The sequence below is a fragment of the Euphorbia lathyris genome, chromosome 1 (genome assembly GCF_963576675.1).
Source record: "Euphorbia lathyris chromosome 1, ddEupLath1.1, whole genome shotgun sequence".
NCBI lineage: Eukaryota > Viridiplantae > Streptophyta > Magnoliopsida > Malpighiales > Euphorbiaceae > Euphorbia > Euphorbia lathyris.
In genome coordinates this window covers 35,272,329-35,344,417 of record NC_088910.1, presented here as the reverse complement: position 1 = coordinate 35,344,417, position 72,089 = coordinate 35,272,329, and the positions used below count along the sequence as shown (strand labels likewise).

The following is a 72,089-nucleotide window of genomic DNA, read 5'->3' as shown; positions in this document are numbered from 1 at the left end:
TGCGGGGCACTTGCCCATAGTTTACTTGGCATCGATACTGATAGCAGGGAACCGTCTTTCTGGGAAACACAAGTTTCCTGAAACGGGCCGACATAGAGGGTGTATCCTAAACTAGAAGCAAGCGGGACAAGACCACCACATATGGGGTGTGGGTCAATCGTTAGTTTAAACCCAAGACACAAATACGTAGACGTACCAACGGACCCTTAGCGTGTTATGCAGAGAGTGGTAACGCACGGGACATGCCCTAAACAGGTTAAGCCATGGGGGAGACTCGAGTGACATATGTGATGTGCGCCAATTGTCAGCTTCTCTCGGAAAGCAACTATCACAATGATGGGTACTATTTGATGAGATAATGAACACGGAATACCTGATACTCGAGGTACGAACAGGGCGTCTACATCAATATACGCGGCATGTGCCAATTATTAATTCCTACTTGGTTCACTAGTATCATGACAGAGTGGTTCGAAGCATTGTGCATTTAGGAAATATGATGACGTGCATTGTATACCTTAGAGGTAACCGAAAGACATGATGGGAGCCACACTCGATGTGCCCCAAGGTTGGTTTACACACAACTCACGAACAAGGCGATGACTCGCTCTTGGAATAGCAACCATCGTAGGGAAGTTCGATACGCTTAGTACATCTGACTGATTTGAGACACGAATAAGATACACATACGACACGTGTAGTATCTGACCAACTTTGGACATAGATGAAGCACAAAGATGACTCAAGAGGTATCTCCTAACGACATTGGAGGTCCAGTTAGACATGACACTGACACGTTGGGTGCGATTTAAGGATTAACTCAAGCTAGAGACATAAACACATCGATGTATTTGCGGATATCAGTGCGTTTGGTGGAATGAGAGGTGTCCTAATTCGATCGAGGTACCAACGAGACGAAAACGACGACTTACCTAGTATGTGTCAATGGTCAATTTGTTTCATAGCGCAAACCCGAAGATGATATGTTTTATGAGAGTCCCTAAAGATCTCATGTGGATATTTACGACGTATTGGGTCCATCACCAATTTTTGAGATACCAGAAATGGCACACAGGGTAGACATCCATAGTTCGATTGGAACCTATTACTATGAACAACTCAAAGAGCAACGAGGACGCGAACCAAGACCTTCGAGGTAAGTGCCAAATGTTGGACTTAGCCGCGGTATGAACAACTCGATACTACTGATATGAGTGAGACTCAAATAGGGCATATGTCTCAGACTCGTGAATAAGGCAATTCGGAGTTTGGGGCGCATAGACAATTATACCAATGATGTAGGGGGGGCGTGTCGAGGATTTGACAATACAAACAAAGCGACGTTCGAGACGCACTCAAGATATGAGTGACAATTTACAGGGCGTACGTCAAGAGTTTGATAGGAACCTCATGACATGAACGGCTCAGTGTGAGTGGGATGCTCGAGATGGCCCATAAGGTACGTGCCTAAGCGTATGATTTGGATTTGATGACATGAATCACTCTATATGACAGGTACGTGCCAAACGTTCAACTTGAACTTGTCGATACAACTGACTCGGCATTGGAGATGTAAACAAAATGCGCATGAGGACATATATGAACTTGCCCCAGATTCGACTGGAACTCAATGACATGAGTGACTCGACATTTGACATGCGAACAAGACGTACCGAACCGTGTATGTGGGTGTGTGCCACAAGCTTAACCCTGACTGGATGGTATAAACGACTCAGTTTTCGACATGTGAGTAAGGTGCGAGGGATGACCTACGGAACGCGCGTCAAAGGTCGGTCCAGAATTGGATAGCTTAATTACATACTCGTGGGCTACAAATATTGACAAGGCGACATGTGGGGCACATTTTGACAAGGCCCAACGTATGACTAAAGTGCAAGTGGTGACATACGGGATACACACCGAAAGCTGATACGTGTTCGAAGGGCTAGTGTCACATGTTTGGAATACTGACGTGTTACGATATATGATGACACACCTGGTATGTCTCATATCGATTTGCCCATTTTTGAAGATGCGACAGTGTGTCTCAAGAAGGCCAAGGATGCGCTGGTTACCTTAGTACAATGACGTGTCGATATACAAAGCACGGTCGAGGGTACCAATGGTGTGTGACGATGACCTACTAGCCAAGAGGTTAGTACAATGGCGTATAGATTCATTAGATGTGACGAGGTGACCTATAAGGTGCTAGCTAAAGAGCGGATATGACGCCATGACTTCGTGTGAAGCGTGCATCAGAGGGTCAATGTGAACCTGGGATCCGGACAGTGGGATGATGCAAATACGAGGGGACGCTATGACGACCCACATGGCGCACCTAAAGGTACAAATTGGAAGCGTGGGTAACACACCAGTCAAGGGTTCGTTTCGAAGTTCAGGGTATTGCCCATAATTCTGAAATACGGAGGTGCTACGTATGGACTACCTCCCCAGATGCGAATGACGACAGGTAAACGAGATTCGTGTGAAACAGTTCACTCGACCCTAAGGTTTCGATCCTACAACCACGTAACTTTGGAGTATAGATGCACGGCGCACCGACACACATGGCATGTCTTAGCGTGCGAAGGTCATGATGGCAACCTATGAGGTGAGGGGCATGGATAATGCAACAACGTAATTTGGAATCACTTGGGCATTGTGTATAGCGTGGCGACATCCGGGGGTATGTCTTGAGATACGAAAGGGAGGTGACGACGACCCATGAGATTATGGTTCTATTTGAGATCAAGGTGTCAGTCATAATCTTGAGATGAGTTGGCTAGGGCGTAGCGACACACATGGTATGTCTTGAGGCGTAAGTAGGACGTGTATGAGACATGTGGTGAATGGTTAATTCGAGTCTCAAGGGAACCGACGCCACGACAATTTTTTTTTTTTTTGAATCATCGATAAGTTGCCCGCGACATGGTGACACACATAGTATGTCTCGAGTCGACCGTGTGGAGAGTGAACGGAATTTGCCCCACGATGCGAATGTTATGACAAACGAAGTATGACCACCAAGCAGTTTGGATCTGGCAAGGATGCATATCTAACGAATAGTATTCCCAACCATGATAGGGGGAGGCGGAGTACGTCGTGACACATGGGATATGTCTCCGGATAACTTAAGCATGGTGGCAAAGACGCATGTGATATGCCACGATGCACAGGGTATACCTCCTAACGACATAAACAAGACGATAAAGATGGGCGTGGCGTATCCCACACAAAGTATAACACGACGAAGACGTAGGGAGTACCTCGAGGTCTAAAGGTGCTCCTCTGGACTAATATGTAAGACACATCACACATGCGGGGTAGAACTTTTGACGGGCATGCGAGACATGGTAATGACATGAGATACATTGCGATATACAGGATGTGTCTTCCGTTAGGCACCTAGCAAGGAGAGGACTCAGGTCATGCTATACAGTGTATGGCTCTAGACTAGCGTATCCGACATGGAAGACGCATATACGACCTATCGTGATGTATAACCTTGACAATACCCGGATGTACGCGATGCACGGTGGCGCATTAAGTACATGCTGTGACTAGTGTATAGTTGACACGATGGAGACGTACGAGACAATTCATAATATGGAAGGCGGAACGAGGCAAGGACGTATGGGATACGTCACAACCCAACTGGTATGTCTCCGTCAAACGCATATAACATGGTGAAAAAGCGCCTGATACACCATGACATGCGGGGCATGAATCTCATGCCTCTCGCTTGGCGTAAGGGAAGAGGCGAAGATGTACGGGAGGCATTATGTCACACATAGTATACCTTTTGAACGGTGTGTAATGACATGGTAGAGACACCAGGAATGAGTCCCAATAAGCGGGGCTCAACAGGGAAAAGACATATGGAATATGTCGCGACATGACAGGTATGCCTCTTGATTGGTGCCCGGACGACTAATGGAAGATGCATGGGGCGCATTACGTCCTACGGGGTACAACAAAGTGAAGATACAAGGAATATGTCACCACACGACAGGTGGGACTCCTGACGGGTGGACACATGATGACACGACGCAGCAAGGCCATAGGGGATTTGTCATGAGAGAACGATATGCCTCTTAACCGGGCAAGGATATACAGAAGATGACGCGACATACGGGGTAAGCCAAAACCAAGGCGTAGGGGATACGCCATGACATAATGGTTGTACCTTCTGACCGGTGCCTACGATACTGGACAAATGTACGAGGTATGCTACTATACGCATAGTATGCTAAGGCGAAGACGCATAGGATACGTCATGACATAATGGACATGCCTCCTAGCTAGAATACAAACGACACGGTGAAGACGCATGAGATATGCCAAGGATGCATAGGATGCGTCCCAACACATAGGTATGACAAGGCAAAGACGTATGGGATACGTCACGACATAACGGGTATGCCTCCTGAATGACACACGACGTCGGGGTCGACTCTTTCTCACATTCCTAATAAATACGTCCTAAGTCTACGAAACCTAGAATGGCTGCACGCAATTTGGTTAGCATGCAACGCTCTATATGGTATGACTGCAATGATTTGTTAAGCATAGAATGTATTATAACTTAAATTTGACTTGACTGATGTACAACAATATATAAATCTATACAAACAAACTAGTTAGCGAAAAATCATACATAACGCGTAAGTAGATCGCAATAAGAGAAAGAAAACGTTAGATAACAATCACATTCATCACATCATCTCTCTTCCATCCTTATTCCTCCACACACTCGTTGGTCCAAGTCTCTTTCCTAGGATTTTGGTATGGGCTCACATCGTGGTCCAGGGCACGCGTGATGCCGTCGATTATTGCAGAAAAGTAAATCATCCATCAGACAATACAGTTCGTTTTGACGTATCCACGTTTAGTGACTAAGAAATCGACCAAGTTGGATTGTTCTTTCAGAATAACTCGTCTTTTGTCCTTTTGTGAGACGCATTAATTCGGGTTTTGACTCCCTTTGAGCGCATCTCAGTTTTTAGACACGGTTCGAGTTACTCTTCTAGTTCAATCGTTCGTTATCGTCTATGATTCGTTCCCTTTTATTCACGTGGATTCGTGTCTCGATTTTTGGATTACAATGGGATCTTTTTGGATCTACCGAGAGACGTAACCACGCGTTTATTTAGTGATGGAATCATTTTTTAATTTAGGGAACGGACTCATCGCGTAATGTGTTTGTTTTTAGCGTCGAGGATTCGTTTGCTCATGAAAAGACGGCGAGTCTTATTTGAGCGCACGGTAATCTTTCGGCTAACAACAATCCTTCATTCTTTCCAATTGACGGGATATATCACCTTAGTGTGGTTATAGAAAATCAACGTTTCGTTGAATCGCATGTTTATTCGAGGCGAGGATATCACCGTTCTCTTTCCTTTAGGCGCGAATTTAAGCAAACACGTACATCGGGCCATATTTCTTGCAGTTTTGGTAACGGTCGAAATGATCGAGTCGTTAGTCAAAACCCGCAGTCTCGTCCATATGGCGCAATTATATGGTTTGGCTCAATTTGGCTTCGAGATTTTAAACGGGGTATATATTCGTTCGAGACACGTATTCAACGGCATTGGTTTATTTCCTTTAACTACCCTCGGTATTAACATATATCGTAGATTCAGAATGATTTTGGTCGATTAGTTTATTTTTCTTTTCTTTTCTTTTCTTAGTCACCTTTGCGGACACATCCATTTCTCTTAAGAACGACACGAGGCATAACGTAAAAGCTCATCTTTTATTCGGAAGGGACAGGCTACTTGTGCGAAACTTTTTACGTTACGACAGGGTCGTTCAAGACAGAAATGTTCTTCGTTTTCGTTTCGTCGTGATCTCGTTTTATCCCAATTTATCTAAAGAATGTGAATAACGGCTACTGTTAATATAGTCTTTTGTATCGAAATGTAACTATCCTTAACACCGAACTGATTCATACTAATACGTGCTTACGTCATAACGTATTTCCTGAACACGTGCCTTCGTCGGGACACCGAAAGGGACAAGGCGGGTCGCACATGTTCATTCATATGAGATGACTAAGTCGTCTTTAGTTCAAATCGTTTCGATGTTTTAGGGTAATTAGTATGTCGATTCATGAGTATATATTAACGCATCGTCTCATTTTCTTTATATAATTTAGGATTAGACACGTATCATGGCGGTTTGAAAACACGAACTGATTCATTTATCACATCAAAAATAGTAACGGGTAATCCTATGGAAACTTCTAAGGCTACTATATGCTGACACGGCTGACCGCGGGACCTCACAGGACCGCACAGATTCGCCCTAACGAATGGATGGGGACCCTCTGGCGACTTACTGTAAGGGGGAACTTACGCTAGCCTCTTTCGAGCGACGAATGAACTCTCGCTAGAGGTTTCACGGAAATTACCCAAAGGGTTTGCAATAATGCATATGTATGCATACGAAAAGAAGTAAAATGATCAGTCCCCGTTAAGGGCTTAATACACGCCTTCCGGAATCAAATTTCTCGCTTCCCCAGCAGAGTCGCCACTTGTTAGACGAGGTGTCGCGGCCTAATCTCCCGGGCGGACCGGGGGGTGGACAACCTCATGGCGACGTAAGCGGTGATTGGCGCCGAAAGCAACCAATCGTGGAATCAAGTTGCTCGGCAGGACCGGAGCTCGGAGATATGGAAGAGTCGCCACCCACGAATGGGAAAATGAACACCGATCCCTTGCGGGAGACCGGTGTGGGTTCGGGAAACTTAGGTACGAGCCGAGAAGGCTAGCTCCTTTCCGGAGAAAGGCTACTAGGCACCCCGACATCGTCCGGTTATGAACCACCGGCCTCCTACTCAGCATGTTAGGCGATAACGGACTAATCGTATACTTCTCTAAGTTTAAAATTCATTTGAAACCCTTTTCTTTCTCTTTTTAGAAACCATTTTGAGCATATATTATTGAAAAGCCACATCAGTAAAGAATCACCCATTCATGTTTATACATACACAGAGAGGGGGAAGAAAGAAGTGATTTATTTACACCCGTATTAAATGTGATATTGTGTGTTCATTCTACATTAACTTATTTTCCCCCAAAACGAGTTCATTTATATGGTTCGCACCTTAATCGCCGTTGGAACGATTTAGGTGTGTTTTAAAACCCCGTTTGATGAAATTTACCCGAATCGCCGTTGGAACGACTCGAGTATTTGAAAACGTTTGAGATAAAAACCTTTTAATGAGAAAACATGGTTAAACATACAAGTCAATTTTATTTTGTACAAATTCTTTAAGAAAAATGATTCAAAAAGTCTATTATTCACAAAGAAAACGATTTTAATTACAATGTTCGCTTAATCCGTCGTTGGAACGGGCTAAGGTTTTAAAACATGACCTTTCGAGAAGTGATTCGAAATGCTAACAAAATGACTCTATTTATCCAAATTAGGAAACTCTAAAAGTTCATTAGTTTAAGTTGAAAACTCTCTTTTTTTGTGATTTATTTTCCCCACTTACTTAATGGACTCTTTAGCTATTATAATTACAATAAATTAGCATTTACACTCAAATGAAGCCCTTTTGGAACATGGGCCTATGAATGGGCCAAAAGAATAAAGAAAATGGTTTTAGACCATATATATATATATATATGTATACATTTAAATCAAAAAGGAAGATGAGAAAATAAGATTTTAACCAAAAATCACTATATGTATATGAAGATAATAAACACAATATACCTTATACTTTGAAATGTGAAAATAATGAGTAAATCCTATAATTAAGAAACTAATACTTATCTAAAAATAATTTAATTCAATAATCACTAAAATAACCCAAATATTCCAAAAAACTATACATATATATACATAATTAATATAGTTTAAATATCAAAAATACCATATGCTAATGTCTATTCATTATTTCTCAAAATATCAAGTAACTAATATTTAAATATAACCTAAGTTAATAAAAAAAGGAAATACATATATATATATATTTATACTTATATTACAAAATAGAATAAAAAGAGATATACAAATATTCTAAAATAAATATATATACTAAAGTTCTAAAATAAGTTGAAAAACATGTATTACATAATTATATATATATATACTAAGGATTAAAAGTCTAAAAGTTAAGAAAAAGGGACCGAAATGATATTTTTTACATTATGGCAGATTTACCGACGGAAAATCCGTCGGTAAACAGCATTTAGTGACAGAATTGACAAATTACAGAAGCACTCCAATATTTTCTAGATTTATTCAAAAGCTTTAAATTAAATCTAATTCAATCGTTTTGGACTTCCGAACTACCAAAAATGGATCATAGTCGAAAACGAAAGTTCCTAAAACAATGTTTTTATTTTAAAACGTTATTTGGAAATATCTTTTAAATTAAAAAACTTATAATTACAACGTTTTCGACACCCGAACTACCTTTTTATCGGATCACGGTTCGTATTGGAATATCAAAACGAGGTTTTTATTTTAAAACATAACCGAATTTTATTTAACACGAAACGAAAATTAAATAAATACACTAATTAAATAAAATGTGACAAAATAAATAAATGACTAAATGAATAAAAACTATAGCATAAAAAAATAAATAGAAGGAGAGAATAAATTAAATAAAATAAAGAGTCTAGTCCTCGGATAATACCTTTAATTCGGTATCTGACAGTCGAAGCCGATTGATTCCACGAACCGCGAGCTCCCGTTTTTAATGGAAATTTAGTAAAAAATTGAACTTAGGAAATTTGGAATTTTTGAGAAAAAAAATATTTTTCTCAAAAAAAATTCACTCTCTCTCTCTAAAAATGTTTAGAGTGAGAAAGTTTATCCAAAAATCCCTCAAAAAGCCTCCCCCTTTCACCTTAGGATCCGTGCCTTATATAGGCCCACGGATCCCGTAATAATGGGCGACGCCCAAAAAAATTTGGGCGTCGCCCATTGAGGTTGGGCGGCCGCCCAACCATGCGTTGGGCTACTGCCCAACCTTGTTGGGCGGCCGCCCAACTTTCGTTAGGCGATCGCCCAACAATCGTTGGGCGATCGCCCAACGGCGTTGGGCGAGCGCCCAACGCGAGGTTGGGCGTCCGCCCGACGTGGTTGGGCGCTCGCCCGACGGCCCTTGGGCGTGCCCCGCGTCGTCGAACGCGTGCACCCCGTGGCCGCCGAGTGCGCGTTCCGCGCCACCGGATGCTCGCGCATCGCGGCCGCCGAACGCGTGCCTCGCGCTACCAGGCACGTACGCTCAACGGCCTACGAGGGTGCGCGCCGCCATCGGTCCCCGTCATCGCTCGGACGTCGAGAGCGTGCCACTCGCGGTGCGTCCGACGGACGCCGCGCGCACGTCTCGAGCCGTCGAGCGGGCATTCGACCATCGTCGTCCACGTGCGGGATGCCGTTGCGCGCCCGCGTCGTGCCGTTAATTTTCCTTCGCTTATTATTCTTTATGTATATTTTTCAAAAACTTCCGGAATCAATCGCTTCAACTGTCTTGTTTTCAGGTTTTCATCACAGGTCCTCCGACTCGGTGTCTACAACACTTCTTGCAACCCTTCGCATATGTGATGCAATCTCGTAGGATCGTGGGCCAGAAGTACCCATGGCGATTAATAAGCCACCGCATTCTCCTTCCTGATTGGTGAGCTCCGCATATGCCTTCATGGACTTGCTTCATGACCTCCATTGCTTTTGGGAAACCGAGGCATTTAAGCAGCATTCCGTCGTAGCTCTTACGGTACAAATCACCTGCCATCAACATGTAATTTCGAGATTGAATACTTAGTGAATATTTTACTTTTTTGGAAGGATCATTGAGGTAATCGATGAATGGTTTCCTCTAATCTTGAGCTAAGTTAATATCGATGTCGAATGATTCAAACTGGACGCCTCTATCCGCCACGGAAGGATGGCCCTGTCTTCTGATGATAACGACTTTGTATGCTGTATCTTTGGAGATTTTCATTCTAGAAGTGATTTGGGCTAACTCGTCAGCTTCCCAGTTGTCATTTCTTGGAATATGCTCCAAACTGACCTCATCAAACATTTCCAGAAGTTGAATTGCAAACGCGAAATAAGGTAGCAAAGATAAACTTGAGCATTTATATTCTCCTGTTAGGTGCCGGATAATCAATTGTGAATCACCGAAAATCTTGACCTCTCTAGCTCCTAGGTCGATTAAGATCTCCAAGCCAATGATCAGAGCTTCATACTCAGCTTGATTGTTCGTGCATTCGAAATCCAAATTTACAGCTAGTATCGTCTTAGTCCCGGATGGGGCTGTGACGATCACTCCTGCTCCGTTAGAACTGTCCGTGCTCGAACCATCGAACTTTAACTGCCACGGCTCTTTATGTGTCAGATAGATTGGAAGTTCCGCCTCTTCGGGATATTGGAAACTGGTTGGGTGATCGGCTACAAAATCTGCAATTGCTTTCCCCTTTACCGAGGATTGTGGGAGATATGTCAAGGTGAACTCGGCCAGTGCTAGTGACCATTTCCCTATTCTTCCCGAGAGGATAGGCTGGTTTAGCATGTACTTGATCAAGTCTGTGCTGGCGATCACGTAAACTCTTGCTTTGAACAAGTAATGTCTCAACTTTGTGCAAGCGAAATAGAGAGCTAAGCATGTTTTCTCAACTGGACTATATCTTGTCTCTGCTGAGAGTAATGTTCGGCTTAGGTAGTAGATGGCTTGTTCATGGCGGTTTGCATTATCTTGGGTGAGTAGACACCCAATCGACTCGTCGGTTGCTGATATATAGAGCTTGAGTGGAGTGCCCTCTCTTGGTGGCATCAAGACAGGTGGATTACTCAAGTAAGTTTTGATTTCCTCAAACGCCGCTTGATGCTTGTCGTCCCACTTGAAAATTTCTTCATCTTTGAGTCTCAACAGATTTGAGAATGCTCTGGACTTCCCAGCCAAGTTGGATATGAACCGTCTCAAATAGTTTACTTGTCCCAAGAATCGTTGTAACTCTTTTTTATTCTTCGGAGGTTGTGCTTCTTTGATTGCTTTCTCCTTATTGTCGTCGATCTCGATTCCTCTTTGATGGACCAAGAATCCGAGAAAGTTCCCTGCTTTGACCCCGAAGGCGCATTTTAGAGGGTTGAGCTTTAGGTTATACTTTCGCATTCGTTCAAAGCTTTTCCTCAAATGGCCGACATGTTCCATTTCTCGCTTGGACTTGATAACGATGTCGTCCACGTATACTTCCATAGAGGTGCCGAGTAAATCGTGAAAAATGGCATTCATTGCTCTTTGGTAAGTGGCACCGGCATTCTTTAAACCGAACGGCATGACGACCCATTCGAATGTGCCGATTGACCCTGGGCATCGAAATGCCGTTTTTGCAATGTCTTCTTCGGCAATGGGGATTTGGTTATATCCTGCATAGTAATCACACAGAGATATTAATTCATTTTTAGACACAGCATCTACTAACATGTCGGCTATAGGCATCATATAGATGTCTTTTGGCGTGGCTAAATTTAGATCGCGAAAATCTACGCATACGCGTAGTTTGCCGTTCTTTTTCACTACAGGCACGACGTTAGATAGCCATACGGCATACTTTGCTGGTCTGATGAACTTAGCTTTGAAAAGCTTTTCTATCTCCTCTTCCACCTTGCTTTCAACCTCTTTGCTCATTCTCCTTGTTGGTTGCTTAAAGGGTTTGAACTCCGGTTTGATTGGCAATCTATGTTCCACTACGTCCTTGCTCAACCCGGGCATTTCATCATAATTCCAAGCGAAACAGTCTTTGAACTCCTGAAGCAAAGTGATAATGGCTTCTTTCAACGTTAGGCGTAGTAAGCTACTGACGAATGTAACCCGAGGTTCCTCTTCTGTCCCTAGGTTTACTTCGTCTAGAGGGTCAACTGCCATGGAACCTTCATCTTCTAACTTCGGGTTCGCCCTTTTCAGATCTTGTAATTGAATTTCTTCTCCTTGAGGATCTAGTTCTGTTATTCCTTTGGGTGTTTCGATTTCTGAGACCCTCATGTCGTTTTCTCGATACAGTTTCTCCGCTAGTTGTTGCGCATTCAGTTTTGATATAGCGGCTGAAGCTACCGGCTCTTTTCCAAATGTTATCTTAATCATGGAATTTCTTCGATTATCGGCTCATCACGGAATGGCCTTCGACGGAGCACGATTGCCGTTGGCCTTAGGATATTCTTAATCTCTTCGCCGCATGATTGCTCTTTGTGATTGGACCCAACTCGAATTGGGCCAATAGATTCCTCGTAGAGTCTAGCTTCGACCACATCGGAGTAAGCTTCGAATGGCTTCTCGTTTGCCCGAACAACTTCCACCTCGTCTCCTTTCCAAAATAGAAGGAATTGGTGTAATGACGAGGGGATGCATGAGTTGGAATGGATCCAATCCCTCCCTAAAAGCGCCTGATAGCTCGCAGTTGAATTAACCACGAAGAAAGCAGCCATGGCGGTGTGAGAGCCAACGGTGAGCTCCAAAGGTAGGACACCATATGTCTTTGCAATTTCTCCCATGAAGGCTGAAACTGACACCTCTGACGAGATTATATCTTCCTCCGATTTTCCTAAAGCTAGGACCATCTTCATAGGCATGATGTTAACGGCTGATCCATTGTCGATGAGCACTCTGGAGATCGGTTTGCCATCTACATGAGCCTTGACGTATAGAGGTTTGATATGGCGGGTCATCCTTGGAGTGGGCTTGTCAAAGTAAACCCTCTTCATGCCCTCTTCACCCGATGTCTTCGGGACTGTGTCTTCTTGCTCCTTGTGCTCGGATTTGGGGCATTCCTTCTTGATGTCTTCGCTTCTAAAATCCGAAGGTAAGATTAAAGAGGTAGCTGCACACTCTATCCGTATGATGAAATCTCCAACCCGGATTTGGAGGTTCTTCTCTTGGTTTTTTCCTCCTCTTTTCGCATCGTTGGAGTTGACGCTGGATGACTCCTTTTGACTATTTCTCTTTTCTGCCTCTCTTTTCCTTAATCTTCTCTTTGCATTCCTGGAGAGAGGCCTTGGGAATTTCTTGTGGCTATTCAATTGCCATTGATTGAGGGGTGACGTGCTCGAGGGTATCACGAAACGTGGCCGTTGTTGTTGCACGTCTCTTATCTTTGTATTCTGTGATTGCCTTGAGCTCTCCTCCAACTTTGGTGGCGTCGCTTTTGGTAGCCATATCTGCCGGGTTCTCACGTCACCATGTTGCTTTCCTTTGCCCCCCCACACTAGTGAAGTGGCATTGATCATATTGGCTACTAGGAATGGGTCCTCGTCGATCAGCATGCTTTCCTTCTTTTCCGGGAATTGGAGTATCCCGCGGTTAATCCTATCCTGCACGGCGTTTCTAAAACCAAAACATGCTTGAGTGTTGTGGCTCCAGTTGTCGTGATACTTACAGTAGTTTCGTCCGTGTATTTCTTCTTTGGATGGGATCACATGTCTAGGAGGCAATGTGATGAACTGCTCCTTTAGCAGGTAGTCGAAGATCTCTTCCGTCTTCGAGACGTCAAACGTATATTGAGTGGTTGAGATCCTTTTAACTACCTCGGGTGCTTTGGGATTCTTTACCAACACGGGACATGTTCGAGATCCGATGTTCGTTAAGTCGGCAATGGCTACCTCATGCGTTTGTACATCCCTTGGTAGCTTCCTATAGAGTTCTTCTTGCGTCGATGATCTTCCCTCATCAACTCCTCGTACTCTGCAACTTTGGCCACCAACTCGTAGTAGTCGCGGAAATCTATCCCCTGAAATTTCTTCCGGTTTTCGAATTCCAACCCACGTTGGGCAATCTTCACGAACTCGACCTCGAGGATGTTGATTCGACAACGATGTCGCATCTTTTTGAATCGGTTGATAAAATTTTCAACCGGTTCTCCATGTCGTTGCGTCATTCGGGACAGCTCCGCAACACAGGTCTCGGGCTCCGTTCGATAGAACTGGTTGTGGAACAGTCTTTCCATTTGTTCCCATCCATGAATGGATCCGGATGGTAAGGTGGTGTACCAAGAGAAAGCTGGTCCCGTCAGTGAACCTGGGAATAGCCGCAAGCGTAACATGTCGAAGTTCATGTCCATGCTCAAACCGCTACACTGAAAGGTGAAGCGTGCCACATGCTCCACAGTGGATTGCCCTTCTTCTCCTGAAAATAAAGCGAAATCGGGTACTCTAAAATTGTGGGGTAAAGGGTATAGCTGATCATAGTGCCGTGGATATGGTTTCTGGAACTCGGGTCGGTATACTTCCCTCACGGCTGGCCCATAGATCTCTTGGACGATATTACTTATGCGTTGGGCCTCTCACAAGTTGTTGGTGGGCTCCATGCGTGTATGCGTCGTCCGTTGTGGGTGAAAGTTAGCTTGTCTCGCATTGCCCCCCACATTACGAGCATAGCTTTCCTCGTAATGTTCGGCATGGTTACTAGGTCCTGTATGAGATCTAAACTGTTGTTGAGGTGGCGGGACCTGAATAGGTTCTGGGTTGATCCTGTCACCGCGCTCATTGAACCCGAGATTCTCTTCTCGAGCTGGTGGCGGGGTATACCTTTCCCCAGTTCCTGATGTCGGTGCTTTCTTCCCACCGTCTACCGGTCCTTGAGATGTCGACCTTTGTGTGAACAGCTCGGCGCACTTTTCCGGGATTTTGCTGATCTCTCCGGTTAAATCAACGATCCTTTCCTCGAGAGCCGATCCCTTGTTGGAATTGTTCACCGCCTCGTTGTTGGCTTGCATTGCCTTGCACACATCCTCATAACTTTCTCTCATGGATTGCGAAAATCCATGTAGAAATTGGTCGATCTGCTTCTCTAGTTTTGCTAAAAATGGTGCCATGTCGAATATGGGTGGGCCTTGAGGTTGTTGGTTTGCACCTCCGCTATTGTTCATGGTCTCAGCCGCACAACCTTCAGGCATGCCGGGTTCGTTGCTCTGATCCCGGTTCTGATTTTGACTCTCCTCGGAGTCCGATGGGATGAGATCTTTCCCCGTGTTCTTCCTAGGAGGCATTCTTCGTGAGTACTTATGGGTGAAAATTATGAAATTATGTTAGTAATCTAGTGCTGAAAAAGAAAGAACAAGGAAATAAATAAATGCTTATTAACGGAACAAAAGCAAGGCATGAAAAACAAGTGAGTTAAAAAAAACGTGAAGAATATATACGTGGTATGAAAAAACAAGTCTTACAAATTTTTGGCTAAGCCAAAACAAAAAATAAAACGTCCCACTGGGCGTGCCAAAAATTGTTAGCGTTAGCTAATAAATTTTGGTAAAGTGGAAGTGGGATAATGAGTGTGGAAAAATTAAGAACGTAAAAAACGAGTATAGACACAATTTTTGGTAGCTAAAAAAAAAAAAGGTCCCACTGGGCGTGCCAAAAATTGTTAGCGATATTTTCGAAATATGCTAATCTCAACCTTGTCACGTGTGGTTAGGGTGCGAGTGTGCCAGAGAAGATTACTTCTCAATTGAAATGGTTAAGTTTATGGAATTTGCGCGCCAAAACTTGAAATCTAATCGAAGCGATTGGCGAGGGACGCAAGGATTGAAAAAGTCTCTCTTGGGTCTCTCGCGCCGTTATAGAAACTTTGCGAGATAAATTATTCTTTAAAGCTAAGCGTATAAATTGAAGACGAGAAAATAAAAGAAATTAAAGTGCGAAATTGATACGAGATTTGGTGAAAAATCGGTGTTTTATTGATGTAAATCAAGGTTTGAATACATGTGTTTGAGGTAAGCATAAAATTAAAAATAAATTACAATTGAAGAACTTCTATACTAAACATATAGCTAATTCAATTGAAATGGAAGAACAAATCAAATACAAGGAATTGGAATGCGATAAAAATAAATTGGAAGTCAACAACAAACTCGGAGCCACAATAGCTATCTCGGATTGATGTTGAATTTTGGTGTCGGCTGGAAGTTCTTGGAGAGCTGCAACCGGTCGGGCCCGTACGGTATATGATCTTGGCAATGGCAAAACGTTGGTAGGCAAATGGGACAGATTTAATCTTCAACTTTGAGAGGCTCGTTTGGGCGTTTAAGAACACGGAATTGGACGAGTAAATAGGCTAAATTTAATTTCGGAATGTCAGGAACAAACTTCTATAAGGGATCGAAGGCTAAAACGGATGCTAAGTAGACGAAATTGGGAGTTGAAAATAACTGGACGAATCTGGAAAATTCTGGAAATAGAATGTCTAAAAGAATTTGGGCTGTAAAGATCAGCTTGTAACTACGGTTTCTGGGCACGGAATTGAGCAAATAAATACACTAGATTGAAATTCAGAACGTCAGTAACAACTTTGTTGAAGGGATTGAAAGCAAAAAATGATTTTAAACGGACGAAATCGGGCTTTGAAAGTAGTTGGACGAATCTGGAAAATTAATTTGAAAACGGAGTTTTAGCTAGGAATTGAGCAAATTAAAGGCTTGGCATGCTAAATTGAATTAGAAAAACTTGGAAAGAGGCTATTGGAACTTGAATTGGAGCTAAAGAGAGCTAAAAAAGGGATCGAAGCTAAGAAAAACGAAGAACGAAAAGAAGAACTTTAAAGAACTAAGAAGAAAAGAACTTAAGAACTAAGAACTAGAACTAAGAACTAGAGAGCATTGGAAGGGACCTTAGGAAGGGGTTTTGTTGTGTTGAGTTGAGTGATTTTTTATGAAGGGGAGGGGGTCTATTTATAGTATTTTGGAGTGGCATTTTGGTAATTATTCACCAACTAACACAACTACCTCTATGCCACATCACCCTACTACCTCAACTTCCACTAACTATCATCAACTTCCATTGACTGCTTCCAACTGTTGTCGGAAGAGGCGATACGCCCCGCGTATCGTTGGTTACGCCCTGCGTATTGGAGGTCCTGAAGCTTGTGCGTTTTCATTGATGGTATCTGCGCGTGGCGCCTCTGGTGTTACGTCCCGCGTAGGAAAGTACGCGCTGCGTAAGAGAAGGACGCCCCGCGTGTTTGTGCTCCTGAACTTGGAACGCCTTGTTGATGCGCTTTACGCGTGGTGTATAGGAAGACACGCCCCGCGTAAAGCAGTCTCTGAAGCGGAACGTCTTCGGGTGTGTGGAATACGCCCCGCGTGTGGAAATACACACCCCGCGTATTTGAGGTGAGCTTACGAATTGTTTTTCTGATTTTATTTATTATTATTATTTCCTAGACAAAATATAAACTATATCCTAAATTTGACAAACAAGCATTATATATATATATAAAATAAATTTTATTTATTTTGGGCCAACACATACAAATAGCTTCTTCTTCTAAATTGGATTTCCTCTTCTGAAGTTTGAAGGTAAATAGTAAAGGTAATTTAGTCATTTCCGAAGTCATAAACGGTAAAAAAATCTAATAAACAGACGGAAGGGCTAAACAGTTCACTGAGAAAAAGGTTAGAGACATGTGTTTTTAAAAATACAAGGACTAAACAGTGTGTTTTATCAAAATATAGGGACTAATAAATTAATTACCTAAAAAATTAAGTAATGTGAGATATTTAAAACGTGAAATAATTAAAACAAAATTAAAGTATAAATTTAAATAATTAAAGAGTTTAAAAAAACATAATTAACAAGGGAGACGACTTCAAAAAAAAAAACAAGGGAGACTATGTGTTAAATTCGATTCAATTTGAAAAATCATAATCATCTATTTCTTTTAAGAATGATAGTTTAAACTTTCGAAAAATCTCATTTTGATATATAAATAAGACTCAACATATAAAGAATTTGACTAAACAGATTTATTACTCTTTAACTTATAGAGTTTCTCGTTAATTTCTTGATGTTCCTTAAAGTATATATTGTCATTCTGAGTTTCAAAAAAAAAAATATATTGTCATTCTGAATTTATTTAAAGTGACATATTAACTTTTTAAACTTGTTTATATTGATTTGTTGGTTTTTTAAACTTGTTTAAAATAATATACACTCTAATTTGTCCAAATCTTTTATTGTTATGCCACGTGGACTTAAGAGTCAATTACATTTGTTTAAATAAATTCAGGAGATTAACAGATTATTTTGTACAATTTTTTGGGGTCAAATTTATTGACTCTAGACGGATTAAATCTATAAGTAATAAAATAGTTATATGCTCTTGAATATCATTATTCTGGTCTGAATCTTCACTTGGAAACCAAGAAAGATTTGAGGATGTACTTGAAAACAATTTTCAAAGTTAAAATCAATAAATCCCCTCCAAAAAGAAATACAAAAAATGCTGCAAAGAAAAGACCATCAAGATGTTCCCACATTCTTTATTCCTTTACATAAAATACCACAAAAGAAAAAAACTTAGTGTTAAAATTGAAAGTTACCCAAAAGATTGGAGTATATTTTAAAATTTCCCTTGTTTTTTTCTAATATATTTGAGAGAAAAAAAAAAAGTAAAAACTTCCAATTTTTGTCACACATTTGGTGAGAAACCAAAGTAATCCTAGAAAGACACTTTTAAAGTTTGAAGTATGATCCAAAAGGTATTTGTGAAAGAAAGAATAGTTGTCTTGTCCGGTTGGCTTGGAACTAGTAAAAAAGAATACACAAAACAAACTGTAAATTCCTGACCTGAGAGAAAGAGAAAGAAAATAAAATAAAAAGATTGTATTTTTTCTGAGATTCCATCCATTCTCTCTCTTTTCGTTTTCTTAAATGGGAACCATTTTTTGCTGACTCAGCTCTCTCATAGACGACCTATACCAAACCCCCAATTCTCTCTGTCACATCTCTTTCAACACCATTTTCAGGCCTGCAATTAAAAAGCAATTCTGTAATCATAATTAAATAGAACCTTACTTGCTACTACTATTTATTTACTCCCCCACTCCTCACCTCTTTGTCCTCCACTTATCCTCTTTCTGATTTCTCTCAACAATTTCAAAGTTATGTGCTTTCAAACATGGTTTCTAGCCATGGCAATGGCTTCCTTGCTGTTTCACCTCTGCATTTCTGCTGGGTCTAATTCTTCTGCTGCTCATTTTGACAAGATTTTGAGGCTTCCTGGTCAACCCCTTGTGGGGTTTCAACAATTTTCAGGCTATGTCACTGTGGATGAAAAGAGGCATAGAGCTCTTTTCTATTACTTTGTTGAAGCTGAATTTGAGCCTCTTTCAAAGCCTTTGGTTCTCTGGTTAAATGGAGGTTTGCATTTCCCCCAATTCTTCCTTCTTTTATTGTTTATAACATTCTAATTGGGTTTCAACTACTGAGATTCTAGTAAATTGACTCAATAAAGTTACAACCTTTGAATTAAAAATTGTGGGCTTTTCAATGTGTTCATTATAGGTCCAGGCTGCTCTTCTCTGGGTGTAGGAGCATTCTCTGAAAATGGACCTTTTAGACCAAATGGGAAAGTATTGGTTAGAAATAAGCATAGCTGGAATAGAGGTATAGTTCATAAAAATTTCAAATTATGCTATGTTTTTGCTTGGATTGGATATATAAGATTTTTTATACTTGTAAATAATGCAGAAGCAAATATGTTATATTTGGAGACACCAGTTGGGGTGGGGTTCTCTTATGCTACTGATAGTTCCTCCTATGTGGCAGTGGATGATGAAGCAACAGGTATATTACTTATTTATCTATCACCCATCAATTTCAGAACCTTCTTTTTGTATCCAGAAACCAAAAAAGCTAAGTTTTTCAGCTTCAGAAAGTAAAATTAAAACCATATATATGCTTTTTTCATTAACAGTGTCTTGTCCCCTCTATTTTTCACCTTAAAACATATGATTAATTTGGGGAATTTTAAGTTGTTGGAAGCAATTATTTATCATCATCATATCATATGGTCTTTTCAAGAGTGAAGTGTCATTATGATCCCTACAACTTCACATCTTTCTTTTTAATCATTAACAAAATTCAAAAACTTTAAGTAAACCAATGTTGGGTTTTGTTTTTTTAAGCCAGGGACAATATTGTATTCTTGCAACACTGGTTTAACAAGTTCCCTCAATACAAAGATAGGGACTTGTTTATAACAGGGGAGAGTTATGCAGGTATTCCATTTTTCACATTTCAATTTTTTTATCATATAGTTATACATAAGAAGTGATTCTATTCTTTTTCAATAATCTAGGTCACTATATTCCTCAACTTGCAAGACTTATGGTTGAAATTAACAAAAAGGAAAACTTGTTTCACCTTAAAGGCATTGCAGTAAGTAACATTAATCTTCAAGTAAGCTATTAGTCCAGTAAAGCTTCAACCTTTAGCTAAGGGATAGTGTTTTTTCCGGTATGCAGATGGGGAATCCGGTTTTAGAATTCGCTACAGACCTCAATTCACGGGCTGAATACTTATGGTCTCACGGGCTGATATCAGATTCAACATATAAAATGTTCACTGCTGCTTGTAATTATTCAAGATATGTTAGTGAATATTATAGAGACTCGGTTTCGACTACTTGTTTGCACGTTATGAGCTTAGTTAACACTGAAACTAGTAGGTTCGTCGACAAATATGACGTTACACTTGATGTTTGTCTTTCATCCGTTCTCTCTCAATCAAAGGCTTTAATAAGACCACAGGTTTGTCTCCCTGCAACACCAATTGACATTCATCATTTCATGTCTATGTTCAAGAATTTTTCGCTTATTAACTCTTCTATTTCAGCAAGTATCCGAAAGGATTGATGTATGCGTGGATGATGAGACCACGAATTACTTGAATCGGAAGGATGTGCAAAAGGCTATTCATGCTAGGCTTGTTGGAGTTGACAAATGGGAAGTTTGTAGCAAGTAATCATCCCATCTCTTATTTGTTGAGACTTTTTTCTTTAAAAGTCATAATGACATAATGCTAACATATTGCTTTATTTCTAAATTCTAACCTTATCGATGATTAAAACGCGTTCGCCTTAAGCAAAACCAACTCATGTTAATCATTATAATAGACTAATTTTATCAGCCATCTAACTTTACTTTATGCTTTTATAACTTCTCCATAATGCTTAATGAAATATAGACTACAAATGCTCATTATTATAAAATGTTATATCTGCTTTCTCATCATTTCAGTTGCTGAAACACTCCATCTAATTTTGACCAAATTATGACTTATGGTTCAGGGGACAAAACATTCATGATCAAAAATATTCTCAAGGACTCATATTTATCTTGCCTTAAGCATAAAGTTGTCCTAAAAGTTCGGTTCTTTTAAAATTATATCTTTCCGGGTCATCGATTTTAAGTTTATTGCATAATTTTTTTGCTTCATCTTTTTGTATGCAACAGCATTCTGGATTATGAGCTGCTGGACTTAGAGATACCTACAATCTCTATTGTTGGATCACTTATCAAGGCTGGTATTCCAGTGTTGGTTTACAGGTAAACTCGAGCTTAAGTACCTGTAAATTGAGATTACAGCAGTAAATTAGCTTATAATAACATGAAATCCTGCAGTGGAGATCAAGATTCTGTAGTTCCACTGACCGGTAGCCGCACCCTAATCCATAGATTGGCAAGGGAATTAGAGCTCAACACAACTGAGCCTTATAGAGCTTGGTTTGCAGGAAAACAGGTAACATAATATCTGTTTAAGGACAAGTTCTAGATTGGTCCAGGACTGTTGAGTTCATGCCATGTCAGCACCACTGATGATGTGGCATGATCTCAATGATCCCGGACCAGTTTGGTCCGGGACTACTGTAGAAAGACTCGTTTAAGAGGCAGCTAAGACAGCATTAACTTTATACTACATTTTAGGTTGGTGGATGGACTCAAGTTTATGGCAACATTCTATCGTTCGCCACGATCAGAGGGGCGGCTCATGAGGTTCCGTATTCGCAGCCTGAGCGATCTCTGATATTGTTTAAATCGTTTCTGGAAGGCAGACATCTTCCTCGAGTTTTCTGATGAGTTGGTCCAATGTGTGTACATATATATATATGAAGTGAAGTTATGGAAGTCATTAAAAGCATTTTTTGGGGCTTTGCAAAAGGAAAAATGTATTCATCATCTGTGAATGTGATTTTGTTATTTGTAATGGATATGGTTATGGATCCTTGAAATGGAAAAAGAAATTTTGTAACTGGACAGGAGTTTATACCTTTCTCTTTCCATACTTTCAACCGTTATACTCAAAATACTTTTATACTCTTCGACTTCATAACTCTCCAACTTTCCAAATCATTGTTGTATATCCACGTGTTAAGCTAATTCCGGTTTAACAATAACTTCGACTTTAGTTATCTGTAACTCAGATAACAGATTTGAGGTAGAGAAAGTAAATATATTTTTATTGTTCACAAATTATCATTTGGTTCGCATTTGTTAAAATGAGAATCCATTTGAGGTTCTCATTTTATGATTTGGGTTCGCATTTTATGAAATGAGAACCTATTTGGGATTCTCATTTCATAAAATGTGAACTCATATCATATTTGCGAACCATTAAATTTACTTTAAACATTTAAAATTATGCAGAAGATGGGTTGAAGAAGAAGATGAGGTTGAAGAAATTTACATTAAACATTCAAAATTTACTTATACTTGTTCTTCATTATTCTTAATTTGTGTTTTTGTTTTCTTCATTGTTCTTACATTGAAACATGGTCCTTTAGAGTGTTGTTTGCTCTTCTTTAGTTTAAATTGCCACTAGATTGGGAAGAAGATGGAATGAAGAAGAAAATGAGGAGTTTGTAAGGGTATTTTTGGAAAAATATATTAGAATAGTCTAATTTGGTAGCATATGTTTAAATGAATATAAAAATATAGATAAACTTCTTGCGTATGAGAACATATTAATGGAGAAGGTAATAGTACTCGTTTTGGCTAGAGCTACTCCTAAGGTCTAGTTTTATAAATTACCCACCACTAGACCTGTTCACGGGCATGGGTACCCGTCCGATCCGTCCAGGTTCGTGTTCCCTGGGCCGGGTTTGGACATGAAAATTTATCTTCCAGTCGAGATCCGTAAAAGCGCATCTCTTTTTTGAACGTGCTTGGAATTTATAAAAATAGCACGACCCGGCCTAGTCTTGTTCGGCCCGCCTATTAATATTAATTAATAAATTTATATATTAATATTTATTTTTAAGTATAAATTTATTTTTTTATTATTAAAAATTATACATATATATTTAGGTGGGTTTATATGGACTGAGTTTGGGATTTGATTTTTGTGCTCGAGCCTAGCCCGATCTGAACACGTCTAAATTAACAACGGACTGGATTTGGACTACTCATTTTTTGACAAAATTCTGCTGAGCCCGGCCTATGAACAGGTCTGCACATAATAATGTATGATTATAGAACAACTTAATAAGGAATAATGGGAAAGAAAAAGGATAAATTAGTTTTTTAAATTACCAAATTTGAACGTAATTTATATGTGATATAATTTCGTAATGCGAAGCAAATATAGCTTCGTAAATCATAAAATACAAAGCAAAATCATAAAATGAAAAACAAATATAGCTTCGTAAATCATAAAAATGCGAAGCAAAATCATAAAATGCGAAGTATCGCAAATTAACTCAGAACCAAATAATTCGAATTCTAAACCAATAAATCACACAAATACAACTCAAATTGGTTCGAAAATCATCATTATACTTATTAACATTAACCTTAACCAAACATAACACATCCAATCCATATTAAATCGCCACAAAATCAAATAACAATGAGAATGTGAGGGGTTTGTGTGAATAAGAGTATTTTTTTAAAAATATATTGGAAATTCTAGTTTGGTAGCACATGTCTAAATAAGTCTAAAAATACAAATAGATGTCTCCATTAAGTCAATTTTGAAAATTTTCCATAATAAATTTCATTAAATTCCATTTCGATTGGTTCAGTTAATTCAATTATTTTATCACAAAAACCAAACTAATCAATATATTTCATAAACTAAGATCGAAATCAAACCTAATTGACTAAATAACCTAACCGAAACTTCGAAATTCATCCGTTTTTTTAACACCCTGATTAAAAGAGAAAGTAGTTATTTGCAATGTTTTAAAAACCGGACCGAAAGTTGAACCGGATTGACAACTAGATCTGTGGTCAATTGGTTCGTGTGTATATATATATATATATATATATATATACACTAAATTTATAGACAAATTATCCACGTGGCAAACATAGAGTGTATCAAATGCTGACATGTCATTTTATCAGTTTTTAGATTATTTTTATTTATATTCCAAAACATTTTTCAAATTTCTACTTACTGTACAGTTTTTCCCCACTATGGTTTCTCCTTTGGCTGAGAGTCATGGTCCAAACAAAAATTGGCTTACTTATGGTGCAAGCAGAGAAGGCTGCAGCTTTTAGCATCCTGTAAAGCTTAAGACTTAGAAAGTTTAATATGTTAAGACATTGTCTCTCACATTGAATTGAGGAAAAGTTTAAGAGGGTAAAAAGGAATTGATCATAAGAGAAATAGATTTAGTAGAAATGTCACTTGAGACTGATGAGGTCCCCCTGCTGGACCAGACTATACCAGGGTCATAATTTTAGGCTGGCTTGCGAGAGAAGAAGGCCAAAACATGACAGCAGAAAACACATGATCATACTAAATCTTGATTATATACCAAGCATGGAACAAAATCTGCTCCTTTTGCGGGAGTTTGAACAAAACACACTGTTCCTCAGCCATTTTCCCTAGCAACTGTAAAGCATGCTTCATCAGGAACTCGCACCTGACCTTCATACTGCTACTAGCTTCAAAAAATCAGTTAATGCTAACAATGTTCTACAACCAAACACCACAAAGCAGAATCAGATAACCGTGTAGGCAAGCATGAAATTTTTTTAATAGTTATATTGTCCAAGTCCAAAAGAAAGTGAATGATTGGTGAATCAATATATTGTATCACAATTTTTAGGGTAGATATCAATTATAATCTCAGAATATTTAATCAAATCACAACACTGTTTTTTAGTATTAGATGAGTTCTGCTGTTTATTAAAACACATGCATGTTTAGTGCAGCCACTTAGGTTAAGAAAGCCATTGCAACCAAATAACAAGAAGCATCCTGATGAGGAAGATAATTGTTCTATCACTATGTATCCTCAATATAGCCAGGAGAAGTGTTGCTCCAGTTCTTGTGTTCAGATGCACTGAGCCTGCAGAAAACTTGAGGATACACCGTGAAACAAATGATTATATGATTAACTTTGACTGCAATTTCAGTTAAATCTTTTGATTTTTCCAGAAAAACCAAAAAGACCTTGAAAATGACAGACTTAGTAAAGAGAATTAATATTCTTCTCGTGAATAGTTCTTTGGGTTTATTTTGAACATTTATAGGATTGAAGTAAAAAGATGAAAAAGGAATTCACTTAAGAAGGGAAAAGAAAAACAAAAACAAAAGCGTAAGGTAAAAAGTAAAAAGTTTGATTTTCAAATGTGTAGTTCAATTTGAATATAAATGATAGTTTCAACTTTCTTAAATATAAAGACACTTCTGGAATATGAAGATTTTGTTAAATGAATTTGTGAAGTTTAAAGCTTTCCACAGATCTTCAAGCCCATAGTAACAGTTGATATGAATGATTATAACACCAAAAAATTTTAAAAAAATAAATCTAAAGATGAAAAAACCTTTCGGAATTATTTAAGTATTGACTCATTTTTCTTCTTCTTTGCAATATTATCCAACTTTAACTAATGATACTATAATTAATTTATCTCTGTATGAAAAATGAGAATGTTGGTCCAAAGAATGGTGCTTATAATATTTTAAATCTGTTATATGTTATTAAAAACTGAAATATAGAGCATGCTTGAAGCATTACCACACTATGTGAAAAAATTGCATTTTTTTTTTGTTAATATATCATTAGTGTTGAGTCATTTTCAAATTAATTAATTCTTATTCTATCTTGCTCGATCGGTACTCAGCTATGATCGAATGTATTTGTAGTTTGAAGAGTTACTAAAGTTTTATTCTATGAAATTTTAGACATTTACACAACAGTGATGAAATCGAATAAAAAAAACCCGTGCAAAGCACGGGTCTAAAACTAGTATATATATATATATATATATATATATATATATATATATATATATATATATTAATCTAATTTAATTTAAATTATAAAATATACTAAAAAATTTAAATTTTATTTTATATATATTTAAAATTTAAATACTAAAACTTCTTTATATTGTAAAGATGAATTAAATTTTTAATAATATTTATTAAAATAAAAAAAAACTAAATAATATAGTACTAGTATAATATATATAACTATATAGTGTGGTTATTAATCACAAATTGAAAGTTAACTAAGTGGTTTCCTCAAAAAAAAAAAAAAAAAAAAAAAAAAGAGTTTAACTTAGTGGTAAGATGTATATAGAATATCTAATGCTCAAATTTCAAATCTCACTTTCAATATGTTTGAATTTTTTTAATTAAACACGTGTGAATGACTAATCGGACCGGTTCGTGATTTACTCGATTAGTTCAAACAGTTCAGTTCGATTTATTGAGCCTACTCAAAACCAATATCAATCTAGCCGATTTGCAATTCATCCGGTCCGATCCAATTTTTATAACATTGATTATTTATATATATGCCTCGAAATAATGATATAATCTCAAACATTAATTATTTATTTATCAATAATTAAATTTTAACCATTAATTTTATAATTAAAAGTATCACTGCTTAAGTTCAAACTAACTTCTTAAAAAAAAAATTAGAAACTAACTTAGAGAGATGATTAGAGATATAAATAGGGTGGGGCGAGGAATGTATTTCTCATCTCCGTTCCCCGGACTGGTTGGAGATTCCCTATCCCCATCTCATGAGCTAAACGGAGACAAACTTATCACCATTCTCATCCCCATGGGGATTCCTATTTCTCGTTTATAAATGTTCCAAAAACATTATTCATATTCCCCATTCCTCCATTCTCCGTGAGGAATCGCTGTTTATGTTTTAAAAAATAAGTAAAAATAAAAATGTTTAAGAAACGGCGGTGACAATCATTCTCAAATTTTCCAAATCACAAAAAAAAAACTCAAAATTGAAATCAATCGGATACCTAATTAAAATGTACTTAAATAATCCAAAAAATCAATTATCAAGAAAAATAATCAGAAATTAATGGAGAGGGGATCCTCATCATGGAAAACAAGACCATCCTATCCCATAAGGATCCTTATAAAAAATTTCTCTTTCCATGAGGATCCTTATCAAAGATTCCTCATCTTCATCGGGACTGGTCACTAATAGGGACGGGAATCCTGTTCCACTTACCTCCCTAGAGATATAGAAAGGGATAAGGTACCAAAATAGGCCTAAGGTTTTTGAGGAAGTACCAATTTAGGTTCAATGTTCAAAATAATACCAATATAGGCTTAATGTTTACAATATAATATCAATTTAGGCTTAACGTTTACAATATAGTATCAATTTAGGCCTCACGTATAAAATAGCACAAATATAGGCTTAACGTTTATAAAATAATACGAATTTAATCTTAACGTTTACAAAATATATCCAATTTAAGCTAAACGTCATAATTAAATTAATCATATTATATTCTTTTTCTATTAACTTTATATGTTATCTTTTTATTTAGTTCTATTTTCTTATTTATTATAATACGACCCGTCCAGGGCATGGGTACCCGTCCAGGTTCGTGTTCCCTGGACCGGGTTTGGACATGAAAATTTATCTTCCGGCCGAGGTCCGTAAAAGCCGTCTCTTTTTTTGAATGTGCTTGGAATTTATAAAAATAGCACGACCCGGCCCAGCCTTGACCGGCCCGCCTATTAATATTAATTAATAAATTTATATATTAATATTTATTTTTAAGTATAAATTTATTTTTTATTATTAAAAATTATACATATATATTTAGGTGAGCTTATATGGACTCGGCTTGGGATTTGATTTTTGTGCTCGAGCCTAGCCCGATCCGAGCACGCCCAAATTAACAGTGAGCTGGATTTGGACTACGCATTTTTTGACAAAATTCCATTGAGCCCGACCTATGAACAGGTCTACACAGAATAATGTATGATTATAGAACAACTTAATAAGGAATAATGAGAAAGAAAAAGGATAAATTAGTTTTTTAAATTACCAAATTTGAACGTAATTTATATGTGATATAACTTCGTAATGCGAAGCAAATATAGCTCCGTAAATCATAAAATACGAAGCAAAATCATAAAATGAAAAACAAATATAGCTTCGCAAATCATAAAATGTGAAGCAAAATCATAAAATGCGAAGTATCGCAAATTAACTCATAACCAAATAATTCGAATTCTAAACCAATAAATTACACAAATACAACTCAAATGGGTTCGAAAATCATCATTATACCTATTAACATTAACCTTAACCAAACATAACACATCCAATCCATGTTAAATCACCACAAAATCAAACAAAAATGAGAATGTGAGGGGTTTGTGTGAATAAAAGTATTTTTTGAAAAATATATTGGAAATTCTAGTTTGGTAGTACATGTAGTCTAAAAATATAAATGGATGTCTCCATTAAGTCAATTTTGTAAATTTTCCATAATAAATTTCATTAAATTCCATTTCGATCGGTTCAGTTAATTCAATTATTTTATCACAAAAACCGAACTAATTATTATATTTCATAAACTAAGATCGAAATCAAACCTAATTGACTGAATAACCTAATCGAAAATTCGAAATTCATCCGGTTTTTTAACACATTGATTAAGAGAGAAAGTAGTTATTTGCAATGTTTTAAAAACCGGACCGAAAGTTGAACCGAATTGACAACTAAATCTGAGGTCAATTGGTTCAATCGATTGGTTCGGATTGGTTAAATCGAATGATCTCATTATATATATATATATATATATAAATCTAATTTAATTTAAATTATAAAATATATTAAAAAATTTAAAATTTATTTTATATATATTTAAAATTTAAATACTAAAACTTCTTCTATATTGTAAAGCTGAATTAAATTTTAATAATATTTATTAAAATAAAAAAATACTAAATGAATTAAATTTTTAATAATATTTATTAAAATAAAAAAACTATATAATAATATAGTACTAGTATAATATATATATAACTATATAGTGTGGTTATTAATCACAAGTTGAAAGTTCATTTAGTGGTTTCCTCAATAAAAAAAAAGTTTAACTTAGTGGTAAGATGTATATAAAATATCTAATGGTCAAATTTCAAATCTCACTTTCAATATATTTGAATTTTTTTAATTAAACACGTGTGAATGACTAATCGGACCGGTTCGTGATTTACTCGATTGGTTCAAATAGTTCAGTTTGATTTATTGAGCCTACTGAAAACCAATATCAATCTAGCCGATTTGCAATTCATCCGGTCCGATCCAATTTTTATAACATTGATTATTTATATATATGCCTCGAAATAATGATATAATCTCAAACATTAATTATTTATTTATCAATAATTAAATTTTAACCATTAATTTTATAATTAAAAGTATCACCGTTTAAGTTCAAACTAACTTCTTAAAAAAAATTAGAAACTAACTTAGAGAGATGATTAAGGATATAAATAGGGTGGGGCGAGGAATGCATTTCCTATCTCCGTTCCCCGACTGGTTGGAGATTCCCTATCCCCATCCCATGAGCTAAACGGAGACAAACTTATCTCCATTCTCATCTCTATGGGGATTCCTATTCCCCGTTTATAAATGTTCCAAAAACATTATTCATATTCCTCATTCCTCCATTTTCCGTGAAGAATCACCGTTTATGTTTTAAAAAATAAGTAAAGATAAAAATGTTTAAGAACCGGCTGTGACAATTATTCTCAAAAAAAATCATTCTCAAATTTTCCAAATAAAAAAAAACTAAAAATTGAAATCAACCGGATACCTAATTAAAATGTACTTAAATAATAAAAAAAATCAATTATCAAGGAGAATAATCGGGAATTAATGGAAAGGAAATCCTCATCACGGAAAACAATATCATCCCTGTCCCATAAGGATCCTCATAAAAAAATTTCCCTTTCCACAAGGATCCTTATCAAAGATTCCTCATCCCCATCGGAACTGTTCACTAATAGGGACGGGAATCCTGCTCCACTTACCTGTCTAGAGATATAGAAATCTATTACTCAATATATCGGACAAGACAATCCTTGTAATAATATGGATAATTAAACTTGATTTGATAAAAAAAGCAATCCTTGTTTTATATTAATCGATAGAACACAAAGTCGAGAAATACGATCATCACAGGAAAACTTTGTAAATTAATGAATTGGCGACGGGGTGGGTGGAACCAAGGGGGGGTTAGGGGGGCCTCGAGCCCCGACAGGCGATCGGAGAATTGAGAAAAAAAAGTTAGTAATGATGTCTCGTAATATTTTGAAGAGAATTATATTGACTCAATGTAATATTAATTTAATGTTTAAAGATAGATGAGATGGTTAAGAATGTTTATTTCTATTTAAAAGGTACTATGTTCAACAACCGTACACTTAATTTTCGGAGTCCTGGTTCCGCCACTGATTGGCGACATATCAAACTGTATGTAATTTCTAACATCAAATTTCAGAAATTTTACAAAAGATGATCAAGGTCACAAGCTTTATGATAGTTAATCCATAAGACTTGATATAAACACCATTGTAGCTCATCACCGACCATATCTTCCCACAATTTTCTTTTTAGACCCCATTGTTAAAAGCAAGCATGACCTGCAAGCTATGATTGCATAATAAAAGAACCCCCAAATCATTTAGCCTTTCTAATTTCAACTCTTTTATAGTATTACTTCATTTCATCACGCTCCTTCTCTCAAAGATCAATCTGAACCCCACCTGGAAAAGCGCTAACATTGCTTTTCTCTTTCTCTTTTTTAATCAAAATAAAGCTAACAGCCTTAGCCTCATTTTTCCTTTCATTGGTAGTGGTAGTAGTAGCTGTACAAGTACATCCTTCCTTATAATGTCAATAGATCAAAAGGATAACCCTGTTTCAATCATCACAACCGCTCTTCCGCCCCAGGTATTATCACAACCCCCCTTCTCTTTTATACCTATTTCTCCCCCCAATTTCACTGAAATTTCAGGATCTACGATCTTGATTCTTCATTCTCCACACCTTATTTTCTGATTTTTTACATATATATGCGACATTTGCAGGATAGAGGAGACGAGAGGGAACTGGACCTGGGATCTGACGAACCTGATCACCCTTCACCTCTCACGGTTACCTCTCGGGTAATATTTCCTCTTCTATGGGTTTTTTTTTTTTTTATCTGATAATGAATTGACTGTTGATGAATTCGGTTGTTTGATTGGAAATGTGATTATGAAAATGTAGGTATTGTATATGTTGGGAGATTTCACGGCTGGTTCAGCATATCGGTGTTCGCAATGGCTTGAGTTTGTTCGTAAGAGAAACGGGAAAATTCGCGCCTCTGGATTCCCTCGCCGCCCTCACGGGCTTGAGACCATGCCGTCAGGGTATTTCAATCCCTTCTCTTGCCAATAGAAGTTTTTCTTTTCTTTTCTTTTTCATAGACTGATTAAACATTAATTTCATTTAATAAGTAATTAATTGGATCACGGACTGCATTTTCAAAGCAGACCATAATCCAATTAATTACTTAACTTACCTGCTCATAGAGTCAACTAGGTATACGATATGATTCCTTGTAAGGAGTTGACAATACCTTTTTTATATTGATGCTGAAGCTGTCATCCTTACATGGTTGTTGCTAAAATTGGTTTCCAGTGCAGGAGAATCAATTGTTGGTGCAAAGAGTGACCCGCCTTTTGAACAAGCTCCTGAGATTAATTTGTTGGATAGGCTTGGCAAAGCTGCTGTTTTGGACATTGAATCGACCTCTTTTTCTTGGGACATGCTGTCTTCACTTCACCACAATGAGCACAGTAGCAGCACTGAACATTCTGAGGATGAAATGAACAAAGCACAAGCACTCGAGGTGTATGATCTGATTCTGTATTTATTGAGCATCATATTTCTTTCAAGTTTAGTGAGAAAAAAAATAGAGGTTTTATATATAGATAGATGAACTTCAACTGTGTTTGTTCCTATGTTTAGGTCATGCCATAGAAAACCTATAGTATTCATATCACATAAATGGACTGATCTACTTTTAATTGTCTAGCAAGTGAAACCTTGTTGAATTGAATTTGAATCTATCCCGCTGGATTTACCTGATAAAGAACGAGAGATAGATCATCTGGTTATTGCTACGAGAAGACCTTAGAATCGTATTTAGCAATAGAATATTTTCAAACTGCTTCAGTGTTCATCATATGCTACATTTTGTCAAAAAAGTGAAGTGTTTTTCCTCTGTAGGGAAGAATTTTAGAGAAGATATAATACATTTTTGTTTCTTCATCTTATTGACTATGTCAAATATTCTTTTGTTATGTGCAATTAGGTAACTGTAAATTCCGGGGGAGTTGTCTTCTTTGCAATATTCAATCAGACTGGAGACAATGCTGTTGTTTCTAAAGAAGCTGCAGCTGTCATAAAATTTTCATCTTCGAGGATGGCCACACAATCTGAACGTCTTGGCTATGAATTTGCTAAGTGGTTAGGAGTCCAAACTCCACAGGTGATATTGCTATACCTTGGAAGTCTCATTATTTGCAACCATCACTTAAACAAAATTTCGTGCTTGGATTCTTCCATTTTCTTAATTATAGTGATTTTGATGGAGCGTTGCAGGCTAGAGTAATTCATAGTTGCAGTTCAGAATGGCTCCAGATTAAGGAGGCTGCAGAAAGGGCAAGAGCTACAGCAACTTCTGAGGGAGATGAAGTTGGTGAAGTTACTTGTTCGGAACTTCTGGAAGCTCTTGATCTTAGCCGTTGCCTTCTTCTGATGAGGTGAAATCAAAACCTAGTTTGTGAATTGTAAAATTTCTTCTAGTTAAATTAGACTGGAATGAGCTGGCCAAGCTCCGACTTACTATATGCTTTCAATAAAGAAGTGAAGCATGTTTAGAACCTTAGGGCTGCTCTTCTGAGACACTCTATAGTAATTCCAGGAATTGAAATTGTTATTGCATGCAGATTCTGTTCCATCTCCCTTGATCTATATTCAGGGTATAAACCCTCGTCCTAATGGACACAACTTTCTGGTTTTTGCAGTTATATTCATGGATCTCCTTTATTGGAAAGCTCAAATGCATTTGAACGTGAAACTGCAGAGAAAACTGCTGCAGCTCTTGGCAGGGTCTTGTTGTTGGACCTTGTCATCAGAAATGAAGATAGATTGCCTTGCCGACAACTCAGATGGCGTGGAAATCCAGCTAATTTGTTGTTGGCTGATAAAATGATCACTGCAAACGTAAATGTATTGGAAAATGCCTTTGATTCTGCAATTAAACTATACAGACCAAGGGTGATTAGAGCTCTTCAAAAAGAAAGAAGAGCAACTTCAGTGGGTGGTACATTGAACTCTCAGGAGCCAGGACTGATATCACAGGTGTCTGATCCTTCTGATGTCACAGAATCTCCAAAATCTAGTTGCAAGAGCCTAGGAAGTCAAACATCAGATGACTCAGTCCTCTCTGAACTCCTCAACTTTCAAATTGTAGCCATTGATTCTGGTGTTCCTCGCCGACCTCCTGCTGGAAAACGTACAAATGACCATGCAAATTACCCTAAATTGGTTGAGTTACTTCATAACAATTATGGTTACTCCTCTAATTTGTTATATGACATAACAGGAGGGAGATTAGGATCTCCTCCTTTAGAAGATGCCAATACAAATGGTGTACAAGCAACAGAAATTACTTCAGTAGTTCATCATTTTCGTAATGGGTTCCGCGCTGCTCTTAGGGATCTTCAAAGTTTCCATATATTTCTTTTAACACTTCACCAGAAGCTAGATAACTTGTTGCGGGCATTTATGAACATTTCAAGTAAAACTACTGGGGACTCTGACAAAGAGGAGATCATGGGTCCTGACACAGCTTTACATGGGGGTCTTCATTGTCCTTCCCCACCTAGTAAAGATCGGTTCCTGAATGATAATAATCCAGATTTTAGTGATTCAGAATTGCCGAGAACAGTGCCAAGGTCTTCATCTTCTGGAAATAAAGAAAGCTCAGACTCCCGTTCTCCCATGTCCAAAGAATGCTGGTCAGGGAAGTTGTCCAAGGCGGGTGACCTCCGTCTGACGACGAAGCTTCGCGACATCCATAAATGTGCCAAGGTTTGTACAATAAGGTGTTTCTATGGATTATATCCTTTATGTTAAACCATGGTATTAAAGATGATAATAATTCACTAGTTATATGGTAGTGCTTTTAATTGTGAGTAGCATTGAGCAAATTAGCTTTTAGATCACTCAGAAATAGAAGTATGGCGTTCAATTTGGGCAGAATACTAGACTATAGGCCGTTCATTCAGGTTTAAACTATTATGAATATCTACTGTATCTAATAGTGAGAGGTTTAAACTATTAGCCATTTTGCTTCTTTTGTCCCATATTATAATGGTCATAACACAAGAACCAGTGGATAACAGTATGAATAAGAGTACAAATAGTTGTTAAAGGCGCGCCTGACCCTAGGCTCAGAGCTTAGCGCCTCTGCAGCAGAGAGGCGGGCTATGGTCATCGAACGCGCGCCTGAGGTGTGCCTCGTGGAACCTGTCACCTTGTCTGAGGCATGCCTAGGCGCGCATGCCTAGGCGCAGGTATAGGATTCTTTAGGGTTTTGAATTAGAATATGTTGTTCTAATCTCAGCCATATGATATCTTTATGATCAAGGGGTGAGATGAAATCGGAAAGAGAAAAAAAAAAGGTGGGGGGGAGGGGGGGAAAGAAGATGAAGGTAAATAGCAACGCAAGAATAAGAAAGAAATGGACAGAAAAAGGAAAGAACATTAATTAGAATAAGTAAGAAAGAAATAGAAAAAGGAAAGAACATCAATTAGAATAAGTAAGAAATAAATAGCCAACGCAAAGGAAAGAAGATAAAGATCTGAATTGATACAGATCATACAGTATTGAATATTCACACTTCCACTGTGTTTTGTTTTGTGTTTGTGAACTGTGAGGAAGCTCTGCTTCAAAACAGACTTCTTAGATTTAAAATTTATTATGAGTTATAATTACGGAAGAGTTAAGAGTTAATTTGAAACTTATTTCATGCATTTTATGATTAAGATTGTTGTTATTTAACTATTTGTTGTATTTTAGAAATGTTAATTGTTATCATTTATAATTTTTTATATATATTTTTTAGTGCTCCTTGCGTTGCTGTGCCTTGCGCCTAGGCTCCAGGACCCCCTTGCGCCTTAAATAGTTATGAGTACAATAACTCCACTTGACTAACTCAACAATTATCTATCACAGTATATGTAAAGTTATCTAAATTTGTGAGAGAAAAATCATTTAAAATTTGTATACCATCTCCTTAATGACTGGTTGAATTTCAACTGGTCATCTCTATCTTCAAAAGCTAGATAGAGACTTTTGGAGTCTTCAAAAATGCAGTACATGAATTGAAGATTGAAACAAACAGAGGATCAAGAAACTCAGTTTCGTAGACACATATTGAAGAATAGAATTAGAAGGTTGAAATTAGCCCATCATCTGCAATGAAGGAGAAGAAGATTATTGTTACATGTTAGCGCTCTGCAATTTGGCAAGCAAACAACTAGATAGTTGAAAACACACATGCATGCATTACATTCTATATGAAAATAGCAGCAAGTTATTCTTTCCCTAAAATATGTTTTTGCAGTTTTTTTAGATCTATATTATATAGTCGGGAATGCCTAAACACATTTGCAGAAAAATACTTCTTACAATTTGAATTGCTGTTCTGCACAGGTTGACACAGAATCAAATAAAGAATTGGAACAGTGGAACGAAATGCTGAGAACCGAGGCTATCAAACTCTGTCAAGATAATAATTTTATTACAGGATTTTTTGAAGGAACTGACAGTAACTGTGTTGTAGATGCTTATGAGTTGAAGGTAAATCAAAAAGTGCTACTAAACAAGGGCACTTTCAAATTGATGCGGAAATTTCTTTCTTCTGATGTTTGATATTATCTTATGTCTCTATCTTGCAGATCAGACTAGAACACATTCTTGAGAGAATATCATTGATCTCTGATGCTGCAAACACAGAGAAACCATCATCAGTCACAAATTATCTGTTTATCGGTGGGGCCCTAGCTGCTAAATCAATTTATACCTTGCAGCACGTAGGAATTACTCATATATTATGTTTGTGTGCTAATGAAATTGGACAGTCAGATTCTCAGTACCCTGAACTATTTCAGTACCAAAATCATTCTGTGAGATTCTTTTTTCCCTTCTCAATTTTTGCTTGGCTCATCATCTTGACGCACAATCCTTCTGCATTCCTTATGAAAACAAACAAGTAAAAGGTTTTTCAAAATAGTGTGTTTTTGTTACCTTGTTTTTCCTTCTCTTAGGGGAAGTACTTTTGAAGATTATTTTGTTGATGATTGTCAATCGTCAGGATCCAGCATATGTTGGAAGAAGTTTGTCACTGAAACAATTTGTTATACTGTTGACAGATATATGACAATGAAGACGCAGATATCAGCAGCATCTTTGTGGAAGCTTGCAATTATATTGATCATGTTGAAGCAACAAAAGGGAAGGTTCTCGTTCATTGTTTTGAAGGGAAAAGTAGAAGTGCCACACTAGTTTTGGCATACTTGATGCTCAGGAAGTAAGTGAAACTTAATACCTAGGAATTTGTTGGCTAACCAATTTTTCTGTACATTAATCATTTTCTGGTGGCTGCAGGAACATGACTCTATTAGAAGCATGGAATACCCTAAGACGAGTTCATCGGCGAGCTCAGCCCAATGACGGATTTGCAAGAATTCTATTGGGTCTGGACCGGAGATTGCATGGAAAGGCGTCAATGGAGTGGCATCACCGGAAGCCAACAATGAAGGTTTGTCCCATCTGTGGAAAGAATGCTGGTCTAAGTAGCAGCTCTCTCAAGCTTCATTTACAAAAATCTCACAAGAGACTATCATCAGGGAGCGTGGATAGTGCCATGACTATGGAGATACAAAAGGCTTTAGAGGCTATAAAAATGACGCGGAGCGGGAGTGTCAGCCCTATACAATCTCCTTCTGTTATGGATGACTAAGAGCTGAACCGGGACACTCCCATACAATCTCCTTCTGTTGTGGATGACTAAGAGCTGAACCGGATCCCGATCTTCGAGAAGTTGTCTGTGCAGATGGTAGCAAATTGAGAATATTCCTATTCAGCATCAAGACAAGCATCCTGAACTGTATTATAGTGCAATGGGCACCAGGGGTTAGTAGCAGCATTATTGTCATGCCAATTTTCACTTTCTTAAGGCAAACATATGTCTCTTAAGAATGTTAGTCGATTGATCCATTTCAACCCATGTATATGAAACTGAAATTTTTGGATGAATCAAATTGATTTGATTAGATGAAAGATTTTGGGGGTTAGTAAAGGAAAGATTAGGAAGGCTTAACATTTCCTTTACTAACCCTCCAAAACCCTTCCATCCAATCAGGCTCTTAGTCTATGGAACATTTGTAAGTTCTGTCCTTTGTTCACAACGATGGATATTTTGGAGTAATGTGTTGTTTGCAGCCTTGATCTTTAGTTGAACCTTTTACAGAAGTTTTCAATGGATATTGATGTGATAACTTTTGATGCGAAATATAGCTTCACGAATTACCTTATAGTTATATGTGCAATTTTAATCATGCTTTAAGAATGGATGGTACATTTGATGAAGATATGTCATTATTGAGAAAGTATGCTTTGTGCAGTGTTTTCCTCTTATTGTTCAATTAGCTTGAGGAGAGCAGTTTACTGCATTTGCATCTACACTCTTTCCAATTATGTGGGCTATAATAAAATTACACCGAATTGTGGTTAGGAACAGTATTTAAGCTAGCTTATGTGGTTGCAATTGCAACAACCTTCTTTCTGCAATGTAATATTAAAAGCCCCAAATTGACTCTTGGATCCACACAATTGCAGTTCTTGCCTGTTGTGAGATCTCAACATTTTTGTTGCTCTGCTTCTGCCATATTTATCTAAGGCGCATCTTAGGTGCAAAAGGCTATAGACTCCTTGCATGTTTCATTGTCGCTTGAGAAGCCAAAAGGCAGCTCTGTTAAAGAGGTGCACGCCTGAGTGCGTCTTTATGAGTGAGCCTGCTGCCCTGCTGAAGATGAAGAGAAGAATGAATTTGATGTTGGAGATAATGATACTACTGGTGATGACTTTGATGAGCGATGAATATGGAATACGGAGACTTTAAACTTTGATGAAAGTAGTTTAATCTATTAGTTAATAAACTTAGGATTGGATTGAACTTTAGTTTTAGTTTTAGATTTAGAATTTATTATTATGCATTATGATTATGATTATGGAAGAGTTAATAGCTAATTTGGAATTTGTTTCATTCTAAAATTTATGATTAATAAGCCAGCGATAGGGTGGTGGAAATGTAACGTGGATGGTTCGGTTTTTATTCGGGACAGCAGGTGAGTTTATTTCGTTATCCAGTTCTTGGTATGGAGGTGTTTTTGACCCGGGCATCGTGGAAGCGTTTGCACTTAGACATAGTCTAGCATGGCTTAGTTCTTTGGGCCTTAATAGGGTTATGATTGAGATTGATGCGAAATCGGTGGTTGACAAACTCTATTCGGGAAAACATGACTTTTCAGAAATGGGAGGTATTATACAAGAATGTCGTGATACTTTAGCTCAAAATTCTGACTTTAAAGTCGTATTCGTTTCTAGGCTCACGAATGAGGCTGCCCATGCTAATGCCTGACATGCCTTGTCTTATGCTAGTCAATTTTTTTCTACCTCGATCCCTTTTTGGTTAGTTGATATTCTTTATAAAGAATCTTCTTTCATTGATTGATTAATAAAGTTTTTTTCAGTGTCAAAAAAAAAAAAAAAAAGACTGGTTGATTGGATATAATTTAGCATTTGACCATTTATTTTAGAAATGTTTAATTGTTATTTATAATGATCAAGATCCCTCGTGCCTTGCGCGTCTAATAATTATGCGCACATATTAGCACAGAAGATTGGTGTCTTCTATGCTTACTTTGTTTTTGACAAAGTAAGCTTTATTTTTTTTTTCTACCATTGGATGAGCTTACTTTCTCAAAATTCATCACCATCCAATGGTAGAAAAAACAAAGTAAGACTTACTTTGTTAAAAACAAAGTAAGCATAGCCTAACCCTAGAAGATTTATTTGTTCCTGTAGTTAGTTAGCATTTATCAGATGGGTGTTGCAAGAGGACTTGATTTCTTATGTATTCAAGAGGGATAAAAAAAACAAAATGGTTATGGTTATGTAGGTCGCTTGATCCATTTTTAACCAGTGAAATTTTAGATGAATCAAATTTTAAGAATGTTAGTCGCTTGATCCATTTTAACCAGTGTACATGAAAGTGGAGTTTTGGATATATGAAATTGAATTATTTACACGCCATCTTGTTTTCTCCACAAGTTACATAACATTATAAGGTTCATGTGCAATGAAAAAGACCATTCGAAACATCGAAACATTATCTGATGAAAAAGTATATATGAAGTAGAAAAGGACGATAATAATTGCAATAGTCTAAATCACAATTTCTTGATACATGAAAAAAGGCGAGCAAGTGTAAAGTAAATTCTACATTACTACATCTGTGATTATTATGAAAAGCCAATCCAAATACCAAAGTTCCACTTCCTGCCATCTATCAATCATTGCTACTGGTGATTATGATATTACAGCATTCCATCAAGCCCCAGCCAAAGCCAAAATTATAAATCAAACGCCGCCGACGACACCATGTAGTCATTTCAACAAAATAGACTACTGCTACATTGCCAATTTATATGTTAAAACCATGCATGCAATACAAGCAACAAGCGGGCAAATACTGCTGAATATGAAGGCTTAAGGCCTACACAATAGACAACACGTCTGGCATGGCCTCTGGAGATCCGCTGCTTCCATTGAGCACAATAACATTACCATCAGAATCCACATCCACGATTACAGAGTCGCCCTCCTTGATCTCCCCAGCAAGCATTTTCTCAGCCATACTGTCCTCCAGCAGTCTCATAATTGCTCTTCTCAATGGCCTTGCACCATAGCTTGGGTTATAACCTTCATCAACCACCCTTTCTCTAAATCTCTCTGTCACTTGAAGTTCTATTTCTTTACCCTTTAGCCGGTCAAATACTTCCTTCAACATTATATCAGCTATATCCTTAACCTCCAGTTTAGTGAGCTGACGGAAAACAATCATCTCATCCAACCTATTTAAGAATTCTGGCCTGAAGTATTGCTTCAACTCCTCTGTCACCAAGCTCTTGATACGGTTATAACTGCTATCTTTCTCATCATAATCAAGGTCGAATCCTATTCTCCGTCCTCCTTTCTCAATAACGCTGCTTCCGACATTTGAAGTCATAATCAGAAGTGTATTCTTGAAGTCTACTGTTCTACCCTTGCTGTCCGTCAACCTTCCATCTTCAAGAATCTGAAGCATCATGTTGAAGACATCAGGATGGGCCTTCTCAATCTCATCAAACAGCACTACAGTGTATGGTCGACGCCGAACGGCCTCTGTCAACTGACCACCCTCTGTATAACCAACATAACCTGGTGGTGAACCAATCAACTTGGAAACGGTGTGTCTTTCCATGAACTCACTCATGTCAAGTCTGATCATGGCTTCTTCAGAACCAAAGTAGTAGGCAGCCAGTGCTTTTGCCAGTTCAGACTTCCCAACACCAGTTGGACCAGAAAATATGAAGCTGGCAATTGGACGATTGGGATTCTTTAGTCCAACACGGGCACGTCGAATAGCACGACTGATCGCTTTAACAGCCTCATCCTGACCAATGACTCTTTTGTGCAAGGTCTCTTCCATCTTCAGGAGACGATCAGATTCATCAGTGGATACTTTCTCAACAGGAATGCCAGTCCAAGAAGACACGATGTGCTGAATGTCTGATTCGTGAACCATAGGACCCTCATCCCCTGCCTCAGTCTCAGCCTTGCTCATCTCCTTGCCTTTTTCCACAATAGCAGCAATCTGTGCCCTTAGATCCATTTCACGATCTCGTAATTCCCCAGCCTGTTCAGGAGTTAATGTACTATAAATTTGTTGAATGTTTGATAAACCCACAAAAAAGAATCAAAATTTTAGGAATTATTTTTACTGCTCAAACTGTAACTTCCAGTTATTTTAACAAATTTCGTGCATTGAATCTTTGAAATCCTAGTGTCCTGGATTTTTAAATTTTTTACCCATGTGCACCCTTTTCACAGAAATAAATTTGTAGTCCTGGAGAATACATTAAATACGCAGAAACTGTACCTTTTCGAAGTCTTGGCTACGGACAGCTTCATCCTTCTCCTTTGTTATCTGCCTGACCTCTTTCTCAAGCTCCCTAGCTTCCTCTGGGACCTGTAAAACACCTTGACCAATAAAGATCTTGCATAAAGTAAGACTGGGGGTGATTGGATAAATTTAGTGCAAAGAACTCATACCTGAGCATGACGAAGGCGAACCCGAGAACCAGCTTCATCAATCAAGTCTATTGCCTTGTCAGGCAGAAAACGGTCACTAAATACAAGTAAAAAACAGATTATTAGAAAATATTACAAAAAAAAGTATCATATCAGAGATATGCCATACATGTAAAACGAAAACATCTTCGAGGTAGAGGAGCAAGGTTATTAAGTAGAGCCCTTCTAGGACATACAACACTGAGTAATAGATATTTTTCCCATAAGATCCAATAAGCACACATCATAGACATACTCACACTTTCTCATAACCTTTGCAGGGGCACAGAAACAAAAAGTAAAACTTAAACTGTAAGGAATATTATACATTGAAGCATTCTAGAATAAAATTGTAATTGACAGCAGGATTTGTCCAAACACAACTCAGAAACGATGTATAAAAGAAAGGTTGACATCATACCATCAAAAATTTTAACCTGCACTATATACGTAGTCTATATTTTTTTTCGTAAATTAGTAATTAGCTAGATTGCTTACGATTTCAACCAATGACCAAGCAGTTCAGACTGGACGAAAACATATTAATTGTCAGTCTTCGAAACAGAGAAGTTTTAGCTACAGATTGGTCAATGCATGCTAATAAATTTCGCAGCTAATGCTTTTACAATGACAAAATACCAATAATTTAACAAGTGGTACGGTTTAACAAGGAACGTAGATAAAATCATTCTAGAAGATAAAGTGACTAATAAGCAATCAAATTCTGAAAACAAGGACTGCTTTCCAATGCATACACAGAGTTAACTGTAAAAATATTGTATTGCTTACTAAACACACATTATCTTGTTTACAGATACATGAGCAATTATTCTTGTCTGGTATTGATTATTTAAAGCACCAGATACACAAACACTGCACAGATTCAAGTACAGAGTGCAATTGACAAAACAAAATACGTACTACAAACCTGATGTACTGATATGACAACCGTGCAGCAGCTACTAGTGAATCATCTGTGTAACGGAGCTTGTGGTGGATCTCATAACGTTCACGAAGCCCTTTCAGAATCTGAATTGTCTCATCAACAGTTGGTTCAGGGACTTTAACTGGCTGGAATCGTCTTTCTAAAGCCGGATCCTTCTCAATGTGCTTTCTGTACTCATCCAGTGTTGTAGCTCCAATACACTGCAGAAGTTAAGATACATATGGATTTTTTTAAACAATTCCAAGCCAACTTGACCGCACATGTTTGAAAGGAACTAAGGATGCATATGGTGGTAAGTGGTTTATTAATTGCATATTCTAATGACATGGAAGTAAAAAAAGAAAATTCAATCTGTAATTGTCAGGCAGCCAAAAAGATGATAGTCACATAAAGGCTACTCAATAGCCAAGGAAAAATGAGCTGTGATAGTTTCTATACAGCAACTGGAAAAAAAGTAGAATAAAATAAAGAGATTCAAGTTCAAATTCAAACTAGTTGAAAGCATAAGCATGAAATTTACCTGCAATTCACCTCTTGCAAGAGCTGGTTTCAAGATGTTAGCAGCATCAATTGCACCTTCTGCTGCTCCAGCTCCAATTAAGGTATGCACCTCATCGATAAAAAGAATGATTTCATCACTTTGTTTGATTTCTTCCATAAGCTTCTTTAATCTTTCTTCGAACTCTCCACGATACTTGGTCCCAGCAACTAGAAGACCCATATCCAGAGTGATCACCTGCATCACAAAACACAGATAAATACATGTATAAAGCACTTCCATGTTTTTGTTATAACGACATAATAAAGCCAGGTTCTAAAGTCTGTTGACACAGGGTTATGAATCTTCCCGTCAACGCAATCAGGATACTTATGTCAAGCATGTAGACCAACAGTATGAATGACAAAGCATACAATCATTTATAAATCTCAATCTATCAAGACAAATGCATGTAATATTCCTCATAAATCAGAATAATAATTTTAGAAATTTCAATGTAGATGAGCATTAGATTATCAACATTCCACAATTGAATTTTCAAACAGAGAATAGCACACTCTTGTGCTAGCATAAAGAGATAGAAAACAATTTGGCCCAAAGGTGAATGTTCTGAATAATCGTTCTAAAAAGTTTAGATGTATAATAACAGTAACCTTCCACGTTGAAATTTTAAAACAGAAAATCAAGCAACTATATCCACCCTCATCTGCTAATCTGCCAAGTCCCATGAAATAATAATTTCAGGAGACGATAAAAAAAAAATGATGAGTGTGAAAATAGTAAAGCAGCACAAACATGCTTTGCACTTAGATATGTCAATATTCACCTTCTTTCGCTCAATTGTTTCAGGAACATCACCGGTTGCTATACGTTGAGCAAGACCTTCGGCAATTGCTGTTTTCCCTACCCCGGGTTCTCCAATAAGACAAGGATTGTTTTTAGTTCTTCGGCCCAAGATTTGGATGACACGTTCTATTTGTGGTTGTCTTCCAACAACTGGATCCAGTTTACCCTGAAAAGATGAGAATTTTAATTTACATACCATTTGCTCACCTCCAGTCTAGTGCAGATGTAGAATTAGATCATAGTATGTGATAGCTAGGGAATCCTTAACATTTGTTTACCTCCTCTGCTAATTTAGTCAAATTTGTTCCATACTCTTCAAGTGTAGGCATCTTATTGCTGCCACCCCCTGGCCCAACAGGAGCAGGAATATTTTCTGTACTTTCTCCCACCATCCTAATAACCTGATTACCACAATAAAACCATATTCCAATTATTTTCCAATATTGCACAATCAATCATAGAATAATAATATTGGGAAGAAAATAAGGATTATACTAGTCCACAGGTACAATACTTACCTGTGTGCGGATGTTGCTAGGGTCAGCACCTAAATTCTCAAGAACACGGGCTGCTACACCTTCACCTTCACGAAGCAACCCAAGAAGCAAATGCTCTGATCCTATATAGTTGTGACCTGAAAGATTCATGGAAAGGAGTTAGATTTTCCATTATGGTAAACAGCCTAGAAAAAGAAGGCTGAAAGTAGATGTATGGATATATATCATTTGGTAAGCACACATTTAACAGAATTTTTACCAGTGCATATATTAACTGAAACAATTAACGAAATAGATTGAAAAAACGTCCTTGATGGTCAAGATTCAATCAACTCAGCAAAAAAATGCACAAACAAGAATACAAGATTAAAGGAAAGTTTTCAATCCAATAAATATTACTATGAGAATGGCCTTATATGCCTATATTTAACTACTACATCTACTTTAACGGAAAATATGATTTCATTTGAGCTACTATTACTAACCCTTTTACATTTTTGTTCCCATGAAACCTCGAAAGGTTTTCAACTAAGAGGCAAAGAGTATATTACTGCCAAAATCCTACTTTGCAAAGGAAAAAGCAGTAGAGATTTTTTAGACAAAGTTTTAAAGGCCAGGTCAGATAAAGAGAAACAAAGAAAAGAACCATACCAAGTTGGCGGGCTTCCTCCAATGAGAGTTCCAACACACGCTTTGCCCGAGGAGTAAATGGAATTTCTACGGCAACAAAACCACTACCTCTCCCTATAATTTTCTCCACTTCAACGCGTGCATCCTTAAGATTGATTCCCATGGATTTAAGCACCTTCGCAGCAATTCCAGTTCCTTCACCAATAAGACCCAACAGAATCTGCTCTGTGCCAACAAAATTATGGCCAAGACGCCTTGCTTCCTCTTGGGCAAGCATAATTACTTTAATTGCCTTTTCTGTGAAGCGTTCAAACATAGCCCTAGGTACGAATCGCTTAGCCTTTTGTTGCCTACGTGACATAGAGAATGCAACCCTGGAATGGAAATCTTGCCCTGACCTTAGCAGTGAATCTAAGCAGTTTGCACTTCGCAGACCTGAGAACCCTCTCATAGTCAATGTGGTTGGATGCGAACTACACATCATTTTGGCAGCAGACTTTCTTGAAGTTTCCAATTCTTGAGATTGGCCATTCTTTAGACCATGAGCTAAGGCAGGAATATTAGTTGAATGAACTAGAAGCCTCGCCATCTAATGCCAAATCAACCTACATTCATGATACCGTATATCAGCAAAAGTACTAAATGTAGAAAGAGAAGAAGAAAAGAAAAGCCATATAATTGACATTGAAAATCACAATTGAGTTGATAGCTAAATTATGAACTACAAACAACCAGTTGAATTACAGGAAAAGAAGACTATTGGAATGTGAAGCAAAATAGAAAATGAACTCTTTTTCAGTAATGGCATTACAAAAAGAAGGAAATGGTCTTTGCCTAATTTGTAGTTTAACGAGAAGATCGCAACTCTTCAATAATGAGAAGCAGAACAAAGACAGGTTATAGCATCATTTATCAGTTTCTGTCTGTGCATTATCTTCTCTGATTGACAGGAAAACTACCCATCAACTCTATAAACAATGTGCGTTTACTTCCAAGTAAGAATAGAAATATATTCTTCATAGTTAAAAGTAAATACTGAGGATGCAACTTCTGATCAAACAACCTATTAAATATTACATGAGCATACCTCACAAGAAAATTCACCAGAAACGACATACAGCACGAATTAATAATACGCATCCAACAAATATTGTCAATGAGCTAAACATGCTTTCATTTATTTTCACGCACTCGGACATCATAGCCCCTGGCTAAATTAGTTTCAGAAACTCCAAATTCACTAATAAACCGACTTAATCGAAGTTCAACAACATAACAAACCGGCGCAAAAACCACGAATTAATGGCCATGTGACAGAATCTACCAATAAACATGCAGTTACACTAAAATAGAGAACGAAACAGAAATCCCAATTAAAAAACAGATAGCAGCGAAGATTGAAAGCAGAATAAATCAATAAAACCCCAAATTTAGCAAAATTAAGATATCAACCAACAGTAGGTCAAAAACCCTAAATGAGAATCAGATAAACTCACCTAAAATTGAAGAAACGAAGTAGAAATTCGAAGAGAAAAACAGAGACAAAGATATAGATAGAGCTAAAGGGTCTTTCTTTTTTCCTTTCCCCTTTTCGTTTGGAGAATATGAGAGACCCTCTTTAATGGTCGGCCGAGAAGGAAGGATAGATATATAGATGTGGTTTACAATAGTAGAAGGTGTTCTTTTCTTTACCCTTCTCTCAATTGCCTTCTAGATTTTATTTTATACATCCATTTTAGTCCACTCTGTCTGTATTCCTATCGTATACTCCATCAACCTCGATAAATTACACCTATAACCCCTTAACTTTACCTTTATTTTCTTTCTTGCCCTTTCTTTTCAAAATAGGACTAAAAATCTATTAAACCTTTAACCATTCCAATAGGATATAATCCTCGATTATAGAGTTCGTGATCATTAGGTCATCTCCAACCCTCACTAAATGAGGGTTGGAGTTGCCAATTTAACGATGGTTAGCTCTCTAATTCTAACCACCGTTAAATCTCCACACCTATTAGAGTGGAGAGCCACTTCAACCATTTTTAGTTGAAGTTGGGTTTCCACCAAATCAATGAAAACATTATTTAATTATTTTTTTATAAAATTTATTTAAATTTTGTAATATATTTTTTTTATGAAAATTGATATTTTGTAATATATATAAATGTAATTTAGGTTTATTTTTTAAGATTTTGTAGTTAAATGTTATTAAAAATTATATTATATAGTATATATTTTTTATAAATTAATGTATATTTTAGACAAAATTGTAAATGATTAAATTGAATAATATATTTAGAAATAATATAGTAAAACTAACGATAATTAAGATAACGTTCAATTTGAAATAACATTAATTAAGCTAACACTACAAACACATAATTTAAAACAACAATAATAATAGTAAGCTAAACACGACACGATTAAAACAAAACGACATGACTACTGGAAGATGTTATAACAATAATACTAGAGACACATTTTAAATAAAATAACAACATGACTGTTGAAATAATAAGGTCATGTTCTTTGTTACTTAATTTCAGTATCAATCAGTTCAATTCATTTGAGTATCATTCAGTTCAGTAACTTATCATTACTTATTATAATTATAATTATTTTTTTATAATTATTTATTATTATTATTATTATTATTATTATTACTATTATAACCATTATTGTTTTTATAAGCTTTTTATTTTATTTATTGCTATTTTTAAAAGATTATATTATTGATTCAAAAAAAATTATATTATTATTTCAGTTTTACTAATTCAGTTCAGTAGCATTTAATTCAGTTTAGTTCAATTTTTTCAGTCAAAAAGAACAAAGTCTAACATATTCCATGAAAAAATTATAATCTGGTAACTCATGGCTTGGTGATTGAAGATTGTTCAAATAACTAAAGTTGTTCATTATCTTCGTTCTATTTTAAACTTTTGCAATATTAATTTTGGCTTATAAAATTTTTTAACTATATTTAATTATTTAAATAAATTTAAATAATTATTATTTAAAAAAAATAAAAACATTGTTATGGTACTTTTTTATTATTATTAATTAGCTCTCGAAATAATTAGTATTATAGATTATTTATAATGATAATAATAATAATAATATATGTAAAAACAATGAAATATTAATAAAAGTGTTACGTAGAATTGAATAAAGTATAGAATATTCTTTTGGAAAAAGCATAATTAAGCCTTTGAACTTTGACTGTTTTAAAGATTAAGCCCCTGATCATTTATTTTTCCACATTAAGCCTTTGATCATTGATTCTATTATGGATTATGTCTTTAATTAACTTTTTCGTCGAGTTTGGACTGCATACATCACTAGGACGATTCGGCTTGTTGACATGGACAAATAAAAATAAAGAATTCCTTGATTATGAAATTAAAGAAATTAATTTTCAGTATATTCTTCCAAACTCGATTTTCTCCTATCCCATTTTGTGATTTTCAACATTAGAATCACCAAATGGATCTTCTCATCTCCTAAACTCGACGGAAAAGTTAAATAAGGGTCAAATCCATAACAAAATCAATGATCAATGGCTCAATGTGGAAAATTAATTGACCAGAGGTTTGATCCTTAAAACATATAAAGTTCAGGGACTTAAATTATGCTTTTTGTCTATTCTTTTTTATGTAATAAATGGTGTAATGGGTTGGAGAAAAAATAGGATTTGACGCAGAGAAAATAGAAAATGGAGATAGAGATAGCGTAATGGATTGCAGAAGGCCTCAATGGTCATTTTAAGATTGCTAATGTTGATAAGAGACTTTTATATTTGCAAAAGAGTGGAGATAGAGATAGCGTAATGGATTGCAGAAGGCCTCAATGGTCATTTTAAGATTGCTAATGTTGATAAGAGACTTTTATATTTGCAAAAGAGTAAAATTCAAAAACTTCTTTTATGGTGCGTTTGGATAGGGATATGGATAAAAGATTGAGATAAGGATAAAAATAAGATAGAATAACTTATTATCTCATGTTTAGTATGTAGGATAAGGATAAAATAATTCATTTTACTATATTACCCCTATCCAAATTTAAATAGACTCCTATATTGTTATAGTCTCAATTTGGAATGAAATTAATTAAATTTAATCTATCATCTTAAGTGTATTTTTTTGAAGCAATCATTTTAAACACGCACACACACACACACATGTGTGTGTGTGTGCGTGTTTAAGATGATTGCTTCAAAAAAATACATTTAAGATGATAGATTAAATTTAATTAATTTTATTCCAAATTGATACTACACTAATATACTAATATACGGACAAACTGAAGTTTTTAAAAGTTCAAAAATTAAAATTAACTTGAAAATATTTGGAACACTCTACTAAATTTTTAAAACACAACAAATAGAATAAATAATAAAATTGAAAGAACAAATTAGAATTTTCCATCTAAATAAGTTATCCTCATATCTTATACCACCCCTCTCTAGGTATAACTTTAGTGGGATAAAAGGTTTATCCCTTGTGTCTCACCCTTCTATCTCTCAAACAAACACAAAATAAGTTATCTCGTTTTTTAATCCTTATCTCACCTCCTATATCCCCTCTAACAAACATCCCGTTAAAATTTACTAGCTCTAAAGAAAGTAAAAGGAAAAATTGAAGGGGTGCGGATCAAATTTGACATCAACATTCTCTTAAAATGTAGCTAACGTATAAAATAAAATCATTTTATTCCTAAGGTTTTCAATCAAGATCAATTTTAATCTTGCGATTCCAAAAATTTTAAAAAATGGTTTGACTATAATTCAACTGTCACATTCGGAACTTCCAAACATTAATTATATCTAAGATATCCAATGCGTTTTTATCACAGTTAAACAAAAAAAATTATTAAAATGCTAATAACTGTATAATTGTGTCTACTACATACAAGTTAATTACAATTATTTATTAAAATATTAAAAATATTTACGATATTATTAATGTAGTTATAAAATTTAATAAAATAATATATAAAACTATTTTAATTTATCAATAAATTTATTTAAAATATCCGATATTATAATCAAATAACTATCAAATTAATTTGTTAAATTTTATAATAATGTTACTTTTAACATTTTATATGATAGGGTAAATTTGCACATAAAAAAGTAAAAGGTTTTACAAGTTGAAATAGGGATGTAATTTACCCCATTAACCTTTATGGACCTTCCCCTTCACCTAACTGGCTAAAAACACAGCTTCTTTCTGATTTCCAATCTCAATGGCGGCTATACACCGTCAGATCTTATGAACATTACACGTGGCTTGTTGATGAGAATATAAAAGTGGGTATGGTCCGCAGCCGTATCTGTGGGTCAAGGTAACTTGGATAACCTGTTTTGCCCCTAGATATTTTTTATATTTGCCTAATTTGCCCCCTTCTACGTCCTTGTAGAATAGTCGTGCACGAGACCATAAACTACTTGATATTTTTTAAGGTTTAATAGATATTTAATTTACTCTTTCAATAAAAACTAGATATTTAATTTACTTGCAATTTTTTCTTAAACATTATGAATTATTTACGTCGACATTTTTCTAGTGGATGTAATTAATTCTATGTTCTTGACATCACAAATTATAATTTAGATTTATTTACGTATTTATTTTTTTATTAATTTACCTAGACAAATAAATATAAGATAATTACAAAAATAAATCTTATTAAGTACAAAATTATATGGTTATTTTTGGTATAAAGTATTTAAAACCAACAACTTCTTGCAAGAGTTAGGGGCTTCTCTTCTTAAATAAAGTTTTAGATACTATTGGAGAAAAATTGTGATGAATGAAAGTAAATTAATACCAATAAATATCTTTCTTCGTGAATAGTTGTGTTCGTTTGTAAATAATCATTTTCGTTCGTAAACCGTCGTATTCGTTCATGAACAGACATATTAGAAAAATTCACTGGTGTGAATTTTAAAACTTAAAGAAAATATGTTTTATTGGGAGATGATGATATGATGTGAAAATTCCATGTTTGACAATCTCATGCGTATGGGTTGATTTCCATTAAAAATGTAAAATATCACAAATTGAAAAATATGATCAATGATATTATCTAGCTAAGCTAGATGCTGGTAGGTAAACATTAGTTGGGTAGAAGATATAATTTACGAAAGTCACTGAAAATATAGAAGTCAAATCGCTACGAGTACGTCACAATGATGACAAATAAGCGAAAATATCATATCTATTGAAGAAGTCAAGCCATGAAAGGTTTCAAACAGACGTGAAGGGAAAATTGGTGAACATGCAATATAAAAAGCTTATAAATGATGAGGTGTGGGTAGAAAAGTTTTCGTACGATAACATCATTAGTCAATTGATCTCGACGAGTATAAGCTCTATTGATTTTGTAAGATCAAAGGATAGTACCGCAGATCAGCTAACCTAAAGGTTAAACTGAGATCAAATTGAAAAGACATTGAAATGAATGAGACTCAACCCCATTAAATTTAAGGTGTTATATGTGAAGGAAAATCCTACCTTGTTGACTAGAGATCTCATGATCTAAATTCAAATGGGCAACCTAATTGCATAAACCTTGTGTGGTCACTATAGAGGTTCAACCCTAGCACATTCCTATGATATAAACATTGATATAAAGATGATAAAAGGTTAAGCTATGATTTTAATGATACACTATGCATCAGACTTACAGAGCAAATAAATCACTTATGTAAGAGTGAAGTAGGGTCCTTCAAAGGAGACTAATGGGGTTTAGTTCTCTAAGACTCTCGCAGAACCATGAGATGTTCATAACCATAACGATTATAACAATAAGAACCAAAAATCGTTTTATATTGATATTTGTGCGGGGTAATATCTATTCCAACAAACTTGGTTTGCTGTACTCGGGTTCTGTTCGAGGGTCTGTTCGTTTGCGTTCGTGATTCCACATATATACAAAGCTAGATAATCGCCCAAAAGGTAACATCTGAAGGATTTTAAATCATACCTTTCTATTTGCAATCTGTTTTTACTTCATTGTTGATTTTCTGTCATTATTGTGAAAAATGTAGAATTTTAAGATTTTGCGCATGGTGGTCGATCGCCCACATATGATAGTTGATCGGTTACTGACCTAGATACCCAGAATCTCTGCTTTAATATATTTTTTCAAGTTGAGTCTATAGTTTTCAGATTCGGTAAATTTATGTTTCAGTATATATTTTTAAATATTTAATTATTTAACATGTCTATAGTTTTCAGATTCGGTTAATTATTTAATTATTTTTTAAATATATATATACCTTTTAGTATTGGTTTAATACATCAGTTGCCGCCTTAATTTGTCCAAAATGGTTGATTATCCCCTGAACTTACAGGTTGTCTCATTAGCCTCCTAAAAGTGTCATGATTAAGTCCCTAGATCTATAAAAACACTATAAAAATGTATAAAACATAAAGTTAATTTGTTTTAAATACTTAATATCACGAGTTAGACCTTTATTTTTTAAGTTTTGAATTTTTTTACGGATTTAGACAAATTGCAATTTATATCACTTTAAACAAGTTCAGGGGGAAATGGATCAATGTAAGTAAGTTCAAAGGGCCAACATGTCACTTTAAACAAATTTAGGTGGCCAATAAGTTATTTTAAGCAAGTTGAGGGGGCTAACGAGAGACTATATAAGTTTATGAGGAAAAGTACAAAAATAAACCTTGTGGTTACACTCATTTTCGATTGCAGCCCTGTGGTTTAAAAGTTTGCAAAATGGTACCTTGAGGTTCATTCCGTTAGCAAACACATACCAAATTGACTAACGGTGTTAAAAGTCAAAAGGAAAAGAGTTAATTTGGTCCTTATATTTATTTATTTTATAAATTAAACCCTCTTATTATCTAATTATCACAAAAAAAACCCAAAATAAAAAATAAAAATCAATTACACCATCTTCTCCGTTTCTCTTTAAATTTTTTTATTTTTTTTTCTTCTTTCTCTCTCCTCTCTCTCTCCTCTATGATAATGTCTCTCTAAAATTATTGTTAGCAACAAGTTTAGGATCATCAAATCCCTCAGTACACGATTTTATATTCGACATTGCAGCACTAAGCATAGAACTCATCGTCTCTTTATCATGTTTCTCAAAAGCAGTCTCAGCATCACTAAAATCTGATAAAACACTTTGATAACTCGAAACACAATCATCAAGAGACGACACGGTATCGTCATCAGTTTCCGACGAAATCGCCAAGCTATCTGCATCAGAAATCGCCGAATTTGCTTCAGCAGCCGCGACTTTTATCACCAGCTGAAGAACAGAAGCTGTGTCTGCAACTCTCTTGCTGGAGAAAAGAGGGATAACAGAAGATTGACATAGCGATGAATAATCTGTTGCGGCGCAAGTTTTTTTAATTTCTTCCATTTTTTCGATTCCTGGTGCTTCAATTGGAGGATGAGTCTTTAATACTTCTTTGAAGTCTTTCATTGCGGGATTTGGTGCCGGTGATGTTGCCGAAGTACTTGGTTCCATTGCCGGAGTTTCGGCGACAAGAACACCTCGTCTTGGTGATGAAATTGGTACATAGTTGAGAAGGAGAGGGATTAAGATGATGAATTGCACAAGTTCCATGTTTTCTTCGTTTATGGTGTAGATTAGGAGAAGAAATTCATAAGAATGTGAAAAAAAGAAAGAAATTGGGGGAAAATTGTTTGATTTTAATAAAAATTATTGTGTATACGCGAACACTAACAATAATTTTAGAGAGAAATTATCACAGAGGAGAGAGAGAGGAGAGAGAAAGAAGAAAAAAAATAAAAAAATTTAAAGAGAAACGGAGAAGATGGTGTAATTGATTTTTATTTTTTATTTTGGGGTTTTTTGTGATAATTAGATAATAAGAGGGTTTAATTTATAAAATAAATAAATATAAGGACCAAATTAACTCTTTTTCCTTTGACTTTTAACACCATTAGTCAATTTGGTATGTGTTTGCTAACGGAATGAATCTCAATGTACCATTTTGCAAACTTTTAAACCACAGGGCTGCAATCGAAAATGAGTGTAACCACAATGTTTATTTTTGTACTTTTCCCTTATTTATTTTGTAGGCTACAAATGGATGACACGAATCTTGAAGATAATATCTTAGGAAAAAACATCATTAGACGTCTGATCTTTTATTTTTTGGTTTATTAAGCCATTTATTTTTTATTTGGATACATTAAGTCTCTGATCATTTATTTTTTTTGTCTCATTAAGCCCTTTATGACCTAAAAAAGTAATTTTGAACATAAAATTCGGTTAATTGACTGTTATACATTACACCTGCATTCGAAATTTGTAATTTTTCACTGTTTGAAAGCAGTTTTGGATATGTAATGTCGTTGTAGAAAAACTGTTAAAACCTTAATTCAAACTGTAAAAAATATTTTTTTATTAATTTCAAATACAGATGAAGTTAATAAAGTATTTTTAACAGAATTAGATGTTCATAACTTACTAATTTGGTCATAAAAGGCTTAATGCGACAAAAATAATAATTAGGGGCTTAATGTATCCAAATAAAAGATCAATGACTCAATGAATCAAAAAATGAAAGATCAAGGGCCTGATGATGCTTTTTGCTAATATCTTATTAGAAGAAAATAACACATAATAATTTAATTAATATTATATTTTCCTAACAGTATTATATGGTAAAAATTTAAATTACACTAGAGAAAATGGTATGTAGAATTTGAGTAATGATGAATGGGGATCTCCACAGGACCCGAATCCTCACGAGGATGATTTTTTCCAATTCGATCAATAGGGACGGGGATGGAGAGAGTAGTCATCATCTTATTCATCCCTATTTCCAACCCTAGTTGGAATCTGTTCATGAAGTTTTAGTTCTTTAGGATAGAGACACCGAAATTTTTTTAATTAAGCATCCATATATATTAGAATACTCCAATAAGTGAATCTTGGATCTATCAATATATATTATGTGATATCATTCAAATACAAGGATTTATATACGTGTTTTCATCAAAAACATGTGGTGCAAGGACAACATTTGGATCAAATCACGCCAAGACGAAATAACTGTCAACACACGTGGACTAATGAAGAAGACTTCTTATAGGATCCTAGAAACAGGTCCATAACCTTGCGTGGCAAATCAAGGAAGCTAATTTTCTTACATAACTCATTGTCTTTGTAGCAACGAACATCCACCACTCGGAGGTTGACACTTATCAATAGTACATTTTACCCAACTATCAAAATTACCCTTAGCACCTTATATATAAAACGCAGTGTCACACATCAAGGTAAACATAAAACATTCTCTACAGTTCATACTTAATTGTTCTATATTCATCTTTTTATACTTTACTAACTTTAGCATCATAGTGGAGTCCTTCATCCCCGACCTCTCTTTGATCCTCTTTTCTATCTTATATTGGACACGAGGAAAACTTTAGTTGATGTCAGAGCATCACAGTCAAATTTATTCGTATCAAATTGATGCGATCAGAGTGCATTAAACAAAACGCATCCATGACTCATCTTGAGAAATCAATGAACCCATCATCCTTGCAAAAAAAAACATCCAGGAGACCATAACCCCCATAGATGCTAGTGGAAACCCTTTAGGACTCCTTCAAATCACCCAAGGACAGAAAATATAGTTCGAGTTTGGAGCATTATCAGATTCAAACTTCAGAAACTCTTGTAAGCCTATCCTAAACTGCAGTGATCTCCTATCAGCCACCATCCATGATTTATCCATCTTGAACAAACATAAATCTATAATCAGTTTTATTCTAACTAATAACTAACATTGAATATTCCATAATTTTTTGTATACAAATAATCAACAATAAACACATACATTAACAAACAACAAATAAACCCAATATGTAAATATATCTACAAGACTATAAACTCATCATCAAAAGTACATGAAAGAATCATCTTTTATATCCAATACGAAAACCAGTATAAAAAAACCAGATAAACATTACAAATAAACAGATATACTAAAACGAGATAAAAACCCTTATTTCAGAATGAAGATAGCTAAAGTTAAGCAAACAAACTTCAAATTATATAATGACTATGCAATGGATGAGGTCACAACTAACATAGAGAGAGTATATTAATTTCAAAAACTTAACGTTTGAACAACGTAATGACTTAAATAAACCCTAATAAAAACCTTACCGAGATTATGACTTCACGAGGTCGAAGACGATTCACAAGATGTAGATGATAATATAGAAGACAAAGCTATGTTTAGGGTTTGCAGAGGTAAGCTCGAAGAAGAAGAAGATGAGTGAAAGAATGAGTTTATGTAGAAATGACCTTATATATCCCTTTCTTTTTTTAAGCACGCAAAACGAATATCACACTTTTTGCTCCCCCACGAAACTAATATTTGGTTGCCGCTTTTTTGATTTTCAGTTAACAATGACAGTCATTTATACGAAGTATTATCTGATGGTTAAGTAACTTTTCAATCAAAATCACGTTTTGTTAATATGACAGAAGAATGTCATTGTAACGTCACATGTGAATTGAGCGTGTTTTCAATTAAGCTTTCATATGATAGAATTTTAATATACTGTCATAAAAAAACAATCAGATGACACGAAAAAAAATGTCTGTCATATATCTTGTGTCATGTGATGTAAAGATAAATTTTCTTGCCTATCTACTCATAGGTAGGATGGCCCTAGACACGTGTCATGTGTTATATGGATATAGAAAATGATGGAAAAGGCGTATGTAAAGAGACCTGCACATCTTGTAGCAGTGACATCAATCTTAGGGAGTGTGCTGAGACATCTCACCTACCAGGAGAAAGGATCAGGTACTACACGAGAACATAATATCATATTAATAAAAGCGTCTAGTTTTTACTTTGGCTATTGTGTAATCGCTCTCACACGTATTGATGAAGCTCTAAATAACTTCGGAAGCCAAAGGGGGCGTCTAATATCATGCAAATATAAGGATTTATACACTTGTCTTTATGAAGAAGCACAAGAATGCGTGGTACAAGGAGAACCTTCAGATCAAACAATGTCGAGACGAAATAACCACCAAGACACGTGGACCAATAAAGAAAGCTCTGAAAGGATCCTAGAAACAAGTCTTTGATCTTATGTCGCGAATCAAGGAAAGTGATTTTCTTACAAACTATCATTGCATCAATGGACATCAACCACTCGGAGGTTGACACCTGCCCATAATAAAAGCTAGGCGTGCAATCTAATCGTCTACCAGAATTACCTTTAACATCTTATATAAATGGCAATGTCACGTAGTAAGGTACACACAAAACATTCTCTATAATTCATACTTAATTGTTTTGTTCTTATTTTCTTACACTCTGCCAACTTTAACATCGAATTGAAGCCGCTATTCCCCGACCCTCTTAAATCTTTTTTTTTGTCTTGCCATAGGTACGAAGAAACTCCAATTGACGTCAGAGCATCACAATCAGATCTATTTATATCATTACGTATGACGAAACAATTCTTGATAATCAATTAACAAGAATGATAAACTCATAAACTTCCATTAAACCAAAACCTAACTACAAATTCCTTTATATAGCCAAAAAAATATAATGAGTAGTAAAGGGAAAAGACCTATCTACCCTTTCTATTATTTTAAATCCTAAATAATCTTATTACCCCCCTCAAACTGGACTGTATATGGAATGTACACCCAGTTTGTTAAGTAAAACAGAAAAAGTCTTAATTGGTAATGGTTTGGTGAAGATGTCTGCAATCTGCTGTCTAGTAGAAATAGGAAGAGGTTTTATGATTTTTGCCAAAAATTTCTCTCGAACAAAATGGCAGTCCAAGTCTATGTGCTTGGTCCTTTCATGGAATGTAGAATTCTTGACAATGTGTAAAGCTGATGCATTGTCACAAAAAGAGGAATAGCCCTTGGATGAGGAATCTGTAAGGCTTGAAAAATGTACAGCAACCATTGTAGTTCACCCGTAGCTGCTGACATTGCGCGATATTCAGCTTCAGTGCTTGATTTGGAGACCGTAGCTTGCTTTTTGCTTTTCCAAATAATCAATGATTGTCCAAGAAAGACCGTGAATCCAATGATTGATCGTCTAGTGTCCAAGCAAGTAGCCCAATCTGCATCAGAATATGCTTGCAAAAATATGTCAAAATCTGAGGAATAAAATAAACCTTTTCCCGGATCCTTTTTTAAATAATGCAAGATTCTATTTGCTGCCTATTGATGTATATCAGTTGGTTTACTCAAAAATTGACTACGAGTGTGAACAACAAAGGTGATATCTGGTCTAGTATTAGTAAGGTAAATTAATCTTCCTATTAATCTTCTATAAGTAGTAGGATCTGCTAAAAGTGTGCCCCCTTCTTTTATTAATCTAAAAGTAGATTCCATAGGAGTAGAAGCAGGCTTAGCTGCTAATAAACCAGCATCATTCAAAAGATCAATAGTATATTTTCTTTGTGAAATATTGATACCATGTTTAGTCCTTGCAACTTCAAGACCCAACAAATACTTTAACTCACCAAGATCTTTTATTTTGAATTCAACATCCATTAAATGTCTAATGTTATTGATTTCTTCTAAATCTGTCCCTGTCAATATAATATCATCTACATAGATTAACAAAATAGATGACAAACCCCCTGTATGCTTGGTGAACAAAGAATGATCAGCCAATGATTGTTCATAACCATGATGAAAAAGAAAAGTGGACAAGCGAGCAAACCACTGTCTACTTGCTTGCTTAAGTCCATATAAAGATTTATTGAGCTTACAAACTAATCCAGGCTTTGGTAATTTTAATCCCTGAGGTGGAAGCATGTAAACCTCTTCATCTAAGTAACCATGCAGGAAAGCATTGTTAACATCGCATTGGTATAATTTCCATTGTTTTATTGCTGCTGTAGCAAGAACAAGCCTCACTATTGTTAATTTAACAACAGGGGAAAAAGTATCTATGTAATCTAATCCTTCTATTTGAGTATAGCCCTTTGCAACTAATCTAGCTTTATACCTTTCAAGAGTACCATCACTCTTCAATTTCACTTTGTAAACCCACAAACTCCCAACTGTTTGTTTTCCTTTAGGTAATTCTGTCAAAGTCCAAGTTTGATTACTATCTAATGCATCTAGTTCAGTTGCCATAGCATTCCTCCAACACTCATACTTTTCTGCCTCTCTATAATTTTTAGGTTCATCTATAATAGTAGCATTCATCACATAGTGTTTATAAGAGGGAGTTAATTTGCTATAATCAAGATACTGAGACAAAGGATACTTAACAGAACTTTCTGACTGAACTGAAGATTTACAAATATCAAAATCACTTTGTAAAGTGGCTTGATTACATAGAAAATCTTGTAAATAAGAAGGGACTTGCTTTTGTCTAGTTGATCTCCTAACAGGCTGAACATTATCTAATAAAGGTAATGGAGTGTTAAGAGAATTATCAAGTGAATGAGATTCCATTGATGATTCTTGATCAGATTCATTAAAAATATGAACCTGATTATGATCCTGAGAAAAATGAAGATCCTCGTTGCTCACATTAGGACTTAGTAAAGACCGTGATAAGCCTAAGCCTTCATTAACTAGACTAGTGTCCTTATTAACATTAACCTCATTGTCATTAGAAGATTTATCTAGAGTTAAATCACTAATGTTCAAATCTCGAGTAAACTCACAAGTCAAAAGAGGAAAATTCCAAGCATTTAAAGTCCTAGTTTTATCAGCATAAGGGAATATGTTCTCAAAAAATTTAACATCACGAGAAACAGTATAACTATTACTCTCTAGATCAAAGACCTTATATCCTTTCACATGAGCTTTATATCCTAGAAATACACAAGGTCTGGCCCTGGTATCAAACTTTGCTTTGTAACCCTTCAAATTAGAAATGTAAACCAATGAACCAAATACTCTTAAATTTGAATAATTAGGCTCAGTCTTATTCAGGAAATGATAAGGAGTCATATTATCAAGCAAAGGCGTAGGTAACATGTTAATAAGATAAACAGCATGTAATATGCAATCTGCCCAAAAACTCAAAGGTAAAGATGCATGAAAACGTAAAGACCTAGCTACATTTAATATGTGTTGATGTTTCCTCTCCACAACACTATTATGTTGTGGAGTATATGGACAAGAGAATTGATAAATAATTCCCTTACCTAAACAGAAATCCTCCAATTTTAACTCTGGAGCATTGTCTGTTCTTAAAATTTTAATAGGAACAGCAAAATGAACAAGAACATATTGATAAAACCCCTCTAAACATTTAGTTGCTTGAGCTTTGTTTCTCAAAAGAAATACCTAAGTATATCTAGTAAAGTCATCAATAACGGTTAAAAAATATCTATAACTTGCATGTGAAACGGTGTCAAAAGGTCCCCACACATCAGCATGAACTAAATCAAAAGCATTAAGAGTCTTAGTGACACTATCAGGAAAAGGAAGCCTTTTCATTTTTGATAGGGGACAAACAGTACAATCAAAAGAAGTATTCTTGTAACAAGGAATTACACTTGTAAATTTATTCATCAAACTGAATTTAGAAATAGGCATATGACCCAACCTAAAATGCCAAAGTTGTTCATCAGAAAAAGAAGTTTGTGTAACTGAATTTACATCAGAAACAATTTTATTGAAATCAAAATTACAGCAACTTGAATTCAACACATAGAGGCCTTTGTCATATTCAGCTGAACCAATCATCTGCTGATGATTGCTGGTTCTTATCTGACAAACACCGGGAAGAAAGACACAAGTAAGTTGATTGTTCTCAACTAACTTACTAACAGAAACAATATTAAAGCTAAAGTTTGGAATATAAAAGACATTTGATAAAATCAATGCATCAGATAACTTTACATCCCCAACAGTATCAACATGTATAGTTTGATTATTAGGCAACCTAACAACAATATTCATAGCATTTCTAACTTTGTGAAAAACATTCAAATTATTGGTTATATGATCAGTTGCTCTTGAATCCAATATCCATGAAACAACATCACTAGAAGGCATTTTAACACAATTAGAAACAATACATGTACCTCCTTCATCATGAGTAGTGATGACACTATTGACATTATGAGAATCAAATTGTTGTGGCTCATGTAGCATTGCCATCAATCTATTGACTTGTCCTGGATTCAACTGTAAACCAGAAAAATTAGACTGAATTTGTACAGGAACAACATTACCTTGAGCAGCACATTGATTTGTTGAATCAGACACCGCAACAGCAACATTAGCATGTCCTGAACTCTGGCCTGGACCTGGACCTTTCTTAATGAATTTAAAACCTTGAGGAAAACCATGCTTTCTATAGCATTGGTCTACAGTATGCCCTGGTTTGTCACAATAGCTACATATTGGCCCTTTCTTCTTAGCATCATACCTATATCCTTTAGAAAGATTGATAGAAGATTCCATCAATGGCATAGTTTGACCAGTTAATTGTCTTTCCTGTTGAAGTACCAATGAGAAAACAGTGGTAATCTCTGATAAGGGACGAATCAACAAGATTTGTGACTTGATTAGTGCAAATTCTGCATTCAATCCTTTAAGAAATCTGATCACATAATCTTCCTCTTGATACTTTTTAGCTTTTAGCAATACAGAAGCACAAGAACATAAAGGAGCACAAGAACAAACAGCTAATGGCCTAAAATTGATAAGCTCCTCCCAAACAGACATCTGTCGAGTAAAATATTCTGTCACAGAACTTGAACCTTGAACAGAAGAATAAAATTCATCTTGTAATTCTGAGATTTTCAAAGCATCTCCCTGAGAAAAGTGTGCCTTAAGATTTTTCCATACATCACTGTTATTGTCAAACCACAGAATACTCTTAGCAATTGAAGGAGACAAAGATCGTGAAATCCACGAGAAAACCATAGTATTACAACGCTCCCAGGCTACTCTAGCATTATCTCCTAAAGACGGTGGAGGTAAAGATCCATCGACAAAAACAATTTTGTTTTTAGCCTTTAAGGCTCTTTCCATTTCACGACTCCATGAATGAAAATTGTTACCATCAAGAACTTGTGAGACCAGAGTAAGACCTGGATTTTCATTAGGATGCAAATAAAAATGACTAGATGGATTTTGAGAAGAATCGGTAAAATTACCGTTGCTAGATGCAAAATTCTGATTCACATGTGGATTTTGAGTGTTCTCTGGAGTTAGCTCTGCAGGCATGGTGATAGAACCCTAGAAAACCAAAATCTGGAAGAAAGAATATTAAAGATCTTAAAGATCTGAGATCGAATTAGAAAGAAGATGAATGAAATAGATTGAAGACTCAATCTATAAAATTGAAACAACGAATAACTTTCTTCGCTGGAAGAATTTCAACAAAAATTTGTTGAGAAGAGAGATGAAATGAAGAGAAATCAAAAGAGATTGATTTGCGAAAATATTTGCTCTGATACCATATCAATTAACAAGAATGATAAACTCATAAACTTTCATTAAACCAAAACCTAACTACAGATTCCTTTATATAGCCAAAAAAATATAATGAGTAGTAAAGGGAAAAGACCTATCTACCCTTTCTATTATTTTAAATCCTAAATAATCTTATTAATTACCTTTAACATCTTATATAAATGGCAATGTCACGTAGCAAGGTACACACAAAACATTCTCTATAATTCATACTTAATTGTTTTGTTCTTATTTTCTTACACTCTGCTAACTTTAACGAGTAAATTACACCAATAGTACCTGAACTTTATCCTAATTCACACTTTGGTACCTAGATTACATTTTATCCCGAAAATATACCTGAACTAATGATGACCGGACAATTTAGTACATTTTACCGGTCAATAACCGGTCAATGCGGGTTTGATGAGTAAATTACACTAATGGTACCTAAACTTTATCCTAATTCATACTTTGGTACCTAAATTTCATTTTGTCCAAAAAATACACTTCAAGTAAAGATGAATCGATAATTTAGTATATTTGACCAGTCAACATGAGTTTAACCATTTTAAATTAGAAATTTAGACTCATCATACACTCAATTAACATATACAATACTACTCTTTAGCTCTACATATATATTAAAGGCTAGTATTATAATTTTATGTTAATTGAGTGTATTGTATGTTCTAATTTTTAATTCAAAATGGTCAAACTCTCGTTGATTGGTCACTAACCGATCAGATGTACTAAATTATCCGGTCACCTTCACTTGAGTTATATTTTTAGGACAAAAAAATCCAGGTACCAAAGTGTGAATTAGGAAAAGTTCAGGTACCATTGATGTAATTTACTCAGACAAACTTGCATTGACCGGTCATTTACCGGTAAAATTTACTAAATTGTCCGGTCATCGTTACTTCAGGTATATTTTTGAGACAAAATGTAATCTAGGTACCAAAGTGTAAAATAAGTAAAGTTTAGGTACTATTGGTGTAATTTACCCTAACTTTAACATCGAATTGAAGCCGCTATTCCCCGACCCTCTTAAATCTTTTTTTTGTCTTGCCATAGGTACGAAGAAACTCCAATTGACGTCAGAGCATCACAATCAGATCTATTTATATCATTACGTATGACGAAACAATTCTTGATAATGCTTTGTTCGCTTTTAAAAATATTTTACAACTCTGAATTCAAAACATCAGATAGTAAAATACCAAATGATAAATTATAACATCTTTATTTGTTAATCCATCAATAGATGAATTAAGAAGATATTCCTATAAAATCATCTCAATCCAATATTAAAAGAAAATCTATAAGTCAAAAAATATTTGTATTAATTCATAATTACATAGGTTAATAGAATAATAAATTTAACACCCAAAACCTTCTAAAAAAGGTGTTAGGAAGCTTGTAAAAAATAATGTGATTTTGATTTTATATAATAAAATCACATTCTTCACTCCTGCATACAAAATCACACAATATTTTGTTTTTTTGTATATTGATTCCTTTCAACAATTAAATATGGAATACTTTTAAAAAGAAGAATGAAATAGTGAAATCGAAATTCACCGTGAGATGGAGCTAAAATTAAGTAGATACAAAATTCTGTTAGATGATGATTTATTCTATGAACAATATAGGGTAAATTACATCCATGGCCATTGAACTTTATCTATTTTAACATTTTGGTCACTAAACTTTAATTCTTAACGGCATGACCATTGAATCTTACACTTTTTGATAGTGGTGGTCATTAACTTTAACTAACTTCTCAAAATGATTGTTATCGACATCAAAAATGAAAATATTCAAGAATTAAAGTTGTTCAGAACAACATTTACCGTAAAACCATATTTTTTTTTTTCTAAAATCACCTTTGTTGGAGCTTTTTCTCTCTAAAAATTCATTTTCTCTTCTAACCAAACAACACCTAAATGATTTCAAAACGAAAATTTTCAAGAATTAAAGTTCTTTAAAATATCATTAACTCTTCGAATTTTTTATTTTGAGACCATCAACGGTCTTTTTGAGGCGTTGAGTGACAAGCGGTGTTAAAAAGTGCAAAGTTCAATGGTTATATCGTTAAGAATTGAATTTTAGTAGCCACAATATTAAAATAAGTAAAGTTCAGTGGCCACGTGTGTAATTTACCCGAAGAATATATATATATATATATATATATATATATATATATATATATATATATATATGGGTTTGATCTTAATGGTATCAGTAACCATCCAGACCCCTAAATGGATGCAAAATCTCAGCTATTGATTTTGATCCAATGGTGTGATCATTTAATGTATTAATATCATAATAAATAACTTATCTTGGAAATTGTATTTTTCTCTCTCTTCTTAGTTACTCCTTCTTCTTCATTAATATTCATCTCCAAACAGATTAATCTGGAAAATTCATCACGGTGGCCGGAAAATTCCTCGCGGTGGCCGGAAAATTCATCATTCAGTTTCGTGTTTGTATATGTCCATGAAGAAAACGTTTTCTTATTGTATGTATTAAATCTGGAAAATTCATCAGAAAATTCATCGCGGTGGCCGGAAAATTCATCCTTGTCCCTCAATCGTTAATGGATTTTTCTTGCTGATTTCGACTAACAACTTGATTTCGATTTCATTAATATTACTCGGTTAATTTATGAATTGATGTTTGTGTTCCTCTTTACTTCATAATTGATTTATTTCTTAAGTTTCATTAAATTGGAAAACAAAAAAAAATTGAACTTGAATTTCAAATTTGAAGACTTTTATTGCTCAATATTGAATGTTAAATCAAAAAATAAAATGTTTTTATGGAGAAACCAAGGAACGAACCTGGTCCTGCTTACTCAGTGCACATCATACCTAACCATTAAGCTATAAGCATCTTCTGTTGCTCGTCTCAATCGAAACAACTATTAACTACGTAAAGAAACCATCCCTTCCACACATAAAGTGCGGATTGCTCTATCTCAATCCGAATTTCATCTTTCTCACTCCCTTTTTTTAACACTTGCATTTATTGCATATAATAAATGAGTTCATTTACTCCCTTTTCACAAAATTTGATGCATATTGGGATCTACAAGTGTCCTAATGCTTTTAAAGGGAATGAAAATAAGTATTACATCCAAATCACTTGTTTGAATGATTTCATTTTTTAAATTATTTTATTGATAATTTTGTCTGTATATCACTATTAAATCACATTTTAACAAAAGCATACTAATAATCTATTTTTAAATGAAAATAAATAATCAAATTATAAAAATATAATAAGTTTTTATTTCAAATAATGATAAATGTATGTAGCATATAGTAGTTTTCATTTTATACGATGTATGTGGTTCAATTGTTATTTAAAAAATCCAGACATAAAAAAATTACACATGCTAAACATCCCTATTGATGCTTAAATTGAGATTCTAAATATTACGTTACGTCATAGTAAGTTAACGAATTATGTTACATTACGTATTGTAAGGTCATGTCGATTCTTCGGATCCTACTGTTGTCGAGCTTAACATCTCACAAGAATTCCGTTTGAATCACAATGACTTATTTTGATAAAAGTTAAAAGTATTTATTCGAAATTAAATTACAATACGATTTGAAAATCTAATAAAAAAGACTGACTTGGACAATACCTTACATGTGTCTGAAGCAACTCAACATTGATACAAGAAACATTCTATCTAACATAATTTGATTCGAGCTAAGACACGTATTGTAAGTTAACGAATTACGTTACGTTATGTTACGTATTGTAAGCTCATGCCGATTGTTTAGATCCAACCGTTGTCGAGCTTAACGTCTCACAAGAATTCTGTTTCAATTACAATGACTTATTTCACTCAAAATCTCCAATGTATTTATTCGAGAATAAAATACAATATGATTTGGAAAAAAAAATTGAATTTCAAATATGAAGACATTTATTCTTCAATATTGAATGCAAAATCGAAAAATAAAACATTTTTATGGAGAAACCAAGGTTCGAACCTAGTCCTGCTTACTCAATACACATCATGATAACCATTTAGCTACAAGCATCTTCTATTACTTCTTAATCGAAAAAATTATTAACTACGTAACGAAACCCTCCCTTCCACACATAAAGTGCGGATTGCTCTACCTCAATCCGAATTTCATCTTTCTCACTTCCTTTTTTTTTTGAACATTTGCATTTATTGCATCTAATAAATGAATTCCTTTACTCCCTTTTCACAAAATTTGATGCATATTGGGATCTACAAGTGTCCTAATGCTTTTAAAGAGAATGAAAATAAGTATTCCATCCAAATCACTTGTTTGAATGATTTCATTTTTTTAAAAAAAAATTATTTTATTGATAATTTTGTCTGTATATAACTACTAAATCACGTTTTGACAAAAGCATATTAATACTCTATTTTTAAATGAAAATAAATAATCAAACTATAAAAATATAATAAGTTTTTATTTCAAATAATGATAAACGTATGTAGCATATAATAGTTTTCATTTTATACGATGTATGTGGTTCAATTGTTATTTAAAAAATTCAGACCTAAAAAAATTACACATGCTAAAAATCCCTATTGATGCTTAAATCGAGATTCTAAATATGACGTTACGTCACAGTAAGTTAACGAATTATGCTACATTACGTATTGTAAGGTCATGTCGATTTTTTGAATCCCACTGTTGTCGAGCTTAACATCTCACAAGAATTTCGTTTGAATCAATGACTTATTTTGATAAAAGTCAAAAGTATTTATTCGAAAATACATTACAATACGATTTGAAAATCTAATAAAAAAGACTGACTTGGACAATACCTTACATGTGTCTGAAGCAACTCAACATTGATACAAGAAGCATTCTATTTAACATAATTTGATTCGAGCTAAGACACGTATTGTAAGTTAACGAATTACATTACGTTATGTTACGTATTGTAAGCTCATGCCGATTGTTCAGATCCAACCGTTGTCGAGCTTAACGTCTCACAAGAATTCTATTTCAATCACAATGACTTATTTCGCTCAAATGTCCAATGTATTTATTCGAGAATAAATTACAATACGATTTGGGAAAAAAAAATTGAATTTCAAATATGAAGACGTTTATTCTTCAATATCGAATGAAAATCGAAAAATAAAATATTTTTATGGAGAAACCAAGGTTTGAACCCGATCCTGCTTACTCAATGCACATCACACCTAACCATTTAGCTACAAGCATCTTTTGGTTCTTTTCTCAATCGAAAAAACTATTAACTACGTAACGAAACCCTCCCTTCCACACATAGAGTGCAGATTGCTCTACCCCAATCCGAATTTCATCTTTCTCACTCCCTTTTTTTTCAACACATGCATTTATTGCATCTAATAAATAAGTTCATTTATTCCCTTTTCACAAAATTTGATGAATATTGGGATCTACAAGCGTCCTAATTCTTTTAAAGAGAATGAAAATAAGTATTCCATCCTAATCACTTGTTTGAATGATTTCATTTTGTTTAATTATTTTGTTGATAATTTTGTCCTTATATCACTACTAAATCACGTTTTAACAAAAGCATACTAATTTTCTATTTTTAAGTGAAAATACATAATCGAACTATAAAAATATAATAAGTTTTTATTTCAAATAATGATAAACGTATATAGCATATAGTAGTTTTCATTTTATACGATGCATGTGGTTCAATTGTTATTTAAAAAATTCAGACGTATGAAAAATTACGCATGCTAAAAATCCCTATTGATGCTTAAATCGAGATTCTAAATATTACGTTACGTCACGGTAAGTTAACGAATTACGTTACATTATGTATTGTAAGCTCATGTTGATTGTTTGGATCCCACCGTTGTCCAGCTTAACATCTCACAAGAATTCCATTTGAATTACAATGACTTATTTTGATAAAAGTTCAAAGTATTTATTCGAAAATAAATTACAATACGATTTGAAAATCTAATAAAAAAGACTGACTTAGACAATACCTTACTTGTGTTTGAAGCAACTCAACATTGATATAAGAAGCATTCTGTCTAACTTTATTTGATTCGTGCTAAGACACGTATTGTAAGTTAACGAATTACGTTACGTTATGTTACGTATTGTAAGCTCATGCCGATTGTTCAATCCAACCGTTGTCGAGCTCAACGTCTCACAAGAATTCCGTTTCAATCACAATGACTTATTTCGCTCAAAATGTCCAATGTATTTATTCGAGAATAAATTACAATACGATTTGGAAAAAAAAAATGAATTTCAAATATGAAGACGTCTATTGCTCAATATTGAATGCATAATCATAAAATAAAACATTTTTATGGAGAAACCACAAAGGTTCGAACCTGGTCCTAGTTACTCAGTGCACATCATATTTAACCATTTAGCTACAAGCATCTTCTGTTGCTCTTCTCAATCGAAGAAGCTATTAACTACGTAACGAAACCCTCCATTCCACACATAGAGTGCGAATTGCTCTACCCCAATCCGAATTTCATCTTCCTCACTCCTTTTTTTTTTGTCAACACATGCATTTATTGCAGCTAATAAATGAGTTCCTTTATTCCCTTTTCACAAAATTTGATGCATATTGGGATCTACAAGTGTCCTAATGCTTTTAAAGAAAATGAAAATAAGTATTTCATCTAAATCACTCGTTTGAATGATTTCTTTTTTTTTTAATATTTTGTTGATAATTTTGTCTTTATATCACTACTAAATCACGTTTTAACAAAAGCATTCTAATACTCTATTTTTAACTGAAAATAAATAATCAAAATATAAAAATATAAGGTTTTATTTCAAATAAATAATCAAACTCATGCCGATTGTTCGGATCCCACTGTTGTCGAGCTTAACGTCTCACAAGAATTCCGTTTGAATCACAATGACTTATTTCGCTCTAAAATATCCAATGTATTTATTCGAGAATAAATTACAACACGATTTGAGAATCTAATAAAAAAAGTCTGACTTGGACAAGAACTTAGTTGTGTTTGAAGCAACTCAACATTGACACAGGAAGCATTCTATCTAAAATTGTTTGATTCGAGCTAAGAAATGTTATGGTAAGTTAGCGAATGACGTTACATTACGTATTATAAGCTCATATCGATTGTTCGGATCCCACTGTTGTCAAGCTTAACATCTCACAAGAATTCCGTTTGAATCACAATGACTTATTTTGATAAAAGTTCAAAGTATTTATTCGAAAATAAATTACAATACAATTTGAAAATCTAATAAAAAACACTGACTTGGACAATACCTTACTTGTGTTTGAAGCAACTCAACATTGATACAAGAAGCATTTTATCTAACATTATTTGATTCGAGCTAAGACACGTATTGTAAGTTAACGAATTACGTTACGTTACTTATTGTAAGCTCATGTCGATTGTTCAGATCCCATAGTTATCGAGTTTAACATCTCACAAGCATTCCATTTGAATCACAATGACTTATTTTGATAAAAGTCCAATACGATTTCAAAATCTAATAAAAAAGACTGACTTAGACAAGACCATGCTTGTGTTTGAAGCAATTGAACATGTTGTATCATTCCATAAAATTTCACACTAACCGAAGAAGTACAATTATACAAGAAGCATTCTATCTAATATTGTTTTTTATTCGAGCTAAGAAACCTACTATAAGGTAACGAATTACGTTACGTTATGTATTGTAAGCTCATGTCGATTGTTCGGATCCCAGTGTTGTCGAGCTTAACATCTCAGATAATAAATTACTTCTTTTATTTCATTTTCACAAAATTTGATGCATATTAGGATCTACAAGTGTCCTGATGATTTTAAAAAGAATGAAAAAAAACATTTCATTCAAATTATTTGTGTGATTGATTTTTTTTTAGATTTTTTTTGTTCATAATTTTGTCCTTACATCACTACTAAATCATGTTTTAACAAAATCATACTAATACTATATTTTTAACTGGAAATAAATAATCAAATTATAAAATTACAAGGTTTTATTTTAAATAATAATAAACGTATAGTAATTTTTATTTTAAAGGATGTATGCGGTTCAATTGTTAAACAATCAAGATTCTAAATATTACGTCACGGTAAGTTAACGAATCATGTGACGTTATGTATTGCAAGCTCATATCGATTGTTTGGTTCCCACTGTTGTCAAGCTCAAAATTTACAGTATTCTGTTTCAATTACAATAAACATTTTGCTAAAAGTGCATTGTAATTATTCAAAAATAAATTACGATACGATTTGAAAACATAATGAAAGCGTTCTATTGTAATCCAAAAAAAATCATTTTCCAAAGGTATAAACTTGATCACAACAAATGAAGCTGTTTATCCAACATTAATTTTGAAAATCCAAAGGCAGCACAATTAATACCATGAACTTAAAAAAATGATAAGGTATCAAAATAGGCCTAAGGTTTTTGGCTAAGTATCAATTTAGGCTCCACGTTCAAAATAGCACCAATATAGGCTTAACGTTTACAACCTAATATCAAATTAGGCTTAAAGTTTACAATATAGCATCAATTTAGGCCTCACGTACAAAATAGCACAAATATAGGTTAACGTTTACAAAATAAAATTTAAGCTTAACGTTTACAAAATATATCAAATTTAGGCTCCATGTTCAAAATAGCACCAATATAGGCTTAACGTTTACAACCTAATATCAATTTAGGCTTAAAATTTACAAAATAACATCAATTTAGGCCTCACGTACAAAATGGCAACTTGGATGAAGTACGGCCTCATTATTTCATTTTTCTATTAATATTAATTATTGGGCGGAGATGGGCTGCTTAAAATAAAAATATCCATACAAGGCAGTCTAATTTTGACCTTTTTGTCAACTTTATTTTAAACTTTTATTTCTTTTAATTTTTTTTTTTGGTAAGAAGGGAAGAAAAAAAACAAACAAACAAAAACCTAACCCGGGATCAGTCTAGGAAGACTGACCTCAATCCTATCCTCAAGAAGAAAAGGTAACAGAAAAGAAGGAGGAACGGAAAGGGTAGAAACACCTAACATCCCCCCATGCTCAGCAGCTGCCAAGCGATCCGCCACGCGGTTTTGCTCCCTATAAATATGGGAGAAGGTAAGAGAATCGAAGGCAGGACGAAGCCTCAAGATGGCTTTAATGAGATTCTGACTCTTAAGACAAACAGCCTGTCTATCCGAAATCCTGTTGATAGCCTCCAAATTGTCAGACTCCACCGAAAGTCTTTTAACACCCATGCGAATGGCGAGTTTAATGCCAGACAAGATCCCCCAGAGCTCTGCAGTAAAGGAGGAGTCCGTACCTAAGTTATGGGTAAACCCAGCCAGCCAGGCGCCACCAGCATCCCGAAGAACTCCACCAGCAGCAATTCTGCCATTACTAAGGCAGGAGCCATCCGTATTCAACTTGACAACCCCTTCCCTGGGCTTCCTCCAACCAACTAACTGGACCTCTTTAACCGGGGAGGGGTGAACCAGGGGCTCTCCTTCAAAACTCTTTGTAATAACAGAGAGTTTTTTCGAGAAGTAAAACCGGAGGTCAGGAATAAAGACAGTCTTCTCAGCAAATAACTCTTCATTTCTCCATTTCCACATTTGGTGACAAATAATAGCGAAGAGAATAGCCCCGTGCTCCATACTGGCCAACAAATTTCCACATTTCTTTTAATAA

At 35.3% G+C, this 72,089-nt stretch overlaps 3 protein-coding genes across 4 annotated transcripts; 2 read left to right on the top strand and 1 right to left on the bottom strand.

Moving 5' to 3' along the window:
- Positions 1–18,682: 18,682 nt before the first annotated feature.
- LOC136227797 (serine carboxypeptidase-like 45) lies at positions 18,683–22,080 on the top strand. The gene is made up of 10 exons (XM_066016555.1): positions 18,683–19,149; positions 19,294–19,395; positions 19,480–19,575; positions 19,917–20,009; positions 20,090–20,169; positions 20,256–20,540; positions 20,626–20,750; positions 21,246–21,338; positions 21,414–21,531; positions 21,717–22,080. The coding sequence occupies exons 1-10, from the start codon at positions 18,894–18,896 to the stop codon at positions 21,864–21,866; spliced, it is 1,398 nt and encodes a 465-aa protein (XP_065872627.1). The 5' UTR covers positions 18,683–18,893; the 3' UTR covers positions 21,867–22,080.
- An 8,536-nt stretch (positions 22,081–30,616) lies between these two features.
- LOC136227788 (dual specificity protein phosphatase PHS1) lies at positions 30,617–37,689 on the top strand. 2 transcript variants are annotated; one of them, XM_066016547.1, is made up of 12 exons: positions 30,617–30,985; positions 31,123–31,200; positions 31,304–31,446; positions 31,718–31,928; positions 32,394–32,570; positions 32,684–32,844; positions 33,109–34,177; positions 35,805–35,951; positions 36,050–36,277; positions 36,524–36,681; positions 36,759–36,912; positions 37,001–37,689. In XM_066016547.1, exons 1-12 carry the CDS (start codon positions 30,926–30,928, stop codon positions 37,019–37,021), a joined length of 2,607 nt encoding a protein of 868 aa, XP_065872619.1. In that variant the 5' UTR covers positions 30,617–30,925; the 3' UTR covers positions 37,022–37,689. The 2 variants fall into 2 exon arrangements, with proteins under 2 accessions (XP_065872619.1, XP_065872613.1); XM_066016541.1 differs by having other exon boundaries at positions 30,621–30,985; positions 36,759–37,689.
- Positions 37,690–39,565: 1,876 nt separating this feature from the next.
- On the bottom strand, positions 39,566–46,662 carry LOC136227780 (chaperone protein ClpC, chloroplastic). The gene is made up of 10 exons (XM_066016533.1): positions 46,461–46,662; positions 44,986–45,569; positions 44,356–44,471; positions 44,116–44,238; positions 43,818–44,003; positions 43,013–43,228; positions 42,475–42,692; positions 41,529–41,604; positions 41,356–41,445; positions 39,566–41,112 (listed from the first exon to the last, which is right to left on the bottom strand). Exons 2-10 carry the CDS (start codon positions 45,551–45,553, stop codon positions 39,931–39,933), a joined length of 2,775 nt encoding a protein of 924 aa, XP_065872605.1. The 5' UTR covers positions 45,554–45,569; positions 46,461–46,662; the 3' UTR covers positions 39,566–39,930.
- Positions 46,663–72,089: the final 25,427 nt, after the last annotated feature.

What these genes read in the sequence shown, in the direction of transcription:
- LOC136227797 (XM_066016555.1), top strand. Translation starts at nt 18,894, where the DNA reads ATGTGCTTTCAAACATGGTTTCTAGCCATGGCAATGGCTTCCTTGCTG. An exon ending in GGTTCTCTGGTTAAATGGAG is followed by an intron (nt 19,150 to 19,293) that starts GTTTGCATTTCC and finishes TGTTCATTATAG; the next exon opens with GTCCAGGCTGCTCTTCTCTG. An exon ending in AGTGGATGATGAAGCAACAG is followed by an intron (nt 19,576 to 19,916) that starts GTATATTACTTA and finishes TGTTTTTTTAAG; the next exon opens with CCAGGGACAATATTGTATTC.
- LOC136227788 (XM_066016541.1), top strand. Translation starts at nt 30,926, where the DNA reads ATGTCAATAGATCAAAAGGATAACCCTGTTTCAATCATCACAACCGCT. An exon ending in CTCTCACGGTTACCTCTCGG is followed by an intron (nt 31,201 to 31,303) that starts GTAATATTTCCT and finishes ATGAAAATGTAG; the next exon opens with GTATTGTATATGTTGGGAGA. An exon ending in ACATCCATAAATGTGCCAAG is followed by an intron (nt 34,178 to 35,804) that starts GTTTGTACAATA and finishes TGTTCTGCACAG; the next exon opens with GTTGACACAGAATCAAATAA.
- LOC136227780 (XM_066016533.1), bottom strand. Translation starts at nt 45,553, where the DNA reads ATGGCGAGGCTTCTAGTTCATTCAACTAATATTCCTGCCTTAGCTCAT. An exon ending in AAACAATTGAGCGAAAGAAG is followed by an intron (nt 43,229 to 43,817) that starts GTGAATATTGAC and finishes TTTGTGATGCAG; the next exon opens with GTGATCACTCTGGATATGGG. An exon ending in TTGTCATATCAGTACATCAG is followed by an intron (nt 41,605 to 42,474) that starts GTTTGTAGTACG and finishes ACTTGTATTTAG; the next exon opens with TGACCGTTTTCTGCCTGACA.